Raw genomic sequence first — 72,089 nt, forward strand, 5'->3', positions numbered from 1 at the left:
TCAACATTCCCAATAGCATGTTCATATGGGCAAGTCTTAACCACTATTAATCTTATGTTGGGGATAATCCTTCAGTTTGGTTGCTCACTGAGCTTGGAAAACTCTCATGTGATGTTGATAGGCTTTACATCGCCCATAACCGAACCGGTGGAGGATAAAGATTATACAATGACGTGGTTAAATGGCATTTTTGTGGACTGTCGTTAGATAGAAAAGCTGAAACTCCCCATAGGGACCACTGCCATCTTTCAGGACGCAGCTAACAACGCATGCAATCTGAAGTATCATTGACCACGGCACATACCCATTTTCTTCCATAATTTAAGTGCTTGTGATGCTCACCTTTTAGTTCAGCAATTGGCTAATTTTGCCTGGGAGAAAAATCAGGTCAATATCCTGCCTGAGAGTACTCAGAAGTATATTTCATTCTTCAAAAAACTATACTGCGCTTCCTTGACACACTACTTTTTACGCAGACGCCACTCCAGAAACTCATTGAACTACCTTCAGAGGATATGCATATCACCAGATATGCATACCATAATAAGGAAAAATTTCAGCTTGTGACTAGGAAAGGAGTTTTCCCATATGAGTATCTGGATAGTAAGGCGATACTCGATGAAACCAGGCTACCCGACATATCCGCCTTTACCAGTACTCCCACATCTGATGTCATAACTAGTGTATCTTATAAGCTTGCCGTGATTGTCTGGCGGGAACTGAACATTCTCAGGTTGGCTGAAGAAGCAAGGCTATACATGGACACTGACGTGTGCTTGCTTGCGGTTATTTTTAAAAAGTTCCGGAGCATATGCAAGGCCAGGCACTTTCTGGACCCCACCTTTTATGACATGGGGACGGAATGCACAGAAAAAGGAAGTGCAGCGTCAAACTTTTGACTGATGTTGATATGCTTTTTTTCTTTGGGCGTGGGATCTGTGGCGGCTTTGCCAGTGTGTTCATAGAAACACCAAGACAAATAATCCATGAGTTGGTGCGGGGTTCAACACATCACTGTCCTTACGGTCGAAGACTACTTGCAATGCCTTTACGGTGGCGTTCGCTGTACTCTGCCACAACCCCTGCATTTGGTACAGCAAAATAGTATTCGATAGTGAGGTCACGAAGTGTACATTGTGCATGGAATCTAAAGTCGGATTGTCACCTCAAGATGCTAAAAGAGCCATTTGTGATGACAGGTTCGAAACCCTCCCGCACTCACAATATTAACTTGATGCGCGACAGGGAGCGCGTGACTCCGACGAGGTGAATGAAAGAGAGAATGAGTGATTAGCTGAATGAGAGCTTGTGCCGAATAGTGTAGCTCTCTTATCATAGTGTAAAAATTTTATGTGTGTGATGTATGGTATGCTGCATGTGTGAGTGCTTATTTGTGTCTGTGCGTACGTTTGTGAGTGTGTTTGAGTGTGGATATATGTGTAAATATGTATCCCGATGCATATGAATAGTAACATAATATCCGTGAGTGAATATATAATAAGCATGTGCTGGAAAAAAGTTGCAAAAATTATATAAAGATTATAATGGGCAATACACATAAAAGTGATTAAAAATTTTTACTTAAATCATAAAAAATTTGAAAAACTTTAAATGAGGGAAGAAAATAGTTGACCATATTTCTCTCTTTTTTACTTTATGTGCGTGTGGGATTGTGTGAATGCTAGTGCAAACAGATTAGGTTTTTTGGTTTAACTTACCCCTAGCTGTACAAGTCAAACTTGTTTTAGGTGTGATTTGACCCAGTTCATTTTAGTGTAGCTCTTTGGGTTTCATTGTGTTACTAAATTATTTTAGCTACTTGAGGTGGAATATGTTTAGAGCCACCCTGTTGAACGCATAAGTCTTCTGTTTGGTTGGAATTTCACTAGTAAAAGTATTAGTGTAAGAGAAAGTACATCCCTGCAATAGCTGTTATCAGTACTGCAATTTTCAGGAAAATTTTTTTTCAACCAGTACTATCACTTTAAAGAAAACTGTGAATTTAATATCAGCATTACTTCGTGTACCGTAAAAACAACATGATTTGTGTATGTCACACTTCATATTTGTGTCTGGATAAAAAACTGTTATTTGTTACCAAAAGTCTGTGACGTCATTTCACAAATTTTTACCCTTACAAATGTAGATATAGGCTGTGCCAGACGCACAAGATATTAGTTTCAAGCAAGAAGGAGATGACGCTTAAGGTCGAGGAAGACAAAATATATGTAATGACTGCATGGGATTTTGCTGCACGTATGAGCTTTGGGCACAGGCGGCACGTGATCGTGTCCGCTTCCAAAGGCATATAGCAAACATGGCTCAAATAATATCTCCTGTGCTTAAACAAAGTCGGAGAAGTAGGATATGCGCAAAGTTACATACTATATAAGTAGGAGCTAGGTAGAAAGAAAGAAGAACACCGAATGTGAGGCAAAAAAGTTCATTTATTTTCGTTAATATAACCTAAAAGTAATTTTAAATTTTTATGAACACACGCTACACAATTTCACACGTCGTGTTCTTGAGCTGATCCATAGCAGGGCACCCGTAGAAATCCCGGTCTTCAATAGATGCAAACTTGAAGATTCGCTGCATCCTTGTTATCTTCTCGCCTTTGACGTAGATTCTGGTCTCATGATGATCAAATATTCGAAATTACGTCATAATTTCTTTATATGATTTAGTAGGATCGTCCTAGTGGAGTCCATGAAAGAAACGTATTTGCCACTTTGCACTCCTCTTTGTTTTAGCACAATTCATATCCTTGGAAGGCCTCGGTGATGTAAATCTTGCTGAGAATTTCTCTGTTATACCAGCATCTTATGTGTATCCTATGAATACCACATCTTTAAATGTGAATTGTCTGTACTCAGCATCATAGAAACCTTGAACATTGGCAACTTCATTCACACTTCAAGTTGTCATCGTGAAATATTCTGGGCGTGCCACAGCACTTGGTCATTTGCACGACGCGCCACTCAATACCAGTAGGTGGGCAACAGTCAGTCACACTGTCATGTAGAACTAGAGCATACGCTGCTGTGTGTTCTGGGAAATTTGATGAGGATTCGTATTCGATTCGTACATCTGTTGGTCCTGGTTTAATTATCTCAATCGGCTTAGAGAGTCTATTACGATGATTAGTGCCAGCTCCTTGAATTTCTGTGGCCTCAGTAGGTATCCTTCCCCTTCAACACTTTCATAGCAGGAAGCACGGAACCTCGCATACTTGTCAAATGATAGATTGTATACATTCTCAACTCAATGGAGCATTAAATAGTCATACGAATAGAATTCTGAATTCAAGTAGTTTCTGACATTAGTTAAATTACAGTTGTGAAATACGGTGGAATCATTTGCTAAATTCCCCCCCCCCCCCCCCCCCTTATTGGTCTGAAATGTAAGTATGGTGAATCTCGGAGTTTCCAGCTGCATGGAGGTTTTAATAGCCCACGCTTGTCTGTTCGCTGTCGGTAGCACCGTATACTTAAAAACTTACAATGAGCGGAAAGTTAATGGGAGATATGTATCGGTATTCAGAACTTTTAAAAGCTTCAAACGCTCCTCGTCTGTCACAGTGATGTGTGGCATTCCCACATTATTTTATTGATGATGATCTGATTCTCCTCTTGAGCTCATTGAATGTATTCGTAGCACTCTGTGCCAGAATAAACTCGTGTGTAGCATTCATAATAATTTGCTGTATGTCCTCAGAGTACCGCATCACCATTTTTAGAGGTGTGCATGCAGTGAAATAAAATGTCGTGTGGCGAGGGCCTCACGGCGGGTACACCCGATCGTCTGGTGCAAATCTCTTGAGGCGACGCCACTTCTGCGATTTGTGCGTCGATGAGAATGAAATGTTGATGATGAAGACGACACAAACAGCCAGTCCCTTAGCCGAGAAACTCTCCAACGCAGCCACACATTGGAAGTACTCTTCTCCTGTTCTGCCCGCAGGCTCCTCAATGAACCATCCTGCATTTTCTAAATAATTGATGTCCGAGGCTGATGATGAGACATGCGATTTAAGGGTTGACGTTAGGCGGACGCTACCCAATTTATAACGCATTTCCTGGAAAGGAAAGCCAAAGAATTACGTGTAAGCCTTGATACCAAAGGATCCATCCAGACACACGAAACTCTTGCGTGGAAGAATTAAAGAGCCACGGTGCTAGATAACAGCCCTAATTTCATCGATCTTGTTAAATGTCGTTGAAGCATAAGGGTTATCCGGAAAGACTTCCTTCCGTATGATTCGCTCATCTTATTCCAGTATTAATTGCGCAAAGTTACATACTATATAAGCAGAAGCTAGGTAGAAAGAAAGAATGAAATATTGAGCATTTCAAGGTTTCAGCGTACTGATTTAAGAAACTCGTAGTTCGCACAAGTTATCACCTTGCGGTTCTGCTGCAAAGTGGCGTGCGATGCGGTGTGTGCGTTGGTTTTATACCTTACGGCCATCTTGCCTTAGCTGTAGTAGTAGAAAGATTTCCTCACCACCAAAGTCAACAAGTTGGCTGTTCTGATTCATAATACGCAGCTGTAGATAGCCCAATGTCTGAATTGTGACTGGTAGGAATCTCAACAATCTTATGCCCTGCTCCAGCTGATGAGAAGATGCCGCAAATACAGTGAACCAATTTATCGTTGAGATATGAGTTCGTTGCAATGTTACACTCAACACCGATAGTACTTGTAAGAAAAATATTCACTGTCTCATCAGATTTGTAAAATTTACTGCGATCCACCGTCAACATCCGTCACTTTGTGAAACCCAGAAGTGGGCCTATTGAATTTCGCTTTTGCCATTTATTTCCAGATAGAGTTTAATGTTAGCCTCTGTGCTAACTGAGATGGCGTTGTATGTCTTTGGTCCCATCAACGTGATACACCACTCTCCAATGCTTATATCAATTAGTGAGAAGTAATCCGCACGTAATAAAGACGATCGTTCTTTTAAAGTCAGAGTGTACTACATTACAACTAAACTTTAATTGGGGAATGGTTGCTCGTTTGTATTGTTTTGTATGGAACTGGCGACCTAGAAACGACGGAGAGACTTCGTCCCCGACATTGCCCTCAGTGTTTCCCAACCCCCCAACAGGCTACAGCAGTCCTCTCACCCCACTGTCGCCCTACACTGAACCTATGGTTATTGTCAGGTTCGGCCCCAGTGGACCCCTCCGGGAACGTCTCACACCATACGAGTGTAGCCCCAATGTTTGTGTGGTAGAGTAATTATGGTGTACACGTACGTGGAGAAAGTGTTTGCGCAGCAATCGCCGACATAATGTAACTGAAGCGGGATAAGGGGAACCAGCCCGCCATCTCCGAGGCGGATGGAAAAGCGCCTTAAAAACAGTCCACAGACTGGCCAGCACACTGGACCTCGACACTAATCCGCCGGGAGAATTCCCGCCTGGAAAGCAGTCCGTTAGAACGCAAACTGGGTGGGCTAAATAGATGCTTAATACCTGTCCTTACATATCGTTCTCGGACGTCAGGACGAATATGATGCATAGATGACGACATAGGAATGTATTAAATTCTTGGTAGCGTCGAAAACTGTAGATCACATTTTGTCTGCCTGTGAAGTATCGTTGTAATTCTACTGGTGGTTGCAGGTCGCCGAATGCGTCGAAAAAGTTGACGTTATTTGTATTCCTCATTTTAACGCACGCTATCCAGTGAGTTCCAGGTCCTCCTGCTACATCCAAATTCACAATTCCACATACTGCTGAATTCCACATAGTCTTCGGTAATGCATTCCGCATAAACACACCTCGGCGTCTCGACATGTTGAATTTCTTCTTAACAAACCTAAGCAGACCTGTATTTGCAAACGTCCTTTCTGGAAGGACTGCAGGACTGCCAGGGGTTTTTATTTGAATATGAAGAAACCTAGCCCTTTCTTGTATGGTTTCAAGCATAGCCCTTTTGGATGGCTGCTGTCTCCATCACGCGGTTATGTCTTCGTTCCTCCTGCAGTTGCTCCTGAGAGTTCTGTGCATTCGTGACTGTCCTGGAAGTAGCGGCAGCACCCCAGCCAGTGAGCCCATCGCTGAGAGACCGGCTAGGGCAGGAATGAGGAAAGGAATATGTCCACCCGACGTCTTGAGTGTTGGTAGAACGCTGGGTGGTTGAGTCGATCCTTCTTTTTCTTGCTACTTTCCACTTCAGGACGTAATTAGCTGCACAGAACGCTGCAAGGATAGAGTTTTTCATGCACCCTTTGGTCATCAGCTGTCTGACCTTCTTCACACCCAAACCCAACTTAAGCACTCATTGTTTCTTCAGCTGCAAATGCTACGAGGAGTTGACCTATACCAGCATCACTTCTCGTAAGTATTGCCTTACCTTTATGAGCTAGAATTCTGTCGGCAGCGTGACGATCTTTATTTGCTGTGCATGCCGTGGCATAGTCCATTCACGCTTCGTCCTACAGATTTATCCCATTTTCACTGCGTGGTGTCATGTTCGATACATTTTTCGTCGCGAAGATTTATACACTTTTCACGGTAAGCAAATAGCTTTTGAAATTTAGTACCAGGTACACAGTAGTTATATCAAGGAGTGTGTAATTCGATCGGTAGTTTGTCGAGAATACCGCCTCCTCCTCTAATGCGTCTCCTATCAAGCATATTACGGAACTGGGGTGTTTGAGGTCTGCGCACTCTGTTATAATAGCAGATAGTCAGCGTCGATCCAGCTGTATTGCGATGCTGGAAATGCTAGCCATTTAAGTAACGCTCCATTCCTTCAACCCCGTACGACCCTCTCTCTAAGAGATACACATCTCGTTCCGAGCTCTTCCGTAACTCTTCTGTGTAAAAGCATCCTACAGTTTCAGTACCACTGCTGTCGTTTAAGAAATAGGTTCTAGGCTTCGTTCCCTGCGCGTTGGAAACTGTGAATATCTTGGTTGATCTGTCTGGCATTTATGACTCCACAAATACTGTCTTGTCTTTTGAAATGCGTACTAAACCACCTACATTAAATTTTAGTTTGCGTCGAGCTAACATTTTAATACAGTTGTATACGTTGTCTGGAAGTCTATTATCACGAACATCCATTGGTGTCATGATTCTTGTGCGATGTTTGGTTCGATTAAGCTATGCAATTATTTGCGGGAGGATATCGGCCCATTTGTGTCGGCCACGAATATGGAATCGCATCCACATTTGGGTGTTCTGTTGAAACATTCCAGAATACTCGCCTTCAGGTGTGTGAACTTCGAGTAGTGATGTGTTCCATACCGCTCCATCACAGTTTTGAAATATCTATTGAAAACCTAGCCGCCGTGATCTGTTTGAAGGTTGTCTGGGCTTGTCTGTAGCAATCCATCAAACACGTGCTCGACATCATTCCCTGTTTTTGCTTTCACGGGTAATGCCCAGGCACATTTAGAAAAGTATCAATGACCATTAAAATTTATTTGAATCCGTTATGCACACGTAAATATTCACTCACATCGATAAGATGTCGAAATCTTTAATCGTAATATTCGAGGGTACGTTTTGGGCGTTGATTTGAGCAGTTCTCGAACTACAGTCTCCATACTTATTCGATGACACCACTCCTTCTAAGCTCAGAAATTACTGAAACAACTTCTTTCGAACGACCTGCGTTATCAGCAGCAGCTGATGCCATGAGCAGTCGTAGCCGGTATATTAGTTCATTGGGGATCGTATTATACATACTTCGAGAGCAGATAGCTCTCTTTTTTATGTTGAATGTCAATACCATCACCATTGCTGTTTTTTTCACCATGCGTTATTGATTTTATAATGGATTTGTGTTTAACAATACGTTTCGATATCTGTAGCGAATAATTTACAGTTTTTGTGGCTCTTAGGAAAATAAGGTTCTTTAGACCTGGTGTTCTTTGAAACTGTTTATCACCGATTTGTATTGTTTCTTATTTATTGCACGCCGAATATTTTGTCTGTCCTATGGTCGCTGTGACGATTATTGAAATCGGCAATATGTGTCGTCGTCGTCGTCGTGAAATTTCGCTGAGACTTCATCGAGAGGTACAGTAACTGGTTTAAAGGTTTCTCTCAATGTCTGCTTCCTCTGCAAGTACCCTAACCTTAGCAACTGTAACATCTCGCGAACAACCATCCGTACCTCCATGACTTTATACTTAGTCGACATCTCGTTGTGTACTAATCGGTTTACTGCGTAGCGTGGGATTTCATATGTCCGCTCGTCTTCTTATGATGCTGCTCTCCCTTCATAGTAACGGCTATTTTCCGTTCAGTTAAGTCGCCAAATTTCTTTTCGGTTGCGCTAACCCGTTCATACAATGTTCTCTTCTCACGAATACCTATTTCCCCTTCAGTTACGTCGTTTACTTTCTTCTAGACTGCATCAACGCGATCATTCCATTTGTTTTTCAGTCTCAGAAGGGTATGACAGTATGTCAGTAGTTCCCTGCGTACGCCTCCAACCCTACGTTAGGGAGTGAATTTTCGCGTCCATGTACAAGCGATACTGTGAGTGATTCCAGCAGTGTACACAAGAACTCTACATCTTTGCAAAAGCAGTTATTACACTCCTGGAAATTGAAATAAGAACACCGTGAATTCATTGTCCCAGGAAGGGGAAACTTTATTGACACATTCCTGGGGTCAGATACATCACATGATCACACTGACAGAACCACAGGAACATAGACAAAGGCAACAGAGCATGCACAATGTCGGCACTAGTACAGTGTATATCCACCTTTCGCAGCAATGCAGGCTGCTATTCTCCCTTGGAGACGATCGTAGAGATGCTGGATGTAGTCCTGTGGAACGGCTTGCCATGCCATTTCCACCTGGCGCCTCAGTTGGACCAGCGTTCGTGCTGGACGTGCAGACCGCGTGAGACGACGCTTCATCCAGTCCCAAACATGCTCAATGGGGGACAGATCCGGAGATCTTGCTGGCCAGGGTAGTTGACTTACACCTTCTAGAGCAAGTTGGGTGGCACGGGATACATGCGGACGTGCATTGTCCTGTTGGAACAGCAAGTTCCCTTGCCGGTCTAGGAATGGTAGAACGATGGGTTCGATGACGGTTTGGATGTACCGTGCACTATTCAGTGTCCCCTCGACGATCACCAGTGGTGTACGGCCAGTGTAGGAGATCGCTCCCCACACCATGATGCCGGGTGTTGGCCCTGTGTGCCTCGGTCGTATGCAGTCCTGATTGTGGCGCTCACCTGCACGGCACCAAACACGCATATGACCATCATTGGCACCAAGGCAGAAGCGACTCTCATCGCTGAAGACGACACGTCTCCATTCGTCCCTCCATTCACGCCTGTCGCGACACCACTGGAGGCGGGCTGCACGATGTTGGGGCGTGAGCGGAAGACGGCCTAACGGTGTGCGGGACCGTAGCCCAGCTTCATGGAGACGGTTGCGAATGGTCCTCGCCGATACCCCAGGAGCAACAGTGTCCCTAATTTGCTGGGAAGTGGCGGTGCGGTCCCCTACGGCACTGCGTAGGATCCCACGGTCTTGGCGTGCATCCGTGCGTCGCTGCGGTCCGGTCCCAGGTCGACGGGCACGTGCACCTTCCGCCGACCATTGGCGACAACATCGATGTACTGTGGAGACCTCACGCCCCACGTGTTGAGCAATTCGGCGGTACGTCCACCCGGCCTCCCGCATGCCCACTATACGCCCTCGCTCAAAGTCCGTCAACTGCACATACGGCTCACGTCCACGCTGTCGCGGCATGCTATCAGTGTTAAAGACTGCGATGGAGCTCCGTATGCCACGGCACACTGGCTGACACTGACGGCGGCGGTGCACAAATGCTGCGCAGCTAGCGCCATTCGACGGCCAACACCGCGGTTCCTGGTGTGTCCGCTGTGCCGTGCGTGTGATCATTGCTTGTACAGCCCTCTCGCAGTGTCCGGAGCAAGTATGGTGGGTCTGACACACCGGTGTCAATGTGTTCTTTTTTCCATTTCCAGGAGTGTATATTAGCTTCGTAAATGTGTTTTAAATGCAGACTGTCCTGTTTGGAAGCTATAATTAGGTTAACATTATCCCTCACCAGCTGTTCTGGCATTCTGGAATACGTCTGACTAAGGTAAAATACATCAACAGTCCTATGGCGACCGAAACAGAAATATCGCCGAATTTTAACTTGGTTTTCCACGGCTACATCCTCAAACATAAACACTGTGTTTGGGTTTAATTTTTCCAGGGGAGGGATACTACGGCTTTCAATGAACGTCGTGTATGTCACACCATTTACGTCCTGCTATATCTCCTGTAATAGTTGGTATTACTTAGGCTGAAACAGTGTTTTTGAAAATACACACACATGCTGAAAGCGGACTCCATCTGGATGTGTTAGCAGCTACATGAGAACATCTGTCTTGCCGCTGTTGGACGGGCCTGCAATTATTGCACGTATGTTGTCGGGTAGGAGTACGCCATTCTTCATCCAATCTTCTTGCATACCGTCACAGCTCCAGTCGTTTACAACAAATTCTTGATGCTTCACCCACCCTGCCATGATACCTACTACGTCAAGTGTTGACGTGCATTGGGTTTTTGTAGAAAATAAGTAAGCCTATGCCCTTCCATGCCAGGTACTGGCCTGCAGTGGACTTTTACAGAGAACTTAGTTAAATGACATTTTTCTCTCCTGTTGCATGTTACAAGTGAAAATACTGGTGGCAATAGCTAAATTATTTGAAATGTAATGAGAGGTAAGAAGTAAAAGTCAGATACACCGTTATATACATTGTCATTCAGTAACCATGCACGGGATGCACTACATGTTTTAATACTTGTGGTAGTTTATTGAAAATAGATGCAGCAGTATACCGCACACCTTTCTGCACAAGAGTTAAGAATGTCCGATCCAAATGACGGCTGGATTTCCGCCGAGTATTAACTAAGTGTAATCTGCTTATTCTTGGGTATAAGCTTATATTGTTAACAAAAACGTCAGTAAGGAATATATATAATGAGAGGCCAAGGTCAAAATACGCAGGCTAGTGAACAGGAGTCGACAGCAGGTACGCGAACTTAAGCCACTTATTGTCAAAACCGCCCGTTTCAGAGCCATAATACCCGTTTAGATTGGGAAGAGCTACCCCAGAATTTAATATCATACGATATAAGTGAATGAAAATAAGCAAAGTAGACTAATTTTCATGTAGAACGATCACTTACTTCAGACACCATTCAAATAGTAAAAATGGCAGCATTAAGTCCTTGATGAATATCCTGAACGTGGGTTTTCCACGACAGTTTTTCAATCTATCAGAACACCTAGAAATTTGAACTGTTCAGTTTCCCTAGTCATACGTCCATTCTGTGAAATTGAAACGTCGGGTTTTGTTGAACTGTGTGTTAGAAACTGTGAAAACTGAGTCTTTCTGCGATTTAGCGTTAGTTTATTTTCTGCAAGCCAAGAACTTATGTCATGAACTGCACTATTTGAAACCGAGCAAGTATTGAACAGAACATCCTTTACTACCCAGCTAGTGTCACCAGCTAACAGAAATATTTTAGAATTACCGGTAATACTAGAGGGCACATCATTCATATAAATAAGGAACAGGAGTGATCTCTGGGGCACCCCTATTTACCCATACCCCACTCATACCCCACATCACAGCCATTCTCAACACTGTGAACAATGACCTTTTGCTGTCTGTTGTTAAAGTAAAAAATGAACCAATTGTGACAACTCACCATATTCCGTAATGGTCCATCTTGTGGAGCAATATTTTGTGATCAACACAATCAAATGTCTTAGTTAAACCAAAAAATATGCCAAGCGTTCGAAACCTTTTGTTTAACCCATCCAGTACCTCACAGAGAAAGGAGAATATAGCATTTTCAATTGCTACACGACTTCTAAAGTCGAATTGTACATTTGATAGCAAATTGTGTCATATAAAATGATCAATTATCCTTACATATCCTTACGTACACAGCCTTTTCAATAACTTTAGCAAACACTGATGGCATAGAAATAGATCTACAATTGTCTATATTATCCCTTTCTCCCTTTTTATAAAGCGGCTTTACTACTGAGTACTTTAATCGTTCAGGAAACTGACTATTCCTAAAGGAAAATTTAAAAATATTGCTAAATAGAGGGCCAACATGTGCAGTATAGTACTTCAATATTCTGCAAGCCAGTTCATCATATCAATGAGAGTTCTGAATCTACAGTGGTTTAATTATTAGCTTGCTCTCCACCTTGCCAATGTCTCAGAGAAGTATTTCAGACATCAATCTCGGAAAGGCATTTGCCAAGGGAGTTATATGATTCCCTGTGGAAACAATTTTTTTTTTAAATTCACCAGCAACGCACAAAAATGATTTTTAATTACTGTACATATATCCGATTTATCAATAACAGAAATATTTTGCTACGGTCTGATTTTATAGTTTCGACTTTGTGCTGCTGACCAGAGCTTCCCCTCACTACTGACCATATGGCTTTAGTTTTATCATGTGAATTACCTTTTCAACAGGTTCTTTCTTTATCTTAAGACAAGTACAGAATATAGAAAATAAAGCTGTCTTGTAAGCACAGAATTCAGCATGTATTTCTCTCAAACTTATCTGCAGTACATTAGTTTTCGTTGGCACCATATTGACCCACCGCTCGAAGTCGTCTACATGCACACGTTTCACACTTAAATACCCTGCAATGTCTCTATACACAGGCAACCATTTGTTCAGTCTTTCCAACGCAATGGATAACATCATCCGCAGAACGAAAACATCAGCAGACCGAAAAACTTTTTTTAACGGTGAGGTGCTGTAGATAAATGTGTCACCCGATTTCACAAGGAGCGCAAAGACATTGTACACTATTGTGATGGATAAGGTTAGAGGAGCATAGTAAATTTTCGGAGGAGGACGGCTTGGTGATACTCGGCGGTCAACTGCCGCTTGATGTAGGTTTTGCATCTACATCTACCTGACGGTGTGTGGCGGAGGGTACCCTGAGTACCTCTATCGGTTCTCCCTTCTATTCCAGTCTCGTATTGTTCGTGGAAAAAAGGATTGTCGGTATGCTTCTGTGTGGGCTCTAATCTCTCTGATTTTATCCTCATGGTCTCTTCGCGAGATATACGTAGGAGGGAGCAATATACTGCTTGACTCTTCGGTGAAGGTATGTTCTCGAAACTTTAACAAAAGCCCGTACCGAGCTACTGAGCGTCTCTCCTGCAGAGTCTTCCACTGGAGTTTATCTATCATCTCTGTAACGCTTTCGCGATTTCTAAATGATCCTGTAACGAAGCATGGCACAGTTTACCTCACTCTACCACCGTATACCACAGTTTAATACGTTTGGTTGCATTCTCGATCTCTGTCACAACACGCTAGTCTCCATCGGTAGTTCCCTCTACACCAGAATGTAAACGCTTCGAACCAGTAGCTGTTAAACTATACCCTGAAGTGAAGAGTAGTGGGGCACAGGGCATAACTGATGTATTTTCATCTCCTTTTTCCTAAAAAAAAAAAGTTCAAATGACTGTGAGCACTATGGGACTTAACATCCGAGGTCATCAGTCCCCCAGAACTTACAACTACTTAAACCTAACTAACCCAAGGACATCACATACATGCATGCCCGAGGCAGGATTGGAACCTGCGACTGTAGCAGTCGCGCGGTTCCACACTGTAGCGCCTAGAACTGCTCGGCCACTGCGGCCGCCCATGCTTTATCACTTTCTTTGTCCATGCAGTATCATTGGAATATTCTGTAATGGCACATGTGATACGATCCCGTGTCTGGGTGTCTTCAACGGACAATAACAGCCGATTGTCCTGCTCCATCAAGCTGACCAAGTGGGCGAAACGATCCGGCACTGCCGTTGCTGCGGGTCCCGGGGAGCTGGGTCGCGTCTCTATTACACACCCCGACAAGCTGGAGGACGTCGCATCCACTGATGAGCAAAGAAGAAAAGCCGTTACAATCGATGATAGAAGTACAAAGACTTCCTCTTCCTCACACAACATTAATACAAACATCAAGCTGTTGCTACTAGTCTTCCGCGGCTTATTACTATTCTGTTGCTGCTGCGGTTAGTTCACGCTCGACGATCTTGGCTGGCACTTCATGCTGATTGACTGCAACTGAGGGTGCAGAGCTGCTGGGCCCACCTTATATCCCTGATGTGATCGGATGCTACGTTTCTAATGGCCGCTGCCAATTTCAAGCACCCGGCTTTAATCCCATTATGTCGCATCTTTCCCGTCTTCCACAAGTTCTTCTTTGTGCCACACTTCTTCTTTGTTTCTCTAACACTTGCGAAACAGATAAAAAGTACAGAGAGTGGCACTAGACGCTACTGCACGTATGTAATAACTTATAATACAATACGTTTTTACCTATAAACGTCAGAAATACGTGTCGCTCCCTTTAAGAGGCTAAAAGTTTGCACTGCCAAACATCGTTCCGAACGTCCGTCTAATTCAGGAATATTCTCTGTAAGATGTCTACTTCTCCATCACTGCGTGGGATATCAGAATCTACATCGCTGATATCACTATTTGACGCTGCAGAGAGAGGATCACTTTTAGTAATATCTCGAGCATTACCTTTTCGGAAAGGTGACGAACCATTTTCAGCTAAATGCACAAGACAAAGAATTAATTTGCACAAGCGTGAAACGAATAATCGATGGCATATTATGTCCTGCTTGCCGGCCCCGGTAGCCGAGCGGTTCTAGGCGCATCAGTCGGGAACTGCATGACTGCTACGGTCGCAGGTTCGAATCCTGCCTCGCGCAAGGATGTGTGTAATGTCCTTAGGTTAGTTATGTTTAAGTAGTTCTACGTTCTAGGGGACTGATGACCTCCGATGTTAAGTCCCATAGTGCGCAGAGCCATTTGAACCATTTTTTTTTTTGATGTTTTGTCAACAGCCGCACATTTTGACAGTGTTTCCAAGAATATAACAAAGCAAATACAACGAAAATTATAGATCGTATATCAACATTAATATATTATAAAACCACTAGAAAGAAATGGGGTCGAATAAGACCCCATTGGTATTCAGTGTCTCTATTATGATTTCTGCAAAACTACTTATATCGAAAAACTCACTTGAATGTATTATGAAACTATTACTCACTTTAGGGAAAGTCCAATTTCTTCATAATCTAATGGACCATAGAACAAAGTTTATTTTAGAGAAGATGAAGCCCTGCCTCAATAGAATCTTTATACAAAGCGGGTTGCTGGACAGAAAACACAAAACATCAAAGCTGTATACCAATAATGCCGATTTTATTTAATGGAAAGACGAAAGTTTCTTCAAGTGCTATACATTTTTAAAGATGTATGCCACATTTAGGGAAAATATTGATTTACTGTCATGTTTCTGGAATACTAAAAAATTTCAGTATACAGCTGCCGCTTCACTGAACTGAAACAGATTTTCAGCAATTTTTTTCAAACAAGGGGACTGGAGGTAAGACGGATCCTAATATGGTTTAATCAGGTGGCTGCTCTTGCAACTATTGTTGCAGACCTCACAGTTTTCCCATTATCTAGCAACATTTATCTGTAATGCCTTCATCAAAACTGATAGTTATCTTTGGAAACCCCGTGTTCTTATCACTTACGTTATTCATTCACACGCTCAAAAAGCTTTCGTTGTACAGTATTATCCTTTGTGTCCCGTCCACGGGCACTAGCCCTAACCGTTCCCTTAGAATTAGTGAACCTGACCATTCCTGATACAGGACGACTACTTCCTTTATGATTTGAAGATGCGAGTTTGTTTGTGTGTGCTCTAGAGTAAGTGAATGTGTGTGTCTTGCTTCGTGCACTCACCCTAATGGAACGTTACAAGACATGATTTTTGATACTAACTAGATTTCCTGGTGCTTCTAAAGATTTATTAATATTCCGAGCAATGCACGATCAACTTTACGCCCTGAGAGCTTTTCTGAGATTCAGTTTTGAAGGGGCTTTTATGGGTTTGTGTAACCATTAGGAGTGATTAGTTATGTAAAACGCCGTACATATTTTATTCGTCGAAGAAGTGAGGTAAAATGGCTCCAGCCGCATCACGCGCACCTCATCAATAATGAAGACACTTAAGGTTCTTTGCTCAGACCTCGGCTGTTGACTGGTACTGTGGGCAGACCCGACTTTCTCTTGGCGGCCTGGTACACGGCGGCGCGACCGCACATGGTCACAACCGCCCGTGTGTCCCATGTCGTGTTGCCAACCGTCGTCATCTGTCGTTGATGTGATGGGATGGAAGCACTGCCGAACTGTATTTTACTTCAGACTTCTTAGATATTTTGCGAGATTTTGTAGAGAATGACAAGACTATGGTATTTTGGTATCTCAAAAGGAAGAGGAAGAAAAGGAAGAAGAAGAAGAGTTGTAATGTAATAAAATAAAAATTATTTGTGACTCTTTATCCTTGCTATCAGTGTAATGCAACAGAATGAATATGAGCCGTGACTTATATAAAAAAAAACCACACATTAATGCAATGGCTTAGCACAAAACAGAAATAACTAATGTAGGAATATTATTAACACTGTAATATGTTGTTTAAATTATCTCGACGTGTATAAGCACTCAGTAAACTAGCTCAGTTCTCAAGGTAGTTACGTAATCTTCGATAATTAATTGTCCTTTTCTTATTTACCCAACACTACAGATATTATTCCAGTCTCGTGAGAAGACGTGTGCTTATTGCACCAGAGAATATTTGCCAAGTCTGTTCGATGTACACTACTGCAATGCGTAACTTAACATCGTAGTTTCGTTTCAATTCCGCAATATAACAAGAGTATCATCTACAAATGAAATCCTATAATGGAACTGGAGTCCTGCGACCAGACTTTTTCAGCCTCGTTATATAAAGAAAATCTGTGAGCAAAATTGTTAAATTATTAGTCGCTGCCTCCAGTCTCGTGGGATCTGAAAAAAATTGTCCTAGCGGGTGGCACGTCTCGTAGATGAACTAAAACAAAAATGTTAAAGATTTTTCTAAGATTGCGCCTAACAATGAAAATTCTTTGCTATGGCCCATATCTACTTAAAACAATCCAGGCATCCGACTACCAATTGACTGACCGCATACACAAATTCTTTTGACAAAATAACCATTATATTTTTCGGGTTTTAAGTACAACTTAAATTATCAGCTGGTACAGCAAGATGAGCTTTACACAAGGACGTCCTCTTAGGTCCGAATCCAAGCAGATAATTGAAAGACAAAGAAAAGATAGTTCATGCATATAAGCGCAAGAGTCCGTGGAATAAGATGTCCATTGTAGTTTTATTTCTTCATCTTTGTCGTACTTGTCGAGTATTTATAAAATTTATCGTAATATTTAGTTTACATTTTTTTTACGGAAGTCGACCCAGGAGAAACAGTACAGAGTATAAAAGAAGAATACTTTTACCTTATGGCTGCACCTAATCTTCGTCAGTGTTTGCTTCCAAACAGCTAATTATGCGTTACTGCTTTGAACGAACAGAAATTCTTCTTATTTCACACGTTTTAATACCGACTCGCAAATTATTGCCAGCAAAATCAAAGTACATATATTAGCTATAATCTTTGTACCTTCAAGACATACAGCACTACGTGACGATAGCAGTCGCTTCCGCCAGCTCAATATGTGGTTAAACACATTGGGAAACCGCTGATGCCACCCTCTACGATTAGAAATTGAACGCAAAAGGCGGTGCACTCACGCGACATCTGTATGCATACAGCCTCAAATACAGTATACAGCAGCCCTCATTCAACAACCAGAGCAGAGTTTCTTACAGCAGCAAAGTTCGTTCCCGACATACATCGGAACTGTGACATAGGATGGTTAGCAGTCGACAGTAGAAAGTATGTCAGTGACGAGTCTTATGCTCAATTAAGCTCGTACAGTAGAAAGGGCTTGTAAAATTTGTCTGTCTGTACTTCCATATCGCGGATGGTTATTTCCTTTGTACGTTTGTTTACATACACCTACACCAGCTGCGGTGGGGCGGGGTTCGGGTTTCTTCTATTGCCAGAACGAAGGCTTTAACGGCCGGATGACATTTGTGCTGGTAAACCTTTCGAGGTACAACGTCGTGTTACACAAAACTCTCTGATGATTCCAGAATGAGATTTTCAATCTGCAGCGGAGTGTGCGCTGATATGAAACTTCCTGGCAGATTAAAACTGTTTGCCCGACCGAGACTCGAACTCGGGACCTTTGCCTTTCGCGGGCAAGTGCTCTGCCATCTGAGCTACCGAAGCACGACTCACGGCCACTACTCACAGCTTTACTTCTGCCAGTATCTCGTCTCCTACCTTCCAAACTTTGCAGAATTTCTCCTGCGAACCTTGCAGAACTAGCACTCCTGAAAGAAGTGAGTACCGGGCGTGAGTCGTGCTTCGGTAGCTCAGATGGTAGAGCACTTGCCCGCTAAAGGCAAAGGTCCCGAGTTCGAGTCTCACTCGGGCACACAGTTTTAATCTGCCAGGAAGTTTCTCTCTGATGATTTCTTTAATTCCTCTCGTTTGTCTTCATGTTAAAATCTTTATTTATGACTATTTTTATCCCTGAAGTAAAAATTTTCTGAGTTATTTTTTCCTCTTAAATAATCGACGTTTAGATCCCAGCAGAGGGTTCTAAACATCGATTATTTTAAGAGGAAATATGACTCGCCCTAAAAACCCAGAAGATTTTAACTTCAGTGCCAACGGCCACGAAAGCCTACAGACATACATATTTTTTTCCATCCCTGTTTATTAGACAGTTGTTGATGATTGGCTCATTCTTTGATATTTTTGTCAAGTTTCATTTTTATTATTTGTATTTATTCTAATGTTGATGTGAATATAATTACATAATATTTTGATGTTCATTTTGGTTAGATTTTATTGATATTTTGAATTTGTTCTTCAATAATTACTGCTTATCAACGGAGAAACAACCCCTCTGAAGGCGACCATCTCAGTTGTAGATAAAACGTTAGGAAGCCAAGAGTTTCGTCTACCGCGGCCTAATACCCGGAAGGGTTTCTCTTCGTATTGTCATGACATTCACGCAGTTCAGTCCACCTACCTTGACAGGCTTCTTGTCTGCTGGTACTATCTGGGTGGTGCAAAGCAGCGTTAAAGAAATCGCCATTTAGTACCTAGCAGATAGTGGCTGCAAAACTCTACTTGAAAATCAGTTGCAGAAAATTAATGATAAATATCGGGCGTTCGCGTTCGGGATCTACCGTCATGTACCAGGGTATTTAAAGTTCTATTGACTGTTTCTTACCACTAAGACTGATGAAATTGTTATCGAGTCCGCAGTTACGCTTGCGCTAATTTTGATTCTACATGTTTACAGTTATAAAGATGTACTACACATAGTCACATGTAAGCAGCCAGAAATTTTGCTACTTCAACCCGAATATCATTCATGACCTAAACACTGACCCATAACGTTACGCAAGTTAAACATTCGGCCGACTCAGTGGTCTTCCTTTACTCGCCACAGTATTGGAGTGACGAATCCTACTCGGATTTTCTAAGCTCGACCAATTTTGCTTCCTACTCAAGACGCTTTCATTTAGTGATAACTGATCTGAATTTATGTCTCTATTTCCTCGTTCTTGATACTGTTGGCGAAGAACTATCTAACATGATGTGTTCGGTACAGTGATTCGTAATCGACTCTCCTAGGCAGTATCCTCGTACATAAAGTACGCCTCTCTCCACACCGGCAGCACTCAGTTCTGACTGGCTATTGATATGAATGACCAGTCAGAACATTCTTCCTAGATACTTCTCGAGACAAAGTCCTCTCTTATCCCATCACAATTAGAAAGTAGTTTTACGGTAGCAAAATTTAAATTTATTACATTAGACTTAATTATAAATCAAATAAAGTATGAAATAACTCCAAGATTAAATAACAAATTTATTTCGTTGCTATTTTCATTTCTAACTGTCTTCCACAGAAGCAAGCTTACTCAGACATACAATATGTCACATGACTTGCTCTTCTTTCCAGGAATTTTCCCCACGGTTTAAGTTTCACATGGATCTCCACATAATAAAATATTTCGAGTTTCATATGTCTTTTATTCCCTCTCTCAATCACTCCCACGCACTCACATAACAGAGTATAAATGAATATTAATTTTAGAGGTTACTATATTACTTCAAATAAAAATTACGAATGTCATAAAGTGAAAGATTGTAGTAAATCGATTTTTAAGAGCTGAACTTTTGATAATAGTTCCATATGAAGCAAAAGGTTAATCGGTTGCCGTTACTAGATTAATTTTGAAATACCAGAATGGTTGTTTTTGTGATTGTTAGGTACAATTTTCTATCTTCGAAACTATGCTAAATAACGAAACGAAATGCGGACAGTGTCATTTTAGCAAAAACTCAAAGGAATGTGTAAAGATTGAACAAAGTCGGAGAACAAATGATGTAGTTTATTTATATTCATAGGAAGTATAAATATTCTTGGCGTTCTACTGGCATGCTCTGTCGGAATCTCCTGCAACTAATGGACCAAACTCGCTCATGGCTCCATACTTCATTGCACCTATGATAAGACGGAATAACTAGCTACGTTACACAGCTTGTCACATAGCTGTAGTAAGTGGCTCATATCATGTTTCATGGGCTGAATGCTACCTTTAGATGTAACTGCATGCAACATATTCCTAATAGAATTTTTGGCCAGTGAGGCAATTTTCTCTGGTAATTGGTTGAAGTATCTAGTGATAGCTTGGTTTATACTTACGTTAACTGGGTCCCAGGACTCAAGTTTCTAATCACTGTCTGTTCTCTTCGGCATGTTCATGTAAACACGTGAAGAAGTATTAGAAGCAGACGAAAAGCAGACCCATTTCTACATTAGCACCGCATTTACTTCCTTACTCTGACATCCCAGTCATTCTCCAACCACAGAGACCTAAAAGGCCTCAGCTCAATCCCCGTCGCCATCTCAATCCTGCATGTATCCTTCCACGTGTCGAGACTGATGACGTAAAATCCTACATCACCTTCAATCTAATGCTGAGACTGACCAGCCTCATATTAGGTTGCGAAAAACCAAAATTGTTTCTCTAAAGTTTCACCATCGTCGATGAGTTCATTTACTGCTGTTAAACAAAATATAGAGAAATTTCATATGTTAATACAAACAGCATTGTTGTCGAACATACATTTCTATAATTTTTAGCACAATAAATATATACAGGATAGTCGGTAACAGTCTGAAAATCTAGTAAGGTTGTAACAGGATAAGTTGTGATGAGAAATAAGCTGCGCTGTTTGCGATCTAATTACAACTGAAGTTACCCAATCAGGCAGCTGGGCGCCCAAATTTAAGTGGCTTGCCACACACAGTTAATGTTAATTGTTGTCGTAACGTAGAAGACAGCGCACGGAACTGCCTTTTTCTCGGGTTCGGTTCTTAGTACCGCCGAATGTCCAGTTTTAGCATCGTTCTCTTTCTCGGTTTACATGAAAGCAAATGAAGAACACGTTGGGTGGCACGGGCTCTGGCGGGCAGCTTGAATTTGTGGTTCATGTCCATAACGTGTACAATGCTGTTTGTAAAAGGTAAACTGTTACAAGCAGTAGTCTGGAACGAGGGATGATAAGACAATGTGAAGAACAGCAGTACCATAGCAAGTGATTTAACTGGCAAAGAGGTGGCGTCCACCTAACCCTTACAGCGCCCTCTTTTCTTTGACCGGTTACTTCAATGTTACGTATTACTCGGTCAGTGTGGAGCCATCATACGAAATGGAAAAGTGTAACCAAGTGCCACTATGCCTATCTGACATTACAGGGTGGAAAATCGGCTTGAGAGCGCGTTCCAACGGAGCAGTATGACGGTCTCCGAAGGTGGTTCTGCCGTTCCGCGACATTTCGGCTCGTACAAGCACGCTGCTTCAACAGTGAGGAGAATGTGGCACCATCTGAGAGAAGAAGGCCGTACACAGTAGCGACAATGTACTGAGCGATACAATGTGACAGAGTTACGAGATGACAGCCATCTTGTCCGCTTGGTAGTAACATCATGTTTTTCATTTATTGATTTTACTTTATTCCAGAGGCGGTCGAAAAGTTTCAAACCCGACATAGTTGCCTACTTTTATGGTGACCGTATGTGTGTATGCAAGTCAAATTTCGCGGCTCCAACTTCGTTAGACTTGCCAGTACGATGCGTTGTACACCGCACTGTGAGCAAAATGGCAAATATCGAATGGATCAAGAACCGTGCTGTGATTGAATATCTTCATTTGAAGGGAATAACGCCCAACGAAATTTTGGAGTTCATGCGGAATACATTTAAAAACTGTGCTCCGTCTTATGCAACAGCGAAGTACTTGCACCAGGACACTGAGTCGTTTTACAGTATTATTATTGTTATCAGTAAATCAAGAAATAATTTAACACATACAGTGCAAAGTACAATACGACAGAGACTCATTGCAGCGAACATTGATCACTCTCATCTACCGCGCTCAGTCTTGTCTTTAGCCACTGATGTTGAAACTACCTCATAAACCTTTTCTTTATTAAACACTAACCGATTTTCCCTGACAAAGACAACTCAATTTTAAGCTATTCTCTAACTACCCACATTTATTAACCCAGCGCCATCTGACTGCTACACGTTCACAACTTCCAGTAATTAACATAAAGACCAGCCCTGAATTGCAAGAAATCCTAATACTGCAAATCCAAAAAATATGAAATTAAACAAATATGAAGCTACTTCCTACTCTGATAATTTCCTAAACTCATTCCAATCACGAATACCGATAGTGGAAACCCTGTTCTTTTTTATAAGTCACTTACCGCACAGAAAATTCTCATAACACGAACTACAGCAATTACATCAAGTAGCAACAACAGCCAGCTAAATAAACGGATTCTAGGATTCTGAATACTAGGATGCATATGGTTAGAAAAAGAAAGATTTTGTTGTAGAGAAAACAAGGCATTTAGAAAATTTTACCTTATTCATGTGACACCCAGTTCCAGAAACTATATAGTTCCAGAATGAGATTTTCACTCTGCAGCGGAGTGTGCGCTGATATGAAACTTCCTGGCAGATTAAAACTGTGTGCTGGACCGAGAATCGAACTCGGGACCTTTGCCTTTCGCGGGCAAGTGCTCTACCAACTGAGCAACCCAAGCACGACACCCGCCCAGTCCTGACAGCTTTACATCTGCCAGTACCTCGTCTCCTACCATCCAATCTTGCAGAAGGTCTCCTGCAAACCTTGCAGAACTAGCACTCCTGAAAGAAAGGATATTGCGGAGACATGGCTTAGCCACAGCCCCGGGGATGTTTCCAGAATGAGATTTTCACTCTGCTTCGGAGTGTGCGTTGATATGAAACTTCGTGGCAGATTAAAACTGTGTGCCCGGGCGAGACTCGAACTCGGGACCTTTGCCTTTTGCGGGCAAGTGCTCTACCAACTGATCTACCCAAGCACGACTCGCGCCCCGTCCTCACAGCTTTACTTCTGCCAGTACCTCGTCTCCTGCCTTCCAAACTTTACAGATGAACTCCTTCAGGTGGTATAGCACTTGCCCGCGAAAGGCAAAGGTCCCGAGTTCGAGTCTCGGTCCGGCACACAGTTTGAATCTGCCAGGAAGTTCCATATCAGCGCACACTCCGCTGCAGAGTGAAAATCTCATTCTGGAAACATCCCCCAGGCTGTGGCTAAGCCATGTCTCCGCAATATCCTTTCTTTCAGGAGTGCTAGTTCTGCAAGTTTCGCAGGAGAGCTTCTGTAATATTGGAAGGCTGGAGACGAGGTACTGGCAGAAGTAAAGCTGTGAGGGCAGGGCGTGAGTCGTGCTTGGGTAGCTCAGTCGGTAGAGCACTTGCCCGTGAAAGGCAAAGTTCCCGAGTTCGAGTCTCGGTCCGGCACACAGTTTTATTCTGCCAGGAAGTTTCAACTACATAGTTGTCAATAATTCCAGTACCCAAACATTATCAGCCGTACATACATTATCATATCTTTCCTTGCATATTTTCTTATAAGTAACTTCACCTGACTTTACATTGCATGTCCTACCGACACAGTCTCCTCTAAGAAAAACATTTCCATACACATCCCTATTAACTCGCTAACTGCTTGTCCGTCCACCCACAGAATCTGTTGCTGAGGGCACAGAGTGTTGTCAGCTCTATCAGTACAGTCCATAGCGCTCCAACATACAAACAGGCTACTTATATAGCCCTGTGCTCCCCTTAACGGATTTTACGAAGTGTTTTGGGCAATGGCCAAGACTAAGTTGTTACAAATTTTATGTTAACGATATCTAATACAGCAGATGCACACAAAGGTTAAGTAATATGGTGTTGGTCAATAAAATCAAAATTCTCCTCACAGTACTTAAAGACAGTCCTAATAGTTCATCAGAAAAGATGTCTACACCAGGTTTACGCACAAAGGCTGAGCAGTGTATGAAAATGCACAAGTATGTAGTGGACAACCATGCAGTCTGGAAGAAGTAGTGCTGTCCTCCTCACGGAAGCACAGTGCTGACTCTTGACACGAAGATTTCAGTTGGCATCGTAAAATTGGTAATGGGCCACAACAGAACAGACCCACAGCAGTATCAGTAGAAGTCTGGAAGAGTATTCGTAGGATTGGTGGCTCACGACAGAGCAGACCCACTACAGTCTCAGTTGACATTATGATAGTAGCAGGCCACCAAAGGTACAGACATACTGTAGTCGTTGTAAGGCTGGCCAGCAGCCATCCGTTTCGACGGTGTGAGTGCACATTTACAAGTGAGGAATCTTGGGGTTAATATAACAAGTCCATGAGCCACCATTGTGTAGTCAGTACTGATGCAGTTGTCAAATGTCTGAGCCACCACTTGTGCACTCACTAATAATTGTTGTTGCAGTGTCCTTACAATCAGCAATGCTGCTAAACAGTCTCTTGCTGAATTATCAACAAATGTGCAATTAAAAAGAAGGTCAGCGCTGGCCGTAATATTGATGTTTTATTGATTGCAGAATTGATTTTCTATCACATGGTGATCATCTTCAGTGCTGTACAAATTAAACTCAGACACTGGTATCAAGTTATCAATAACGAAAACTGAGAAGCGATCACAGTAATGAGTGGAGAATTGCTGTCTACGCAATTCCAATTTTACAGCATAAGGATACAACTACAAATGTGAAGAAAACATCATTATATTAGAGAACATGATAATAAAAATAACATTTGTAGTAATAGAGGCTTTATAGAAAGAATAGAATTAAGCACATACATGAGTAGTACAGAAATTATGACGTAAGTAAATAATGAAAATTGAGAATATCAGTAGAAGCATTAACTTGATACATGAATATTAAAAGAAAACGTAACAGATTAAATAATATCTGAACATCTTCTTAAAGTAAAGAACAGAGATTAGGTATGCAGATAACAGTTCTCCTCATCATAGTGAATGCAGCCTAGTACTAGAAGCAAAACAAAAGTTCTACCAAATTTTTCTTAGCAGGTAAACACAAAGAGATAGGGAGAACACAGAGACACAAGGCTACACATAAACATATCGGAATAACACAAAAGAAAGAACTGGACCTGTTTTCAAGTATAAATGTGTCTATGTGTAATAGTTGATACGGCAGTACTCGTGGTGTGCATTTTATATCTAATATACTTCAAGCTCAAACCCCCTCTACTTTCAAGCCAAATTACTTCATCTCCTACCAAAACTTCTCTTAATTTTCGCAGACCTCTCTTACTTCATCATTTGATTGCACAAAAATCCTGCCTAAGCACGCTACCTGTGTTTATAATATCAGCCACGGCTTATACTTCCATATTTTTCTTACCTCATGATTAGTTTCCAAGAAGATCCTTCTAAAACCTGTTGTCACTATACCCTATTTAAATCTGTTCATTTCCTCTCTCTAAATACTTGTTCCTTATTATACAATACTCTGTGGCCAGACCTTTTCCTTATAGCTTCTCAATGCTTTTTTGCCAACTCCTGACAACTCATTTTCTTATATAACGTATCCCTTCTCTAGCTAACTTAATTCTACTGAGCTCAAGATACATAAACTAGAGAAATGAGCATTGCAGCAGCACAAAAAGGTTAACTCAAACAACAACAACAAGTATGTAAATTGGAAAAGCACGTAGCGACATATCTAAATTAGCAAAGCAAATGCAACGTTACTACTAATACAATATGCAGGAAACAAAAGAAAAAAGAAAGAAAGAAATCAGTGGTAAACTGGCTTAGCACGGTAAAACAAAGTAAATTACAGTAGGACATTGCCTGACAAATACCAGCAGCAAATGCAATAAATTATACCTAAACATGACAAAGCACAATCAGAAAAAATATTACAGCAAAGACAGCCATGAAGATAATGGAAATGTATGCGTATGCTTACAATAGAATGTCTGCATCTGTGATCATCAAAATTATGCAATATGCCAGCACAAGGAACAAGATCTATATTATCTCCCATGTGAGATGCAATGATTCTATGTGCCATCTTAACACTAAAGTGGTGCACCACAACAACTTTTTCTACCAAAAAGGCGACCAAGTTCTTGGAAAGAAAATTATGTATGCAGTTCTTGTTACTAGACCCTTTTCCTTCTTATCGTTATTACCTTTCCAAGTGCTCTTTTCTAGGAATGTGGACCATAAAATTGTTATTTAATCTTTTTGTTGACAGAAAGTACTTACATTATCAAATGTAATTCATTTCATTTTGTAAATCCAATGCAGCAGCTCAGCTACAAACCAGATATCAAATGAAATAAGCAAATATGTACAAAGCAAAGCAGAAAAACGTCATTCAACAGCCATGTGGCATTTCGTAAGTTAGTAGAAATTCTCTCAACTTTCGTAGAGAGACACCTGTCGTAATCAGGTCTGTAAATATAAGAATATTTCACATAGATTCATAAGCATCTCAGTGAGTAGCACAAAGTTCAAACTCCAAAGTATAATCATATGTTTACAAGTAGCAGTGTATTTCGTGTTTGTGGTGAGTTCTGCAATGAAATGTCCGTAGTGTGGTCAGTGGCCTCTCTTTTCTAAAGCTATGGGAATGCTCGCAGGAGCGCGGTGAGCTTCAAAGCGGCTGAAGTGGCACCAGTGACGTTGAAAAGCAACGCAACAATAGGTATACTTCAAGGAGGCTAGTGCGCAGCCCAGCACAGAAGGTTATTACACCAAGCTCACATGTACCCTTTTCCAAAATATTTGCGACAGCAGTTTCAGCTACAATGATAGTTTCATAGAAATAAAAAAAGTTTCACACGTTGAAAAATTACAGGAGAAGTGTACAGAAACGAAATCTCGTCGATAACAGTGTGCAAAAATTTCCGATGGCATTCTGGTACTCACATTCACGTGTACACTCACTTTTCATATTGATCATAGCTATATCTCGACGTCAACACACACATCGTTGTTGTAGTCATATCATCATAACACATAATCAAATCTCAAAATCGTTGTAGCTTCCTTCAATAATCTCAAAACCTCTAAAAAATGCTCTCTGCTCATTTCAGTAGTGTCAACTACCTCAAAAGTACTTTAAAAATCATGATCGCATACAATATACGTAAGGTCTCGCAGTATCACAGTGCTTCCGAAAATATATATTAACAGTTCACAAAATGCAGACGAAGTACAGCTTCATGAATACAAAGTAATCCAACTGTGTAATTACCTAGACATGTGTCAGAGACGTCGTAAAAATGATCATTTGCCTCTGCTGAAAGACGACATAGATGTGTAATTCTGTGTTAGGGAAATATGGAACCGATGTATAAAACTGTATAAGCAAATATCATATTAGCTTGGGCTCCTTGCACTTGCAACACGCATGGTACACAAAGTAGGCATACCCCATGAGGGATAATGTGATTATACCTCAGGCCTTACAGATTAAGACTGTCAAATGAAATGTATCCCCGAAAATCTTCTCTGTATCATTTTAGTTCAAAAATGTTTCTAATAATGTTTAAAGTACAAAAAGTAATCACTCAAATACGTGACATGTAGCGCTAAACTGCATGTCTTGCTGTAAGAAAACTTCTGTCATTGCTTAACGGAAAAAATGTGCCAGGTGTCGTAGTTATCGTCGTTCCTAAGAAAAGTTCTCCAAACATCAGTGTACTTGCCTTGTCATATACAAAAGTAAAGTGCTATATAAGTAAATATCGTAGTTATTACGTTCATTGCCATGATCTTGAAAGTACTGTACTGTAACGTAATGTTTGCCAGAAAGAAAGAAACAAAATTTGTCAAATGCCCAAACGATAGCTAAGGCTTCCAATTCCGTAATGGAATAATTTTTCTCAGATTTTGTTGGCACGCCGGTAGCAAAAGCGATGGTTTTATGAACTGTAATGTCGCTTTCTGTAGCTTCTTGAAATAAATGGGCCCCAAGACCAACATTAGAAGATTTCGTGACAAGGCAGAAATTATATGACAGTTGCTGGTGAGCTAAGATTGACGCGTTGAGTAGTGCTTCTTTCAGAGAATCAAATTCCAACTGTGCCTGTTCGTCCCAGTTCCAAATTGTGTTTTGCCAGGGAGAGACAATGTTGTGGAGTTACTAGAATTTGCATATTCAGAAAACGAGGGTAGAAATTCACGAGAACTAGAAAACGGCGAACTTGTCTTTTTGTGGATGGAACTGGAATAGCTCTGATTGCTTCCAACTTTTCAGGATCCGACTGAATGCCCTCAGCAGAAATAATGTGCCCCAAAAACTTCACCTTTTCCTATCAAATTCCGATTTTTTCAAGTTAACTGTAAATCCAGATTCAGCAAAAATACGTAACAATCTGTTGAGGATACGATTATGTTGTGCCCAATAGGCTTCAGCTATTACAATATCGTTCACTTGCGAGGTGGTATGTAGTTTTAAGAACTCAGATGATATTAAATTTAATCTACGAATGAATACTGCCTGAGAGATATTCAAACCAAAAGTAAGTTTCCGAAATTGATAACAAACGCTGAAACAAAGAAAAGCCGTATATTATCTACATTACGGATGAAGTTCAATTTGCCAAGAGCTGAATCTGAGATCAACAGAGGACAACCCTTTTACGCCATTGAAATTTTGAAGAAGTTCTTCCAACTTTTTCGGCCTGTCTGTTTGAGGAATGATTATGATATTAATTTGTCTGGAATATAAGACAAGTCTGATCGGTCCGTTTTCCTTCTCAGCCACATGTAATGGTTTATTGTATGAGCTTACCGCTAGTTCAACAATGCCTTCGTCAAGCACAGATTGTATTTCCGTTCTAACATGGTCCCTATAATGTGCTGGAATTACGTGTGGTCTGACTCAAAATTTTGTATGCTCACGAACAGGAAATTTGTACTGAAATCCTATATTTGTTCCTGTTTTGTGAGTAAAATCAATGAAATGCGTTTGTAAGATGTCTGAAAGGTCCTGCCTATCAGTGTCGTTACAGTTCTGAATTGTTTGAATCTTTTCTGAATTGAAACGTTAGTAACTAATATGTCATCAATATCATCCCTGTCAGTACTTGCAAAGTGATGATTTGTGTCAAAGTGCGTCGAAAGTTCCAAACTGTGACCTGAATAATGGCAACGCTGATTGATGTCCTCGTAATGGTTTGAAAGCCACTCTCCAAATTTCAAAGATATTGACTTGCTTTCTTCCACTAAATTTATTTCAGCGTCGTGAAAGTTTAAAATTGCTTTATACTCATTCACAAAATCGACACGTAATATGAATCTGTCGACAATAATGGAACAATAAGAAAATTCATAATATACTGCTGGTTTGAAAAACGTATTCTAAACTAGTTTATTGGCGTACATCTACATTTCTTCCAAAACTTGTACCTTGTAATTTAATTTTACATAAAGGAAGTGTGGGGTAATCGTTTGATTTGTTGCATTTACTGAAAGCTCTTTCACTAATTACCGAAATAGGACTGCTGGAGTCAAGTACTGGTGTAAATTTTATGTTGTTTCTTTTGATGTGAATTACAGGGTAAGCAGTATTGCTCTGTTTCATGTCATGTTTCTAGAGTAAAATGTCCCTACTGTCTTCTATTTTCACATAATTGATGGTCATGGTGGTTAAATTGTCAGCCTCAAAAGTACGTTTTGTAGCTGCATACGGTGCAAGTGGTTGCCTATTATTTCTTTGTTGTCGGGAATCTGTACTGGGATTGGGAGGTCTAATTTCTATAATTTCAACTTGTCGAGAGGGTCCTGCCCTATTCCAATCACGCCAGTTCTGATTAAATTCAGGTCTGCTCTCATGACTATAGCGTCTGTGGTCTTGTCGGTAATTTCTGTAGTTTCTTTCTTGTCGATTAGGTGGAGAATTTCTCCCAGTATCGTAATTGCAGGGTGGGGTGTTGCGTCTGAAGTAATTTTGTCTCCCTTGATAATAATTATTCTGTTTCCTATATTGTCCATTTCTACGGTTGTCTCTGTCATAGTCATTACCACGGAAATGCGACCTGTCCCTGTAATTATTGTTATTCTGCCAATGGTTGTCACATGGGTGGTGTCTGATCTGGTCACGATTTGCATTCTAACGGTAGACTTGTCGTACATGGTTATTGTTTCTGTCGTCACGAAATTGTGGTGGACGTGACCTGTAATTTCTCCTGTTTTCGCATCATGCAATTTTCCGTGTCGATTTCCAGTTCTTGCAAAAGTCCCTGAAAAGCTTCGATACCATCTTTACATCGTCCAGCCAAGATAATTTGTCTTAAGCGTTCAGGCAAATTAATGAAGCAAATGCGAATAGGTTCCGAGGGGCTGTACAGGTTTGATAAATACTGATCCTCTTGTAACATATCTTCGAAATATTTTATAGGATTGGAAAATTAAGTCTGTCTGAAATCCTTCATCATTATAATACTGTGTCTTACTCGATATTTTGTAGCCTGAGACCAATATGCAGAAAGGAAGGAGTGATAAAAATCTCCTCCACTGTGACAGTCACGAATAACCGATCTTATTCTTACAGCGGTTCATTTTCTAAATAGGCACACATAAATTCTAATTCATGCTATGATAACCACTTAAGAGGAAAACAATGAGAAAATAGATGAAGCCAATATTGTGCATGTATGTGTTTACTAGAATTCTGGAATATTTGCAATTACACGTTATGAAGAGAAGCTTATAGTCAAAGTCATCGTGTCGACGTGTCACAAATCGGTCATTATTTATTTCATGTAGGCGGTTCCATCTCAAGGCTCGGTGCACCCTGCCGACTCCTTTCATGATCTCCGGAATACATTATTATTACAGTGTGTGACTTTTCCATACTTCTAAATCCCTTTTCCCGCGTCGTAGCGCGAGTACCCTCTGAAATATGTAATTCTTGTATCACCCGTACAACTGATCTTGTACTTCCCGTATTTCTCTTTGTGTTGCGTATTAATTTGTTTCTGACTCTGTTTAAATTTCCTAATTTCCTCTTACTCCTCTGTGTCAGTAAAGGCTTGTATCATTCAAATCATCATCACCTACGTAGATAAATTTGTTTAATGATCCTAAACATTTTTGGAAATTTGTGGTAAGTTCCTATGGGACAAAAAATATGAAATTAAAGAAATAGGGAACTGTCTCCAACTCTGTTGATTGCCATAACTTATATCAGTCACAAATTCTGACCTTGGAAACCCCATTCTTTTTCATAAGTCACTTACCTCATAGAAAATCTACATAACACGAACTACAGCAATTACAGCAAATAGCAACAACAGCTAGCTAAATAAAAGTATTCTAATTACTTTAGACTCTAACTGCTAGGAGGCATATAGTTAGCAAAGAAAGATTTGTTGAAGAGAAAACAATGTATTTCGAAAACTTTACCTTGTTCATGTGACATCCAATTCCAAAAACTGTATGATTATCAATAATTCCACTACCGATACATTATCAGCAATACATCCATTATCATACTTATCCTTGCAAATTTTATCTGACTTTACATTGCGTGTCCTACCAACACAGAGTCTGGACTAAGAAAAACATGTCCGTACACTTCCCTATCCACCCGCTAACTGCTAATCTGTCCAACCACAGAGCACTGCCAGTGATATTAACACAGTCAATAGGTTAGCCAACATACAAACAGGCTACTTACAATGTCGCAGTATCAGTCAGAATCACTGTTTTTAATGTGTCGAATAGTCTTTTCACTGCAGCGTGGGTGCTGTTACAAAATTAAGTGGGCAGTGAAATCCATTTTCTTCGTATCGATGTAGGCAGCAAAAGCAAATCAACTTGTGACTTATTAGCATAAGAATACATTAACGTGGTCTAAAACATCACGACATACACCCCTGTGATCCACTGTCTCTACAAACACCATCGCACAAACTGACATCTGCCACCGGTACAGCACAATGCATTCACGTTTGGATGCCTGCGTTCAGCATTCTGGCGGCTACACCAGATGTTAATGTTCCGGTGTTTTACATTAGCAATTGCTTATCCCGCACTTACATTAACCTTTGATCACGCACTGTGAATCAGTTAAACGTGTTACCTACACAAACCTATTCCTCAAATTTCATTACTGTAATTAATTGTTTTTAATATTTTTATTTGCATCAGCGTAGATTCAATGTTTTTTTATTTTTTTTTTGCCAGTTCATTGTCTGTACCAAGCGAATGGGAACGGCAAAAAAATGTTGTGCGTCAAATAGCAAGCTCTAGACTTTTTTCGCTTATGAGAACCGTTGGGCCAAATAAATTCGCAATAAACCTCGTTTAAGGAGGAACGAAAGTAACTATTCGCTTGTGACAACTAACCCATGAACGAACACCTAAGGCTCCTATTCAGTTTAACTGTTATTGCTGTGTTAAAGTTTCAGTTCATATATATATTCAGCTCATATATCGAACGTTAACATTTTGAATACTCCACAGAAACTCAACGGAAAAACGTAAATAAACTCCTCTCATGTGTCATATATGGTGTGAGATGTAAACGTAAAAGTGGTAAAGAGACTCCTCGATTGTGATATGTGATTCGCTGAACCCGATGCGTTGGAACACGGTTTCGTGTGCCCGGCAGCTGTGAATGTACAGACGCTGTAGCGTTAGTGAGTCTCCGAGTTCTCTGAGCCAGCCAACCTATTGATTTCCTTAATTAAACAACACGGACTCCGCAAATATTTGTTGTGGCCGCGACGTGGTAATGGAATAATATATTACGAGTACAAATGGGACAGAAAGATCTGGTTGCACGGGCGCCAGCTTTTACGCCCAGCGTCAGAGGAGTCAGCGCCTGTAGTGTCGTTAGAGCGCATGTTTACAATACGCACTCAACGTAATTACGCCTTTAATTACTCTACCGGCATGTTAACAGGACAGAACGGTATTAGGAGTGATTCTGGTTTGGTAACGGCGACAATTCATGAGCAGTTTACTACATGGTAGACACTAGAGAGAGAACTGGCTTTCTGGGATGTGGAGTGGAATATGTCGATGTATCACGTGAATGGTACATCGTCACACGTTATAATCGATGATGTAATAGAAGTTCAATACCCCTTCTCTCAAAAGTTTTGATCGGGGTGGCAGGTCGTGACTACCCAACAAATGCGACACTTCATCATAAGTATCGTGCAGGCACTGTGTATCTTACTTGCTTCCACGTGTCGCCTTTTATGCCATTCTAATAATGGCTTGTGCAGCCATTAACATGACCCTGTGATATTCTATGGACATGTGATTAAATCTATGAAGTTGAAAGCGTAATATTCATCTCATCCAGGGGCGGTGTACCCTTTCTTCAAATTTCCACCGTTGGGTTTTCTTGAACTGCAGCACATGGTTTTGTGCGAACCCTACGCCTTGTTTGCACGACAGCGTGGAGTCTTGCACGGTTAGAGGGGTGGTGTATGGAAGCGAGGCGTGTAATTGCGTTACAATCATGAAACTGTGTATGAGAGAAATAGTTTACAGGGAGACACGAATCAATATCGACAGTGGTTTATTCAGAATAGACAGGGGACAGACAACTTCACTCTTAGACAAAAAAAAAAAAAAAAAAGAAAAAAAATAGTGGAGCACCATGAAGGGATTACCCAAACTAGACGGAAATCACTAGATGTGATGTACACAAAAAGACAAACAAACACAATTTCCTAAAAATTGGATCATTTATTCAGTAGAATGTGCTCCACAAATTAAGCAAGTCAGTAACGCGTTGGTCTACCTCTGGTTCCTTAGCAAAGCAGTTATTCGGCCTGACATTGACTGAGAGTTGCTGGATATCCTGCTGAGAGACATCGTGGCAAATTCTGGTGCCGTAGACTGTCAAAATCCCGAGCTCACTGGAGCGGCCTACCCATAATGCTGCAATCGTTTTCAGCTGGGGAGAGACACTGCGAAATTGCTGACCAAACGAAGGTTTGGCAGGCACGGAGACAAGCAGTAGAAATTATCTTCCTGAAATCTAAGCTCGGTATGGCTTCCCATGAAGGGAAACAAAACGGGGTTAATGAACATGTGCATTTACAGATTATGTTGTTTTACGATGTTTGCATACATGTGCTCGCACTGTGTAACAACGACACGAATGTATGTAACAGGACTGACAACGACTCACAAATGTGTTAGCTTACATTACGTTGATATGCCTTAAAGCCATAATATCAGCACTTGAAAATGACCTAAGGCCGAAATGGCAATAGTGTAATAAAAACTTATAACAGTCACTGGCGTAAAGATGATGTCCTTCTTCCCGAAATGCTCGTGCGAGCCTCCGGGCCATCACAATCTCCCCTTAGTCAAATAGATCGTGCTCCTTCCTCTTTCTACGCTCACTGATACTACCCGCACCGTGCGTGTGTCTGACTAGCAGCCATACCTCGCCATGTGACGAGGCTATCGCCTGGACGGGAATCGATAGCAGGTCGGTGGCCATAATGTTGTGACTTATCGGTATAGTTCTGTACGTGCTGTGCTTGTTAGAAAAATGTTTAGTTTACCACACAATATATTTTTGAGTATTAACTTCGAACAATAATCATGTAGATAAAGAAGATTCTTATGTCTGTCTTATCCTTCCAGTTGTATTCTGTCCAATAAAGATAACAACCAAGATTTTCTCTCCCGCGCGTAATTTATATTATAGCAAGCAAACCGTAAGCTTTGAAAGAATGGCGAAAACTCTGCCAGCCTCAGCCATTGTGCTTCTACCTCCGCACCACCCTCTCCTCTATGCCCAGGGAAAGTGTAAAACTGAACAGGTTTCAGTTACGTACATATATATTTCACTGCTGTTTCATCGACTGGTGCCCTTTACCTTGCCCTGGCCCTAAATACCTATTCAAGTCACGACGTATACGTAAGTGCAGTATTTGAAAATACACTGATAAGCCGAAACATTGTGACAGCTACACACTGACACGTTGGATGCCGCCTGGTGGGGTTGAGGGCACGTGACGCGGTACAAAAAAGCGTTCATGAGGAGCTGAGACGGACGGGAGATCACCTTAGCGAAGATATGGGCTGCAAATTGGCAAATCCATTGAAATAAGAGACTCTGGCAAAAGGCAGATTATTATTAAGCAGAGCCTGTGAACGAGAATCTGGAAAAAGGCGAACCTGGTTGAATGTTTACTTGCTACTATCGTGAGTGACTAGGGGAAAGACGTAGACAGGCAGTGAAATTATCACTAGTTGGTACATGGTTGGACGTCGACGACTCTTCACAGAAGGTGGGTTTCGGAGTTTGTCTGCTCTGTAAAGTAAGATAGACGATGATATGGGGTACATCTGCCGAAAGAACACAATGCTGATGCACGCACAAGTGTTTCGGAGCACACCGTTCATCACACATCGTTGAACATGAACCTCCACAGCAAACCACTCCTACGCGTTCACATGTTGACCCACCGATATCGCCATTAACTATTGCAGCGGGCACAGGAACACCGCGATTCAACCGTTGATCAATTGAATCGTGTCGGCTCTTCGCATGAATTACATTTCCACTGCACTAGGTCTACGGTTGCCTCCACAAACGCCGTCCTCGAGGTGAAAGGCGGCTCGAAACGTGCAACGCATGGACGCAGACTTATGGGGGACATTCTCCTGCACATGCATAAGACTCGTTGTAGTAATGGAAGACATGCTGACAGGTGCGACCAACCTGCAGCCCTACATGGTTATTGTCTTCGCCGACAGGGTTTCAATAGTATAATTGTGTTTCGCAGCTAGAATCGTACTACAGTGATTTGAGGAGCATTATAGTGAGCTCACGTTGATGTTCAATTGGTTCAAATGGCTCTGAGCACTATGGGACTTAACAGCTGAGGTCATCAGTCCCCTAGAACTTAGAACTACTTAAACCTAACTAACCTAAGGACATCACAAACATCCATGCCCGAGGCAGGATTCGAACCTGCGACCGCAGCGGTCGCGCGGTTCCAGACTGTTGCGCCTAGAACCGCTCGGTCAGAACGGCCGGCTCACGTTGATGTGTTGGGGACCAAATTCACCTGATATAAATCCTATGGAACCCATTTGGGGTCACTGTCTGGTGCCATCACTGCGTACGCAAATCAGCGGCCAGTTTTTTACGCGAATTACGTGACCTGTGCGTAGACATGTAACTCCAAACACTTCCACAAACCTAAAAATAAACTATCGGATTGAATTTGCGATGTAAAATCACGAACGAGGTGTGGGCCTGTGTTGATACTATATAGGAATGTGGGGATGTCTATAAAGGACGCTATGATAATAGTGAAATAATTCGTGGTATTTTTATGACCATTCTGTTAAATGGCGCATTTCCCGTACTCCTGTCTAGTAAACTGTCGGATTCCTGATACGCAGAATCAGTGATGTATTTCGTCTAGAGACAGACAAACAAGCTATTAAGCAGATGGTCAAAATGTTTTGGCTCTTCATTGTAAGACGTCATGGTCGAATGACAGTGCGGAAATGCTGACTATGTCTGAAAGTGGAAGGAGGGTATGGGGGGGTAGGGGTGGCACTGGAAATTTTTGCACAGGGTAGCAAAACCCCTGGAGCTGGCCCTTAGCACTTTGCAAGTGTTAGTCGTAGTCATAACAGTGTTCTCTGTAGTCACCTGTGCATTATGTCGGAACTAAGCGAATTCGAACATAGGCAAATCGTTGGTGCTCGTATTGTGGGTCCTTCCGTTACCAAAGGAGTTGAAGTGTTTGGTGTGGCTAGATGCGTCGTATCGAAGATTTATCCCGCATATAGGGGAAGAAAAACATCGTCCGCTAAATCACAACACGGAGGTAAGTGACAGACGGACATTAAATTGGGTTACGACGAAAGTAACGGGAGTAAAGCTTTAAACACCTTGCAAACCTCAATGTCGCACTTTGTAACGCTGTCAGAGCCAAATCAATACGAAGGGAGCTCCATAAGCAGGGAACAGTAGGGCGAGGTGGATTTCCAAAACCACAAGTGCTAAGGGCCAGCTCCAGGGGTTTTGCTAGCCTGTGCAAAAATTTCCAGTGCCGCCCCTACCCCCCATCCCCTCCTTCCACATTCTGACATAGGCAGGATTCCCGCACTGTCATTCGTCCATGACGTCTTACAATGAAGAGCCAAAACATTTTGACCAAAACCACAAATGCCTGTGACAGAACAACGTGGCGCGCAAGGCGATAAAACCTGGGCTATGGAACAATGGTAGAAAGCCATTTGGTCGTACGAGTCTCGTTTCACACTATTTCCAACTTCCGGTTGAGTTTACGTCCGAGATGTGAAATACTGCGGGGGGGGGGGGGGGGGGCGGGGGGGGGGGAGGGGTCGGGAGGGGAGGGAGCGTTCGGTGATGATATGGGCCTCCATATGGTGGTCTTCCATGATCCCCATGGGTACTTTGCAAGATCACATTGCCACCAAGGATTATGGGACGTTTGCTCTTCACACAGCTCGCTCCATCCAGGACTGGTTTTGTGTTCACGAGGATTAATTGTTGCATCTCTCCTGGCCACAAAGGTAATAATAACGCAAACCGTGGTCGTATGTGTTAACAGCAAGTGCTCATTGTGAAAAGCAAATACGATGTTTGAACTATGCTCATAATTGATCAGCCCGATTCGAAAGGTAATTAAATTGTGATAACAATTTACTAATACGTACCTTACAGTTTATGTAATGAAAACATAATCAAGTTAGTAAGTAAAAACAGAAACTGTAGGCAACCGATATTTCATTTCTGTTCTCGTATTCGCCATGTCGAGAGTGATATTAAAAAACCTGCTACGGAAAAATATTTTAATATCTTAGAAAATTCAGTTCAATGTCAGTAAAAAATAAAATCAAATTGTTTCCTCGTATACTCTACAAAAGTGAAGAACGAATAAGAAACTTCAAAAGATTTCAATGAACCTCCTTGTCGAAGTTTGCTCATAAAAACGAAAGAAAATTCGACAGCCGTAAATTTGGCTTTGATATTTTTAATTCTTACTTATAGTCACTTCTATAATGTTCCAAACTTGCAAATCTGGTTTCGTTTCAGGGCTGTAATAGGCAATACAGGGCAAGTTAAAAGCATCTGTTGTCGACTACTATGGTTAAAGCCTTTTCGCCCAACAGGGAAATGCCGCAGTCCTACCGCGGACTGATTGCAAGCGGCGTTGGCCTGCAGCCTCCGACCACGCTCGCTGGGGTCAGCTACGCGACGCGCAGGTGCGAGACTCACTGCAATACGATTCACCTGTCAGGCGGACAATGAGGCGCTGAAACACTCTGCAATTGCGCGACAAGCCATTCAGAAACCAGATGACACCTTAATCAGTTCTTTCCTCATCTTTCTCTTCATTTCGGTTCCTGTTCTTCGTTGATAAATCGAACGACTCTCCGGTATTATATTGTAACATTACGTCTGCAGTCACCATAGAGAATCACGTGTCAAATTCAGAATAAAAGCGTTTCTCTGTCCTAAGATAGATGTTACTACGGACCTGTATTAAATGTCTGCCCTGTTATTCAGTGTTCTCAAGTAATTTCCTATAGATGATAATGAATACATATGGCTGTTAATTTTTTTAATAAAATTATATGTACACTACTTCGTAAAAGTGTTACAGGTTTCTAGCTCCTATCCTTATAATTGGAATTCCCCTTTGAGAATATACAGGAAGAGATTAGTAATTCCAATACTTTAGAAACACCACAATATCATGCACCACAGAGTGTACGCGAATGGAATGCGCAGACGAGTGACAAAAACCTTTCTCTGCGCATGACGTCACCATCTAAGTGTGTGGAAACTACTGTTAATGTGGTAGCCGGTGGAAGCTTATACGTTGTGTTCGCTCGCGAGAAAGTTTTATTTCCTTTGATCATGTATTTTACGACAAGAATGCATAGTTGTGCTGTGGTTGGTCGCTTATATTACAACAGGAAGATGAAAGGAACTGGAAATTATTTGTCATCAGTTCTCCGTGGATACACAGCTTCAGCAATTGTGAACTGTCAAGTATTACCATAAAGGCCACATCCGTGTGGCAAATGCTACAGTTTGATCACGGTATTGTGTCCGCGGCTTGCGAGCAGAGCTGAATAGCTATGAAACCAACCCTAACGTAAGTGAGTTTTCCGTTTGCTGCAAGTTCTTGTACAAACACTGAAAGACAAAACAAAGCAGGGAATATAGGTTTCAAGCGAGAACACGTCTAAAAAGGGTACTGGAAACATTTGAAAACTTGCCACACTGACAACTGAAAGTCGATCAGCCCCCGGTAACTTATTTTCTGAGACCAGACTGTGTAGAATTGCGTCAGCTCATGAGTCGCGTGAAAGAATTAGAGCATAGGAACAAAAGACTGGCCGGCCTGAGTGGCCGTGCGGTTCTAGGCGCTACTGTCTGGAACCGCGCGATCGCTACTGTCGCAGGTTCGAATCCTGCCTCAGGCATGGATGTGTGTGATGTTCTTTTGTTAGTTAGGTTTAATTAGTTCTAAGTTCTAGGCGACTGATGACCTCAGAAGTTAAGTCGCATAGTGCGCAGGGCCATTTGTACCATTTGGACAAAAGACTTGAAACTACTTACAGTGCTTTAAAAGTGAGAGAAACAGTGTTGATTATGGCATGATACTGGAACCCAGCTGAATGTATAGCCGCTACATAGCGTGTGCCTATCAGTTAAAGCACGAACTTGGTTGTCAGTTTAAGATTTATTCTGCACAGTACTCTTGGGGCTACTAGCTTTTTATTTGATGGTTTTTATCATCATCATTGACTCGCAAGTCGCCGAAGTGGCGTCAACTGAAAAGGACTTGCACTACGGCGGCCTAATTTCCCCACATGGGGCCTCCCGGCCAACAATGCCATACGATCATTTAATTTTTTATCACCTACTGATTCTATTTCCTCGTTTTAATTTCATTAATCCCTTACAGTTTATCTCATTATACGCACCGTACGTGTTTTTCACATCACTTTATAATATTTTCTCTCCTAGCGTGCATTTAAAATTGTCAGTTTTAATATGAGCGGCCGGGCTAGATTGTCTTATGCCGTTCACTTCCAGTCGTCCAACAGACGGCCATAGTATCGTCACTCCAAAGCTTAGCAGCTTACAAGGGACATACCCCATGGCACCACCTCTCCTAGTACGTAATAAAGTGAATTATATTTTGAAGAAAATTTTCTCTGAAAGTTAGATCAGCTGTTTGATCTCTGGAAAGAAGCACGTCAAGTGGAAAACAGAGGGCATACGCAAAGCAGTGTCTGGTCGCACTATCTCTACGAAGAGCTACACCGTCTTAAGGAACAAACGCAATTTTCCACTGCCTTTGATTTCAACGAGTGACGTATTATATTGTTATATTTTGTGAAAGCTAATGCACGGTGATTTTCTGGCATCGTGCGTGTGTGTCGTGTCTTTTGACGAAATTAACATCCACGGAAGTATGATATTTGATGAAGTGGAGGATTTTGTTGCAGGCCCACATAGTCATGAGTTTGTTGTTACGGTTAGTGTACTTTGAAACTTCCTGGCAGATTAAAACTGTGTGATGGGCCGAGACTCGAATTCGGGATCTTTGCCTTTCGCGGGTAAGCGGGAGAGCGTCTGTGAAATTTGGAAAGTAGGAGACGAGGTACTGGCGGAAGAACAACTGTGAGGACGGCGCGTCAGTCGTGCTTGGGTAGCTCAGATGGTAGAGCACTTGCCTGTTAAAAGCAAAGGTCCTGAGTTCGAGTCTCGGTCCGGCACACAGTTTTAATCTGCCAGGAAGTTTCATATCAGCGCACACTCCGCTGCAGAGTGGAAATCTCATTCTTAGTGTACTTTGTTCAGAATGGAATGATGACAGCGGCGCTGGTAAAGTCAATAGTTTCCTCCCTTCATAATGTAGGGTACAGTGTTGTCACAGTCATTTCTGGTCTTGGGCAGAAACATCGATTTTTCTGGAACGAAAAGCATGTTGATCACCCCAATTCAACTTTTCGCATCCATAGGGCCCTGTATTTTCAGATGTCCCTCACTTGCACAAGTTTCTTGGCACACATTTTCTTGACGATGGCTCAAACCTTCCGTTGGGGAAGTATTTACGAAAGCAGTAATCGAGGAACTGCTGTCATCACATAACTCAGGCATTAATATGTGCTCCGAACCGTCACAGTTTCATCTCCGTGTTAAATGCAGAGTGGGCTACTGATGTAAGATTTTCGTGTGTTTTCGTTCACTGTGAATAATTCACCTCTACTGTACTGAGACAAAGATACATAAACAACCTGCGCAAGTAGCCTCTGTTTAATGTAACCTGTGGTGCACTTGGTCGCCAGTCACTTATGCAGTGCCGGGCAATTCTTATTACGGGCACAGTGGTAAGCAGTTCAGTTTTAGAGAAGAAAATCTGATATTTGTGAATTTGAAGAAATTATCTAGAATTCTTTAGTAAGGAGATGATTACTTGTTTATAAAGCTATTTTCTTAATTATTAGAGTAGATGCACCAAATAGCTGCTGATAAGAAGTAATCTTTATTTACGACATACTGTTTCGGCTTTATCACCATTTTCCAGTACCTGAGATTACAATTTTAGTGAGAACAGGAATGGATTTTAGTGTCATTTATATTAAAGTAGCTTTATTGTACTAAGGGTTTAGATTGATACATCGTTAGTCGACTGTCTTATAGCTACCACTGTTTTAATAAGATGGTAAATGGTTCAAATGTCTCTGAGCACAATGGGGCTTAACATCTGAGGTAATCAGTCCCGTAGACTTAGAACTACTTAAACCTAACTATCCTAAGGACATCACATACATCCATGACCGAGGCAGGATTCGATCATGCGACGGTAGCAGAAGCGGGGTTTCGGACTGTAGCGCCTAGAACCGCTCGGCCACAGCGGCCGGGCTGGTAAATGATGTCAAGATGAAAATAAAATGTTAATTAAGAAGTGGTAGTAGTTTGACAGTTCCACTCTTAAAACGCTGTATGTTTACAAATATTGTGCACATGAACAGTGATATTGTTTTATTAACTGAAATTTGTTACGATTATCTTTGATTGTTGCATATATTACTTCCGATTTATCCATTTTCGTATTCTAAAAGCTCAATAAAGTTTTTGAGATAGTACTTGTGTCTAAATTCTGTATGTTAATTTAATATTTCTTGTGGGTATTTTATCGTTTACATACAGATTTCTAGTCGTCAAGATTGTTCGCTACAGAACGTTTTGGTATTGTGTGCAGAATGAGTACAGCATTTTCGATCGTATCAGCAGTGTGATTTTGGTTTTCCAAGTGTCGAAAAAAGTTCGACTGATTATATTCGCGCACTGTATTCTTTATATCACACGTTAAGATTTCTTCCCGTTTGGCCAACGTAAAATCTATTACACCTGCCACATTTGATTTTATATATGCCAGAGTTATCATATTTCGATATTCTAGTGGTGGCGGAGGGTAATTTTATTGAGAGGTTGTTGCTGGTTCGAAAAGTTAGCTGAATATTTGTGGCTTTAAAAAGAGCATTAATTCTGTGGAGATTCTACCGAGGTAGACTGCTATTACGTATCTTACTTTCTGTGTCGGTGATATTTCTCGAGTTAGGGATATCTTGTTATATTTGTGTTCTGCTTTGGTATCTTACTTTAGCAGTGTAGTTTTGTGATTATTTTGGCGTCAAAATCATTTGTTGAGGCCATATAACGAAATGTGTTAGATTCTTTTTGAAATGCTGGTTTTTCTAATGGTAGATTACTCAATCTATTAATCATGGAATGGAAAAATGCAAGTTAATGAGCATTTCTAATATTGTCAGAAGTGGTATGCTCTCTATAGTTATCAAATGTGTGGCGATTATTATTTCTGCCAGTTGTGAGATCTAGGTAGTTAACGGTATTGTCTTTCTTGATTTCCATTGTGAATTTAATTTTAGGGTGCAGTTGATTCAGCTTTTGGTGAATGTATTCGATATATGTGCGGCTGTTATCTACCAACAAGAGAGTAGTATCTACATACAGAAAGAAATACAGAATTTAGTTGAGAATAGGCCAATCTGAGGTAAAGAATTTCTCTTCCAGAGAGTTAAGGAAAATATCGGTTATGTGCCTGCTGCACTATTACCCACGGCTGCTCCAACTTCGTGGGTGTAATTTTGTTTTTAAATTCAAAATAATTTAATGATAGCGCTGTTTCCAAAGGATTTATAATTGTATCAACGGAGCAGATATTTGGAGCAGTATCTCAAGAATGAAATATTTGTTTGTCAGAACCATGAATTGAAGGAGGTATGTGTCCCTTAGACAGCTAGTAATATTGATTATTTGTGTTAATTTGATCTCTTTGCTTTCTTTATTTCACTAATTACTTAACTGGTCGAAATGCCAGTATTTTTTGTAATGAGAGAATTTCGTAATTGTTAGAATCTTTTAATGTTGTACAGTTTAATTTTTGAAGAACACAGCCTCAGAATGTTTAGGACAAGTAAATAAAAACTTAGAGTCGATCTTTCTTTTTTAGCTGTCGCATTTTCTGATTTCAATTTACATCGAAAACGTCAGTACATCAGACATGAAATAGCTTGCTGTGCAAGAGGTAAATTACTTTTCTTTCACTTTGCGTTCTTATGAGCAAACGGTGCGTCGTTAAATTTTCAGTTGCTGTATTAAGTAAGCAGATTATTTTACAATGAAAAGTGAAGGTAATATTAAACTATTATTTTTTCATGTTCAGTAGTATTTTATTTCGTGGATGTGACCAAGTTAGACATTGCACTGCGTGTTTCGTAGCTTTAATAATGTACTTCAGTGTCGAGTATCAGTTACATAGTTTTCACAAGAACATAATTAGTTTCTTTTGGCATTTTATTACATTCATCCTGATTATTTCAAATTCATCATTTCATTAAGATGTAAGTTTTGTTTCATGACACTGTTCTTATGCGCAGCACGGATCAACCAACAGTTTTGCTCAGCATTTGAATACGATATTTCAAGCATATGTTACACGTAGAGAAAGTTTTTCTTTAATACAGAATGTACTGTATGTCACATGTAGATAAATTACATACAAAGATTACACTGTTTATATGTTGTCTTGCAACTGTTTCGAATAAAATTGCTCAAGCAGTTGGTGACCTGCCAGCGGAAGTAAGGAAACGGCAGACTTCTTCCAGCTTGTTAATGACACATTTGATACTCTGAATTCTGGTAGAATGTTTGACGAAAAGGAATTAACGAACGCTTACGGAAATAACGAGCCTCTGCAGAAAATGATCCTCGACACAATGTGTTCTTGCTGTGAAAAAAATGGAGTTTATTGACAGAAAGCAACTACTGACATTCCAGTAATGATCCTAACATCAATTAATTCTTTATTTGGCCTTCATTCTGACCTTTCTTCACTCGGAATTAAGAATATTTTACAGGATGGCTGAAAACGTATTGCCTGGAAAATTTGTTTTCTCGGGTTAGGGGTACTGGTTGTTTTCATCAACATCCAATTCTAAAAGAAGTGGAACATCTACTGCGATTGTTGCTTCTGGGAAACAAAGTCCGTGATATTCCAATGTCGAATGTCTGTAGAACTGGAAGACGACCAACAGCAATTCCTATCGTCGGGTTTTCTCTGCGGAATTCTGCATGATACGTCTGAAGCAGTGACCATGCTAGATGGGGGAGCAGAGATACAAGACACATGTTTTGGGCTTTGAGGCTACTATGCCGTCTTCTGCTACATATGCGAAATGCTCAGTAGAAAAATTCAGAAATCTGGAAGGTTGTATTGCACATTGTGATGCATTACATGGTAACACTCTGCGGAATGAATAATTTCGTCCTCCTCTGATGTCCCTCTGAGAATAAGGATGGAAGGAATTTCTATTACGAGTAAGTTTGTTATTGCCGTCTGACAAGTGGATGCAACAGATATAAGAAACTGAACTCCTGTTCAACGATGCTAACGCAACTGCCATTTCAAAAAAAGATTTCCGATAAAGTTGTTGTTGTTGTGGTCTTCAGTCCTGAGACTGGTTTGATGCAGCTCTCCATGCTACTCTATCCTGTGCAAGCTTTTTCATCTCCCAGTACCTACTGCAACCTACATCCTTCTGAATCTGCTTAGTGTATTCATCTCTTGGTCTCCCTCTACGATTTTTACCCTCCACGCTGCCCTCCAATACTAAATTGGTGATCCCTTGATGCCTCAGAACATGTCCTACCAACCGATCCCTTCTTCTGGTCAAGTTGTGCCACAAACTTCTCTTCTCCCCAATCCTATTCAATACTTCCTCATTAGTTATGTGATCTACCCATCTAATCTTCAGCATTCTTCTGTAGCACCACATTTAGAAAGCTTCTATTCTCTTCTTGTCCAAACTATTTATCGTTCATGTTTCACTTCCATACATGGCTACACTCCATACGAATACTTTCAGAAATGACTTCCTGACACTTAAATCAATACCGGATGTTAACAAATATCTCTTCTTCAGAAACGCTTTCCTTGCCATTGCCAGTCTACATTTTATATCCTCTCTACTTCGACCATCATCAGTTATTTTGCTCCCCAAATAGCAAAACTCCTTTACTACTTTAAGTGTCTCATTTCCTAGTCTAATTCCTTCAGCATCACCCGACTTAATTAGACTACATTCCATTACCCTTGTTTTGCTTTGTTGATGTTCATCTTATATCCTCCTTTCAAGACACTGTCCATTCCATTCAACTGCTCTTCCAAGTCCTTTGCTGTCTCTGACAGAATTACAATGTCATCGGCGAACCTCAAAGTTTTTATTTCTTCTCCATGAATTTTAATACCTACTCCGAATTTTTCTTTTGTTTCCTTTACTGCTTGCTCAATATACAGATTGAACAACATCGGGGAGAGGCTACAACCCTGTCTTACTCCCTTCCCAGCCACTGCTTCCCTTTCATGTCCCTCGACTCTTATAACTGCCATCTGGTTTCTGTACAAATTGTAAATAGCCTTTCGCGCCCTGTATTTTACCCCTGCCACCTTTAGAATTTGAAAGAGAGTATTCCAGTCAACATTGTCAAAAGCTTCCTCTAAGTCTACAAATGCTAGAAACGTAGGTTTGCCTTTCCTTAATCTTTCTTCTAAGATAAGTTGTAAGGTCAGTATTGCCTCACGTGTTCCAGTGTTTCTACGGAATCCAAACTGAACTTCCCCGAGGTTGGCTTCTACTAGTTTTTCCATTCGTCTGTAAAGAATTCGTGTTAGTATTTTGCAGCTGTGACTTATTAAACTGATAGTTCGGTAATTTTCACATCTGTCTACACCTGCTTTCTTTGGGATTGGAATTATTATATTCTTCTTGAAGTCTGAGGGTATTTCGCCTGTTTCATACATCTTCCTCCCCAGATGGTAGAGTTTTGTCAGGACTGGCTCTCCCACGGCCGTCAGTAGTTCCAATGGAATATTGTCTACTCCGGGGGCCTTGTTTCGACTCAGCTCTTTCAGTGCTCTGTCAAACTCTTCACGCAGTATCTTATCTCCCATTTCATCTTCATCTACATCCTCTTCAATTTCCATAATATTGTCCTCAAGTACATCGCCCTTGTATAGACCCTCTATATACTTCCACCTTTCTGCTTTCCCTTCTTTGCTTAGAACTGGGTTTCCATCTGAGCTCTTGATATTCATACAAGTAGTTCTCTTATCTCCAAAGGTCTCTTTAATTTTCCTGTAGGTGGTATCTATCTTACCCCTAGTGAGATAGGCCTCTACATCCTTGCATTTGTCCTCTAGCCATCCCTGCTTAGCCATTTTTCACTTCCTGTCGATCTCATTTTTGAGACGTTTGTATTCCTTTTTGCCTGTTTCACTTACTTCATATTTATATTTTCTCCTTTCATCAATTAAATTCAATATTTCTTCTGTTACCCAAGGATTTCTACTATCCCTCGTCTTTTTACCTACTTGATCCTCTGCTGCCTTCACTACTTCATCCCTCAAAGCTACCCATTCTTCTTCTACTGTATTTATTTCCCCCATTCCTGTCAATTGCTCCCTTATGCTCTCCCTGAATCTCTGTACAACCTCTGGTTCTTTTAGTTTATCCAGGTCCCATCTCCTAAAATTCCCACCTTTTTGCAGTTTCTTCAGTCTTAATCTACAGGTCATAACCAATAGATTGTGGTCAGAGTCCACATCTGCCCCTGGAAATGTCTTACACTTTAAAACCTGGTTCCTAAATCTCTGTCTTACCATTATATAATCTATCTGATACCTTTTAGTATCTCCAGGGTTCTTCCATGTATACAACCTTCTTTCATGATTCTTAACCCAAGTGTTAGTTATGGATATGTTGTGCTCTGTGCAAAATTCTACCAGGCGGCTTCCTCTTTCATTTCTGTCCCCCAATCCATATTCACCTACTATGTTTCCTTCTCTCCCTTTTCCTACACTCGAATTCCAGTCACCCATGACTATTAAATTTTCGTCTCCCTTCACAATCTGAATAATTTCTTTTATTTCATCATACATTTCTTCAATTTCTTCGTCATCTGCAGAGCTAAACTTGTACTACTGTAGTAGGTGTGGGCTTCGTATCTATCTTGGCCACAATAATGCGTTCGCTATGCTGTTTGTAGTGGCTTACCCGCATTCCTATTTTCCTATTCATTATTAAACCTACTCCTGCATTACCCCTATTTGATTTTGTGTTTATAACCCTGTAGTCACCTGACCAGAAGTCTTGTTCCTCCTGCCACCGAACTTCACTAATTCCCACTATATCTAACTTCAACCTATCCATTTCCCTTTTTAAATTTTCTAACCTACCTGCCCGATTAAGGGATCTGACATTCCACGCTCCGATCCGTAGAACGCCAGTTTTCTTTCTCCTGATAACGACATCCTCTTGAGTAGTCCCCGCCCGGAGATCCGAATGGGGGACTATTTTACCTCCGGAATATTTTACCCAAGAGGACGCCATCATCATGTAATCATACAGTAAAGCTGCATGCCCTCGGGAAAAATTACGGCTGTAGTTTCCCCTTGCTTTCAGCCGTTCGCAGTACCTGCACAGCAAGGCCGTTTTGGTTATTGTTACAAGGCCAGATCAGTCAATCATCCAGACTGTTGCCCTTGCAACTACTGAAAAGGCTGCTGCCCCTCTTCAGGAACCACACGTTTGTCTGGCCTCTCAACAGATACCCCTCCGTTGTGGTTGCACCTACGGTACGGCTATCTGTATCGCTGAGGCACGCAAGCCTCCCCACCAACGGCAAGGTCCATGGTTCATGGGGGGGGGGGGGGGGGGGTTCCGATAAAATAACCTATAAAATAGCCGATATAGGTCTAATTTCACAGAGGTGTCCTCACTTATTGTCAGTCAGAGAGAATTAAAATATGCTTACGCACTCGGATTTTTTTGGAGTGCCCTACTTCAATAAGAAACAGAAGAGAGAGAAAGAAAGCAACAGCACGAAAATGGGAAAATCTCGTTAGTGGTACTCCTCAGCAGTCGGAGAGATCCGAGGGGATAAGTAAATGCCAATAAACAATACTACCACACGATTCAGTACATTACTGTGGCTACCGCCTACGCTCGACGTCGCCTCACACACCACAGATGGTAGCACTAGCAGTGGAGGGATATACAAAACGTGCCGGAGGACGCGGATGACGGTGCAGTCGTTGTCGTAATGCAGAGGCGAAGCGAGTACACCGTTCGCTTGTAGGGTAAACATAGTCATGTGTAGGGACTGTGGTTGTTGTGAGCGGACGCAAGGAGAATTGGCCACTCTTCGGGGGCAGGTGGAGGCTTTGTCTGTTAGGCTCATCGAGCTCGAGGCGCAGGCGTCGGCTCGTAGTGGCGTTGGGGCAACTGTGGTGAGACCTATGCCTACTTCGGTGGCCTTGGAATCGCATGGAACCCCTGATGTCGCTGCGTCTTCCGGCAGTGAGCATCTTACCGGTCAGCCATCACTCCAGGGTGAATGGCGGACAGTGGTGGGCTCGCGCGTGCCTGGCCGAAAGGCGAAGGTGGGATCTGGCCGCGTGGCAGCTGCCTTACCCCTTTCCAACAGGTACGGGGTGCTTCCTAGTGGTGATGACATCGTTTCCGAGCCACCACAGGATGCCTCGCCTGGTGGGCCAGTGGCCGATTCTCCGGCAAGGTCCCGACAGTCACAGAGGGCGGGCCTATTAGTTATAGGGAGCTCCAACGTTAGGCGGGTTATGGAGCCCCTTAGGAAAATAGCGGGTAGGTCGGGGAAGAATGCCAGTGTGCACTCGGTGTGCATGCCGGGGGGTCTCGTCCGTAATGTGGAGGAGGCCCTTCCGGCAGCTATTGAACGCACTGGGTGTGACCGGCTGCAGATAGTAGCACATGTCGGAACGAATGACGCCTGCCGCTTGGGTTCTGAGGCCATCCTTGGTTCCTTCCGGCGGGTGGCTGATTTGGTGAAGACAACCAGCATCGCACGCGGAGTGCAAGCTGAGCTTAATATCTGCAGCATAGTGCCCAGAGTCGATCGCGGTCCTCTGGTTTGGAGCCGTGTGGAGGGTCTAAACCAGAGGCTCAGACGACTCTGCGACTATAATGGTTGCAAATTCATTGACCTCCGTTATTGGGTGGAGAACTGTAGGGCCCCCCTAGACAGGTCAGGCGTGCACTACACACCGGAAGCAGCTACTAGGGTAGCAGAGTACGTGTGGCGTGCACACGGGGGTTTCTTTAGGTTAGAGGGACCCCCCCTTGGGCGAAACGATAAAATACCTGACGGCTTACCATCGTTGATAAAGAACGTCCGTCCTCAGAGACCAAAAACAGGAAAAGTCAACGTAATATTGGTAAACTGCAGGAGTATCCAGGGCAAGGTTCCTGAATTAGTATCTCTTATTGAAGGAAATAGTGCGCATATAGTATTAGGAACGGAAAGTTGGTTAAAACCGGAAGTGAACAGTAACGAAATCCTAGACACAGAATGGAATATATACCGCAAGGATAGGATAAACGCCAATGGTGGAGGAGTATTTATAGCAGTAAAGAATTCAATAATATCCAGTGAAGTTATTAGCGAATGCGAATGTGAAATAATCTGGGTTAAGTTAAGTATCAAAGGTGGGTCAGATATGATAGTCGGATGCTTCTATAGACCACCTGCATCAGCAACCGTAGTAGTTGAGCGCCTCAGAGAGAACCTGCAGAACGTCGTGAAGAAGTTTCGTGATCATACTATTGTAATAGGGGGAGACTTCAATCTACCAAGTATAGAATGGGATAGTCACACAATCAGAACTGGAGCCAGGGACAGAGACTCTTGTGACATTATCCGGACTGCCTTGTCCGAGAATTACTTCGAGCAGATAGTTAGAGAACCAACTCGTGAAGCTAACGTTTTAGACCTCATAGCAACAAATAGACCGGAACTTTTCGACTCCGTGAATGTAGAAGAGGGTATCAGTGATCATAAGTCAGTGGTTGCATCAATGACTACAAGTGTAATAAGAAATGCCAAGAAAGGAAGGAAAATATATTTGCTTAACAAGAGTGATAGGGCACAAATCGCAGAATATCTGAGTGACCACCATCAAACGTTCATTTCTGAGGAAGAGGATGTGGAACAAAAATGGAAAAAATTCAGAAACATCGTCCAGTACGCCTTAGATAAGTTCGTACCGACTAAGGTCCAAAGCGAGGGGAAACATCCACCGTGGTATAACAATCATGTACGAAAGGTACTACGGAAACAAAGAAAGCTTCATCATAGGTTTAAGAGTAGTCGAGTCATAGCTGATAAGGAAAAGCTGAACGAAGCGAAAAAGAGCGTAAAGAGAGCAATGAGAGAAGCATTCAACGAATTCGAACATAAAACATTGGCAAACAATCTAAACAAGAACCCTAAAAAGTTTTGGTCATATGTAAAATCGGTAAGCGGATCTAAATCCCCTATTCAGTCACTCGTTGACCACGATGGCACCGAAACAGAGGACGACCGAAGAAAGGCAGAAATACTGAATTCAGCGTTCCGAAACTGTTTCACTGTGGAAAATCGTAACACGGTCCCTGACTTCAGCCGTCGCACGGACGCCAAAATGGAAAATGTTGAAATAAACGATATCGGAATTGAAAAACAACTGCTATCACTTAGTAGCGGAAAAGCATCCGGACCAGACGAGATACCCTTAAGATTCTACAGTGATTATGCTAAAGAACTTGCCCCCTTTCTATCAGCAATTTATCGTAGATCGCTGGAAGAACGTAAAGTACCTAGCGACTGGAAGAAAGCGCAGGTCGTTCCCATTTTCAAGAAGGGTCATAAATCAGATGCGAATAATTATAGGCCTATTTCGCTTACGTCAATCTGTTGTAGAATAATGGAACATGTTTTGTGTTCTCGTATTATGACGTTCTTAGATAATACAAATCTCCTTCATCATAACCAACATGGATTCCGCAAACAGAGATCATGTGAAACTCAGCTCGCCCTATTTGCCCAAGAAATTCACAGTGCCGTAGACACTGGCGAGCAGATTGATGCCGTATTCCTGGACTTCAGGAAGGCATTTGATACGGTTCCGCACTTACGTTTAGTGAAAAAAATACGAGCTTACGGAATATCGGACCAGGTTTGTGATTGGATTCAGGATTTCCTAGAAGAAAGAACACAACATGTCATTCTTAACGGTTCAAAATCTGCAGATGTAAAGGTAATTTCGGGAGTACCGCAGGGAAGCGTGATAGGACCTTTATTGTTTACAATATACATAAATGACTTAGTTGACAACATCGGTAGCTCCGTGAGGCTATTTGCAGATGACACGGTTGTCTACAAGAAAGTAGCAACATCAGAAGACTCGTACGTACTCCAGGAGGACCTGCAGAGGATTAATGCATGGTGCGACAGCTGGCAGCTTTCCCGAAACGTAGATAAATGTAATATAATGCGCATACATAGGGGCAGAAATCCATTCCAGTACGATTATGCCATAGGTGGTAAATCATTGGAAGCGGTAACGACCGTAAAATACTTAGGAGTTACTATCCGGAGCGATCTGAAGTGGAATGATCACATAAAACAAATAGTGGGAAAAGCAGGCGCCAGGTTGAGATTCATAGGAAGAATTCTAAGAAAATGTGACTCATCGACGAAAGAAGTAGCTTACAAAACGCTTGTTCGTCCGATTCTTGAGTATTGCTCATCAGTATGGGACCCTTACCAGGTTGGATTAATAGAAGAGATAGACATGATCCAGCGAAAAGCAGCGCGATTTGTCATGGGGACATTTAGTCAGCGCGAGAGCGTTACGGAGATGCTGAACAAGCTCCAGTGGCGGACACTTCAAGAAAGGCGTTACGCAATACGGAGAGGTTTATTATCGAAATTACGAGAGAGCACATTCCGGGAAGAGATGGGCAACATATTACTACCGCCCACATATATCTCGCGTAATGATCACAACGAAAAGATCCGAGAAATTAGAGCAAATACGGAGACTTACAAGCAGTCGTTCTTCCCACGCACAATTCGTGAATGGAACAGGGAAGGGGGGATCAGATAGTGGTACAATAAGTACCCTCCGCCACACACCGTAAGGTGGCTCGCGGAGTATAGATGTAGATGTAGATGTAGATGTATCTGACGTCTTAAAGGGTACGCTTTTTGGCTTTCGGGCCAAGGGGGGAGGTATTTCCGAAACGTCGAAGTTAGTAATCTGTTTACGTGCCGCCTTTCTTAAATGTATCGTGCAAGGCAAAATGGCACTATTCAGATTTGTCGTAGAGGCAACTGTGGCACACTACGTGCCGTAGCTGACATGGGTGAACGACCGTTGATGATATGCATACAGACCAATACACGTGCAACTGTTGAGTAACAGACCGTCCAGATGAAGCAAGGGGCTACCATTAGCGTCTCCTCAACAGTCGTGGCTGCTTATGGGCCTCCGCAGATAGGCCTGGTTCATGCACTAATGCTGACTGATTTTCATCGGTGACGAATTCTGGAATTTATACTCGAACACGGCAACTGGAAGTCCACTGAGTGGTGACGTGTTGCCCATTTCAGATGAATCACGTTTTACACTCCCTCGAACAGCTGGCCGTTTCGTCAACAGTCCTGCTACAATTATCGGAAGGGTCCAGGCCGGGGGAGTGACCGTTGTGGTCTGGGGAATGTCTTCGTCGTGTCCCTGGGTAACCTCGTGATTCTGGAAGGCACAATGGGTCAATACACGTATCACCTATACTTGAAGACCATGAGCAGCCGTACTTTCGGTGTGGTTTTCCTCGGCACGACGGCATCCACCAGCAGGACAATGCAACTTGTGGCAGCGCTCGCAGTGTTCGGGGATTAAGCCCTCTCGAGAATCTGTGGGACCCCTGATGTATGCCTACTTACAAGTTATTCAATGGATAGTACGTACCATACACCCATTGATTCCTTAATCATTGCATGTAATATACCACTAATTTACTAGATCGTAACAACAATTACAACTCATATCAAACAATCACCTATTTTTAATAAATTGTATAGCATACACTTACCTAACGGCTACATCCGACGCATGACCATCAGTTTCCACAATATGGATATATAGCTGAATGTTAAAAATTCAACTGCTAGTATGTATAGCAATTTTTTCGACACCAATCGCCACAATTTCTGTAAATTATTTCCCTAAAAAGTACAGAAGGTTAATCACATTTCGTTCATAACGATTCAACTATCTGCTTATGGAGTAAATCATTCGCGCTGTAAAATATTACCACTCACAGGATCTTATAAGATTTTCTGTTAGTGCTATGTAATACTCATCTTTGACGTTGAGTTGCACGCTACAGAACGCCATGATAGAGTAATCACCTTTACTGTTGAACGCGATGCAGAAAACCTAGGCTTTTTTCAAAATAATTGTGCTACAGTTAATGAAAATGGACTATTGGAATGGCACTAATGTTAACCACTATGTGATATTATGTGTTTGATATGACGTGAAATCTTAAACCGACCTGATCCCGACAAAGAAAAAAAAAAAACACTCCGTATGTTTTATCTGTTATGAACATAGTACGACAGTTCATGAATGCGTACTGAGAGTGTTCTGCCTCAAATTGTCAAATGTGCGATGTTTTTATACAACATGTTAGTGACTACGACAGCCTATTGTTAAGTGCATAATGACGTAGAAACTTTAAGCACTTGTTATCGAGAAAATGTGGTCCCCAAACATGTTGTGGTAAAGCAGTATCATACATTTGACATCCGGTGCTGTAACATTATCAGTATGGAGTTAATACGTAACTAATGGCAGCTACTGCTTCTGGTGGTGGCTAGCATGATAATCATTTTATTCTATAGTCTAATAATAATCGTCAAAATCTTTAAAATGATTAAAACTTTCGACTGGTCCCTGGGGCTCATGTACACTGACGGAAAAAAAATCGCAGCATCGAGAAGAAAGTGTGCGACTCAGTGTGCTTGGCTGAAATGTAGTCATTACACACGTCTGTCTGCAGTGGTCGTCACAGGAATCCGGGCTCCGGATGTGCCATGTGGCACTGCCGCAGCAGCAACTCGAGCAGCAGTTGGCACCCGAGTGACACGAGGAGCTGTAACAAACCGTTTACTTCAATGAATCTCCCAGCTCGACACCCTGTAGCATACATTCCTCTGTCCTGAAACTACTGCCATTGACAACATCAGTGGTGTCAAGCGAGGGTTCATTGGAGGGCTAGGTGGAGGTATGTTATGTTTTCTGATGATAGGTGGTTCCGCTTCGGTTCCAGTGATGACCGTATGTTGGTTAGAAGGAGGCCACTTCCAGGGTCTGAAACCAACCTGTCTACGCGCTAGACACACTGGACCTACACCTGGAATTATGGTCTGCGGTGCGATTTTGTATGTCAGCAGGAGCCTTCTCGTGGTTATCTCACGCACTCTGACGGCAAATTTGTAAGTGAATCTCTTAATTCGACTTCTTCTGTTGCCATTCATGAACACCATTCTAGAGCGTATTTTCCAGTGGGATAACGATGGCCAACATACCACTGTTATAACCCAACACGCTGTACAGAGGGTCGATATGTTTCCATGGTGTGATCGATTACCAGATCTGTCGCCAATCGAGCGCATATCGTACATCACCGGACGACTACAGCACAAACAGCGTACTGGCTGAACAGGTTTAACAGGCACATCTACAACGCAGTGCATTCAAGTTTTTTGCTTCTATTCAAGTTTGTGGTGGCTATACCCGGTCAGTACTGTACCAGCATTTCTCATTTACAAAGTCTTATCTCGCACTTACTTGAACCTATGGTCTTGGAATATTAATAATTATTTAATATAAATTTATATTTAAGACATGTAACCTAGACAAACGTCATCGATTTTACAAACTTTTAGCTATATAAACGTACTCCCAACACTTCTGAAACTTATGTTTATGTCGCATAGATTTGACTAGATAAGGGGCAGTTGCAACGAGTAGTTTTTTAAGGAGGACGATCACTTTTATATTGCCCACTATATTGTGCCCTCTTTTGCAGAGACTGACATCAATACAACTACTTCCCTAGAACGTAGTTCAGAATCTTATATTGACATTTTATTGCGCTTATTCTTCAATAATGCTCAACTCATGTAGCAAGTTAGTTTTATGCAGAGAAGCGAACAAAATTTCTGTTGTTCAAACTAATATTATTTTGATGATTGACACTACATTTTAAGTTCCATGGTTGGTATGAAAAGTGGGCAGTAGCCAGTCTTGGCGACACCAAAAAATATAATATTATCTCAAGTTATTAATACTGTCAAGTAAATAGCCACTGAAGACAATAGTTTTTATTAAATCTTTTTTTGCACGATACAGATATACGGTAACGCTTAGGTTTTACGAATCTAGACAATATCCAAAGGAAAGATAGCATTACTTTAAAAGCGGCAGGCACAGCTTACCTTTCTGTCTCCTATGCTTATGTTAACACTATTTGTGTACTACATTAGGAGTATATCAGACACAATTCATGGTTCCAAATAAATAACTGCATTCCTTCTTTATGACTTCTCTAATCCCGAGGACCTTATCATATTCAAAGATATTTGAATCTGAGGGTGGATGAGTTATGTCTACGGAGCTTTGTTGTTATTTATCACTCACATTTGAATGCAGTTCTCTCTGAAACAAGTGAACAGATCAGTAACCTAGATAGATCTTATGTTTGATTTGAAAACGGTTACTTACGGATCCGAGGCTCACGTCCGCACCCAAGAGGAGATCTTGATGCGGTTGGTGCAAATAACTAAGTCCATCCAGGTCTCAGCTGATTTGTTAACGGAGATGAATACATGGCACTGATTGAATTCTTTTCGAATATAATATATGGTAGACCAGAATTCTAATCACAACCTCTGTAGCGTATACTCTCTGAAGCAGCATTTTATTTATATGACGTCTCAACTATTACCCTCCCCTCCTTCTCCAACTTTAATGATGATAGCACATTGAAGATTCTGAATTATCTGTGTGACGAACCAAGAAGCGGCTTTCTTATTTGATTGTGTTAAAAGTAACAGTGTTACTCCTCTGCGGGTGTTTCACTGTAGCCGTTGTCTTAGTCAAGGAGGAAGTTTTCTTCCGTGGTACAGAGCAAATTATTTCCAGATTAAGCCTCCCACGCTTGAACAGTTTTCCTCTCAGACGGAGCCCTAAGCTGTTATTACGGTGCGCTGAACAACGTCAACAGGCTGGAATTTCCTTCGTCAGCTCTCCTTCACTGAAAACATGTCAACAAGTGCCTATATGCACTAATACGTCTATTTATTTTACAAATGTTTCCTACTTCGAATGTATCAAATGCCAATGTGAAGCACAAAGTGCCGATAATTAAAGAGTTTTCGAGAGTTTGAGTCCATTATTACCTCTAAATTGATAGTTGGAATCTGTATCGTATCTTTCAGGAGAATTAGCACTGCAAGTTGTACAGTGACAAAAACACTGTATGAAATACGTGATAGAAAAATCTAGTGCAATTTAACTCTGGCGAGGAAATCTATTTTCATTAACCTTGTCCGAGAGCTTTGAGTCTTTATCTTTCAACCACGTTGGTGTATTAAACGAAACGTGAACAGCTGTTGTATTTACAAAGAGGATGTCACATGCAGAAAGGTCCTAAAAGGTGAGTATATGCGTGGAGGAGAATAGATAAGTGTTGCTCAAAATGTTGGATAAGTGAAGACAGTGACACTTTAGTGGTGCGAGGGATGAGACAAAAACGAACAATTAATTAGTAGAGCTGTTCTCAAAAAGAAACGTACCGTGCAGTTGCAGATATCTCTTCCCCTTCTACATAATACAAATAAAGAGGACACATGTTTCGAATTGTTACAAAATTTTAGCTCAATGGTCTGCAAACGTGCGTGCTGTGTTAGAAGTATTACGAGTGAAACAGTCACCATTGTTTTTCAACTGGAAATATTAATCCCAGTGTTGAAGGAGTTTCTCTCAGACCATTTGAGACGGTTCATGTCGATCAAGTCTGCCACAAATAATAAAATGTGAAGTAAGTCAGTCTTTGAAGAAAATATGTGACATGACGAAGAAAAAAAAAACCGATGCATACTATGTTTAAGTTTTGGTCTCCGAGAGCATATGAGGCCAAGTTCACCTGCATTATAATCATAACGCCTGAATTTTTGGTTGACAATAATTATTTCTGTGTGAATTACTCAAACGGTTTTTCGTAAGTTGTGATTTTCAGTTTGCTTCTCTCAGATGTAAGAAAGTACACGGTCTCGAGAGACAAGTATGGAAACAAATTACAGACATAAGAAGGATGAGAAAGACGACTTCCAGCAGGAAATATATATTACAAGCAAATGGGAAAGAATAAATGTGAAATAAATCGTGAAACAACTTTCGTGGTCACGTTTTTTCCTCAATAGCAAACTGTAATGATAGGAAACAATTACCAAATAAGAACATTTTCTAAATTCTCACCAACACACTCCCGCGATTTCTTGAAAGCCTCCGTTCTTCGCTGCCCATACAATTCAAAATATGAGAAGGTGTTCGAAAAACTGACGAATCGAAGGCATTTAGAATAGAGGGAATATGTTTTGTTGACCTGTTGCTTTATTCTATCGTTATTTTCACAGCAAAAGTTCAGACACAGGCTATAAATCGTAAATAAAGCTGTTTCTTTCATTGAACAAAGTAACAGGATTTTTAGATTTAATTACTGATGAACAGAAGATTTACAAAGTCTGATAGTTAAGCAGATGTTGTACTATGATAAAAATGGTTCTATATCAACACTAAAAGCTTTTTACTAACGCAGGTCTCCATCTAGAACATTGCTATTTTGTTCATATTGCAAAAACTCCACATTCTAGTAATGCGAAAGATGCAGAACACCCTGTACAAAGATTTTAAGTGGGTTGTGTAAGAGTGGTGCATACTTCAAAACAATGCTAGTCTTTCCAAAAATTGTTTTTGAAAGAGAGCTACAATTTCTGAAATTATACGAGGTTTGTCGGAAGTTGTTTCCACACTGTACTGACATCTATATTTCCAAGTTGTTCATTTGTTAGTCTAGTTCATTATTTATTATGATCAAAAATTTCGTTGTTGTTTGAAACATCTGCAGATATCGTTCCCGAGTATGTGAAACAGCACTAACTCCCTTATGTCTTTATTACATTATATATCCTATTCATTAATTGCTTCTACTTAGTGATGTAAATCTCTTTATTGTGTATTTGTCATTCCACCAACTTAAGTGATGAGCACTTATTAGAAACCTGTGAAAATTTCCGTTCTTTACAACTTAAAACCTTTAAAACTATACTAGGTATTAACAATTTGGTTTCAACATGTGATAATATAATTCATAAAGTCTTGTTTCCTCATTCATAAACACTAATGTGTGCACCCTTATTGGCACGGATAATGTCTAGTCGGAATTCCATTTCTCTCCACGTGCAGCTCAAAATCTCCACTAAGACATAGAAGGATAACTCATAAAATTTTATTTCCTTATTCATAAACACCAATGTATGCACCTTTAGTGACTCTGGTGGTGTCTAGTCGGAATTCCATTTACCTCCACGTACAATTCAAGATCTCCATGTGACGCGTTGAAATGCATTGCAAATACGTGACTTCAAGTCCTGTAGGTCTCTCATTTTAATTCGGTGCACCAGATCCTCTACAAATGTTTACAGAAATAAGTCTAGTGGTGTGACGTGGCCATCGAATTGGACCATACGGTCCATCCACCAGTCCCGAAACTTTCCGTCTAGAAATTGACGGGCATTTAGGGGCAAATGGGGTGGTGACCCATCAGTGTGGAATATGACAGGTGGAATATGACATGAGGTGGCAGGTGCACCTATTTCGACACAGCAAACTCTTGTAACATGTCCAGGTAAACACCACTGCTGATGGCACACTTAATGAAGAAGAATGGACTAGTGATGCAATTGTGCATCAATTGGCAGAGAACACTGACATTCGTACTGGCTCTTGCCATTTCATGTGTAACATGGGGATGCTGCGAAACCCGTAGACGAACATTTGAACAGTTTGCCGGATTCAGGAAACTTTGCCTCTTCGGAGAAACAAATCTTTTCAAAAGGTCATTGTTTACCTTAATCTTTCCTAGCGCATCCACTGCAAACTGTTCGCATCGAAGTTTGTCAGTAAGCTTTAATTCCTGAAACATACGGACCTTATGGAGATATAGCCGTAACCTTTTACGCAAGAGATTGTGCACTGTCGATCGTCTCATTTCCGACTATATGGCCGCCGCACCATTTCTGTCGAACTCCTTATAAATACCTATCGCACTTTGGCCACGCTGGCGACGTCCCCCTACCCCCCCCCCCCCCCCCCACCCCCCTCACCAATTTTTTATGGAAAACATCAGATTTTCAAGTTCAGTTTTGCGTCTGAACTGTGTCATCTGGAAGGTAAAAACAAAAACTTTGTGAGTTAACTTATTACATGTTGAAAACCGCTTGTTTATATCTAGTATAGATTTAAAGTTATTTAAGTCTTACGTCGTAAAAATAATTTATGGGTGCCCTGTCTTAATAACAAATAGGGATTGTTTTGGAAGGAAAGAAACGTTCCTTTTTTACAGTTACATGCGATTGGCAGCATAGTTCGATTGATATACACATAGTGATAAGACTATGGGCGGTATTCAACTTATATTATCTACAAGAGAAATGATAAAATGATGTTTGCTCTGTGCTGTGGATTCATAGTTCTTTAGGATGTGCACCATGTAACGTAATGTTTTCATTTATATCCTAATGAAAAAGGATACAAAAATATTTAAATTTGTACATAATTAAGAGCTTAATTTCTTGGTTACTGTTTGCTAAGCTATAGGAAAATATTATACTATAGCTAATAGCAGACAGGGTGTAACATAATGACGCTTTAAAAATTTTGGATACTGTAGAGGATGACATTTTGAAAGTTTTGACACGAGGAACCTATATCCTGAATTGTAACAAGTTTTTTACAGAACCACGCACTTTTTACGCGTTCAGAAGACTAAATGAAACACTTCACAAATGTTATTGGCAAACGTTTACTGACATCGTTCAATGTGACGACCATCAACTTCGTTACATAATTTGCAACTACAAACCATGTTTTGTCAGATTCTCTGTGAAATTCCACGCTCCGCTCTGACGCTATCAAACGCTGTAAATTACAGCAGCGTAAGCTCAGATACTGTTTCTGCTGGCGTTGAGTACACAAAGGACCTTAAACGTAATGGAAGGAGTCAAGCGCACAGGCCTGCGAACAGGGCATCCCCTTAATTATTCTCTGCTTGAAGTTGTCAGTGACATATGCCCTCGCCAAGCATGCAATGTGCGCTGGCGCATTATCGTTGTGAAACCACAAACTAGTGCTCATTTACAAGGGAGCGTAATCCACATGTTCAGGCAAGGTATTCTCCGGAAACCTCAAATAACATGCTCCATTCAAACATTCCGGTTATATGCGTGGTCGATAAGGTGACCTCCAAGAACTCTAGCCCAAACGTTCACTGAGAACCACAAATGGCAACTTATCGAACGGGTAGTGTGTGCATTTGTGACAGTCCAGTGGTGACTGTGGAAACTTTATCTCACATTTCAGGCTATATCAAGACTTTCAATATTTAATCCTCTACAAGCTTCATAAATTTTAAAACGTCAAAGTGTTACATGTTGTACGCTTCAAGAAGAATAAATGTCCACTCTTCAGCTAATTGTGCAGTGTTTTGATACTTTATGACAGATTAAATCAGTGTGCCAGCAGTACTCGAAACAGGGACTTTTGACGGGCTCGAGTTTTAATCTGCCAGGAAGTTTGAAATTATGAGTCGATTCTTATTGCTCGGAAATTCATCAGTGTAACAACTGAATTTTCCATCAATAACTCCTTTAGATTCCTCAAAAACTGTGTTCGAATCTAAGGTAGCAACTAAGGTAGTAACTATCTTTCTGGACAAAAGTGGGTCATTTGAAATCGGTATGATGAAGGGTCTCATCCGAGTTATTACTACCGGTAACTTAAGTGTTTTCTTTGAGAACAATTACAGTACCACTACTAGCCAAATATCAAAGGTTAACAAAACTAAAACTTGTTGAGACCTGTTTTACATTTTAAAAATATTTTTGTATTTCAAAACCGCTGATTCCAAAAATTTTGTTCCTAGGTTTGCGCACATCAGTCTGTACAAGTGGGACACTTATAGGATCACTGTGTTTTCTGTGTGTCTTTCCCTCCGACTGTTAAAACTTCTTTCCTTCACGAACGGGTAAACGTATCAAGTTGAAATTTATGTCTTGTACTAACGTCCAGGTCCTCTTGGCAGTATAAGAGATTTAACTTTCTACGTCAATGAAATAAAATATACGGTCGTATATGTCACACATTATGACACTCGCAACTTCAGTCATCAAAACGCATTGAGGCCTAGTGCTTCACATTGCACCCATGTAAAGTAAAAGAGGCTAACGAGCCGACAGCTTCACGGTTATTCCATGACAGATGCGCTCTGATCCAGCAGCTAGCAAAAAGTAGTTACGGCTGTGGCCGAAGGTGACAATTTCTTCCGGACTATGAAATTATCAAGTAGTTAAAACACGTTTTCGAAAGAAAACTGTAGTTACAGTGATTATTGCAACAGTCATTATTTATTGCTAATTTGTTTGTTACTATGAGTGATGGTGTGAATGGAAAGTAAGACATTACATGCACTCTGTTATGTCTATTAATTCAGTACATGTTAGCGTGAGAACTATGATTGTACAGAGAAAGTGAGTTATACTCAGAGGGTAATTCTGTATTGTACAACTAGCCAGTTTATTGCACTTACAAAATCAATAAACATTTTACGATAATTCTGCTATCTAAATATGGATTCATTTTGATCTGAGTGGAGTTTCTCAGTTTGTTCATTTAGTAAACTGGTTATAATAGGTATTAAGCTGTGATTGGTCAAATGCGAAAGGCGCGTGATTGTGCAGTTTTGTACTAATATCGTAATGGCTATAATATGTATGAACTGATCAGAGGACAGTATGTTCGCACGTGTTTTGTGAGCTAAAGAACAGTATTGTGAAGTCAGGAAAGTTCAGCTGGCAGCTGAGCCATCATCATGTTCGTATGCGGAAGTAAGGAGCTCTGAATAGGTATGATAACTTTGCGGAATAATTGATCGTGGAATGCCACAAAGTAGATGCGAGCGTGCGAGAAAAACGAGCACGTGAACCTCCTACTTTCAAATGTAAACTGTGACTTTTCAATAACAAAAAATCGTGTGGAGTGTTTTACAACACGTGACCGCAAACTGAACATTCGTAGTGGTCAAACTGTATAATATTAAAGGGAGAATTCTGTCACAGATAATCGTTTTGATAAACCTTTATAATGGGTTCAATTTATTACCATACGCTGAGTATTATGAGTGACGGTCTCTGCGGGTGGGTGTTGAGGCTACGAGTAGAACTGAAGATTAGGATGGTCCTGGAAATGTTTTTGTACCAAACAAGTACATTGATATCAAGGTTTTCATTCACAAACTACTTATCAATCAATCTCTCAGTTAACTTAATGCTGAAAATCATCTGTTATACTCGTTCGCTTCGCATAATGCTGCGGGTTCTACTACAGATTTTCCACTGGAAGGACATCATTTGTTCTAACAGGGAACTAGTGCGTACCGGACTGCAGGGGAAGGAATCACAGCAAGATGAGAGAACGTTACTTCTCCCGGACAAGCTCAGAGAAAATGCGACGTTGATCTAGGATAAGGAAATTTGTCAAGAAACAAGGATTCAAGTTAAAAGTAAAAGAAAATTCATTAAATCGTTAAACTGTTATTATATCTCACAAAAATACTTTTATTGTCATTACAAAGTTACATTACATTCGTAATCTGTCAAGAATTTCAGGAACTAGTGTAGGGATTTTCATCTGGTTTTTAGTACAAGGTAGACTGAATCACGAAAATCTTATCTGAATATAATTTACAAATACACTCCTGGAAATTGAAATAAGAACACCGTGAATTCATTGTCCCAGGAAGGGGAAACTTTGTTGACACATTCCTGGGATCAGATACATCACATGATCACACTGACAGAACCACAGGCACATAGACACAGGCAACAGAGCATGCACAATGTCGGCACTAGTACAGTATATATCTACCTTTCGCAGCAATGCAGGCTGCTATTCTCCCACGGAGACGATCGTAGAGATGCTGGATGTAGTCCTGTGGAACGGCTTGCCATGCCATTTCCACCTAGCGCCTCAGTTGGACCAGCGTTCGTGCTGGACGTGCAGACCGCGTGAGACGACGCTTCATCCAGTCCCAAACATGCTCAATGGGGGACAGATCCGGAGATCTTGCTGGCCAGGGTAGTTGACTTACACCTTCTAGAGCACGTTGGGTGGCACGGGATACATGCGGACGTGCATTGTCCTGTTGGAACAGCAAGTTCCCTTGCCGGTCTAGGAATGGTAGAACGATGGGTTCGATGACGGTTTGGATGTACCGTGCACTATTCAGTGTCCCCTCGACGATCACCAGTGGTGTACGGCCAGTGTAGGAGATCGCTCCCCACACCATGATGCCGGGTGTTGGCCCTGTGTGCCTCGGTCGTATGCAGTCCTGATTGTGGCGCTCACCTGCACGGCGCCAAACACGCATACGACCATCATTGGCACCAAGGCAGAAGCGACTCTCATCGCTGAAGACGACACGTCTCCATTCGTCCCTCCATTCACGCCTGTCGCGACACCACTGGAGGCGGGCTGCACGATGTTGGGGCGTGAGCGGAAGACGGGCTAACGGTATGCGGGACCGTAGCCCAGCTTCATGGAGACGGTTGCGAATGGTCCTCGCCGATACCCCAGGAGCAACAGTGTCCCTAATTTGCTGGGAAGTGGCGGTGCGGTCCCATATGGCATTGCGTAGGATCCTACGGTCTTGGCGTGCATCCGTGCGTCGCTGCGGTCCGGTCCCAGGTCGACGGGCACGTGCACCTTCCGCCGACCACTGGCGACAACATCGATGTACTGTGGAGACCTCACGCCCCACGTGTTGAGCAATTCGGCGGTACGTCCACCCGGCCTCCCGCATGCCCACTATACGGCCTCGCTCAAAGTCCGTCAACTGCACATACGGTTCACGTCCACGCTGTCGCGGCATGCTACCAGTGTTAAAGACTGCGATGGAGCTCCGTATGCCACGGCAAACTGGCTGACACTGACGGCGGCGGTGCACAAATGCTGCGCAGCTAGCGCCATTCGACGGCCAACACTGCTGTTCCTGGTGTGTCCGCTGTGCCGTGCGTGTGATCATTGCTTGTACAGTCCTCTCGCAGTGTCCAGAGCAAGTATGGTGGGTCTGACACACCGGTGTCAATGTGTTCTTTTTTCCATTTCCAGGAGTGTATTTCGTGCTAACTGCCTGAGCTACGATTACATGAATTTCCCTGCCACTGTGCAAACGATGCTTTTTCCGTCTAGGGGTGGCTGGGAAAAAGCCACTAGAATACGGCCAACCGAGTGTTGACAGTCTATGCCTACGACGCACACATCATCAGTAATGCTTCACAGCAAAGTAATACTGGTAACTGATGCAGTACTCCAGTTCCACTGTTTGAAATAAGATTCTGATATGAAACACAATTAAGCATTACACTGAACACATTTTTGTAACAATAACCCTATGGCCGGTTGTACCTCTTTCATATCTGGAGACTTATGTCAAATCTTACGAGTAATAGCAGCAGAACGAGACCAGACGAAGTCAATGCAGCTTCAGTTGCCAGTTACGATATCATATAAATATAACTACAAAATTAGTAAAATACTTTACAATAGCAAATTTGAATAAAACATTAAAAGTTTAAATCTATAATTAAAACCTTCTCTAAAGTGTTTGAAGTCCCAGAAAAAATTTCATGTCAGTATCGATATCGGCAACAGACAAAAGGTAGTGTTGTGTATACTTCAGATTCATTGTGCTGTATTTTGTCATTTTTTATTGTAAAAAATCGGAGAACAACGTAACCTCATCTGAAAAAATAATAATAATAACAGAAGGAAACTTCCAAGGCAACTTCGGAATCGAACTAGATCAGCAAACGATTTAGGCTCCTCATACTGTGTACTGTGTTTGCATAGAAGTCTTGTGAAGCTGGACAAAGGGGAAGATGTAATGACTAACTTTTGGAATAACAATGTTGAGGCGTGAACCACAGAATTACGATACCAGCTGTTACTTTTGTATACGCAATCTGAATGGTCTTAATGCAAACACCAAAATAGAAAGTGCATACCCAAACTTGCCATCTGGTATGAGACGTGGCACGTAGCCCTGGTATCAATTTACGTAAGCCACCTACAGGCCGTAGTGAACGTATTTCAGTTACAGCCAGTAACAGTTACTCATCATCATTTGCGTCCGATGAGTTCGCTCCTGAAACATAAAATGCGCTACAACCATTAGTACAAGCCAAGTGAAATGATAAAGTAAGGTATATAAACCTTCTCTAGAATGCAACTGAACTACTATAGACTCCATACTACGGGCAAAGAACTTACGCGCAGCTGATACATCTGTGTCTTTCTATAACAACAGGGAAATGATTCCAAATTACCTTAATACTGTTTCAGACGTGGTAAACTAACTGGTAATTGTTAAATATGATCGAAATGACTAGAGGCTGCTTATTGTTACCAGAAAACGTAGTATTCAGGGTTTGCTTATAAACAGTTCCAACACATTGCCTTCCATTCCAGTAATGCTGTCAATGCAACTGAAGGCGAATTATGAGAGTTTCAACTATATTTTCGAGAAAGTTAAGTATTTTGAATATCAGTGGTCGTTGCCACTTCATGTCTAACTTGGTGCAATGGAAAAATTTGTGGAAGCTCCTATGAAGATGGTGACTGTTTGATATACCATCTCAGCGACAATTATCCTGCTCTGTCTGAAACCAAAATTAAGGAAAGAATCTTTGTGCGGCCTCACATAAGAGCTTCAGAGAAAGACAGAAAATTTGAAGCTTTTATGTCTCCTAGAGAGAAAAGTGCTCGGCATGCATTGGAAGAAATTATGGACAATTTTACATATGAATCAGTATCAGTCCTGATTGTGTCAGAATAATTGTGAGCAACGTACTACAGAAGTTGTGAACATTAGAGTGCAACACGGGTCTTAAATTACTGTTTTCACAATTGGACGTATTTTCTGTCAACATGGGGATTCGGCGGGAGGGGGGGGGGGGGGGGGGAGGGGCAGACTATGATAATTAAGAAGACATGTATTCGGAGGAGATACCGCGGACAGGTAATATTTCATTGAGTGCAGATTACTGATGGATGCTGTGTAAAGATTTTTGAAAGACAAGTATTCCATGCCAAACGAAGAAGATATCACTCTTATGCTGTTCATAATGTGAACGGAAACATAAAATTTCACAAGTTCGTTCGTAACTTTTATATAAACCATATATACCGTAAATGTATGAAGAAAATAATTAAAAGTTTCTTTCTTGGATTTATCAAAAATCTGTGTTGGAGAATAAGTTGGATAAGTGCATGTGGTACTTGCGCTCCGAGGGACACATACATACTTAATTACGTATCTAGATAATTCGTCAAGCTCTTATTTGAGGTCGCACAAAGAATCTTTGCTTAATTTTGATTTCAGACAGAGCAGGATAATTGTCGCTGAGATGGTATATCAAACAGTCACCATCTTCATAGGAGCTTCCACAATTTTTTTCATTGCACCAAGTTAGACATGAAGCGGCAACAACCACTGATATTCAAAATATTTAACTTTCTCGAAAGTATTGTTTAAACTCTCATAACTCGGCTTCAGTTGTATTGACAGCAATCTACATCTACATCTACATCTACATGACTACTCTGCAATTCACATTTAAGTGCTTGGCAGAGGGTTCGTCGAACCACAATCACACCATCTCTCTTCCATTCCACTCCCGAACAGCGCGCGGGAAAAACGAACACCTAAACCTTTCTGTTCGAGCACTGATTTCTCTTATTTTATTTTGATGATCGTTCCTACCTATGTAGGTTGGGCTCAACAAAATATTTTCGTATTCGGAAGAGAAAGTTGGTGACTGAAATTTCGTAAATAGATCTCGCCGCGACGAAAAAGTCTTTGCTGTAATGACTTCCATCCCAATTTGAGTATCATATCTGCCACACTCTCTCCCCTACTACGTGATAACACAAAACGAGGTGCCATTTTTTGCACCCTTTCGATGTCCTCCGTCAATACCACCTGCTAAGGATCCCACACCGCGCAGCAATATTCTAACAGAGGACGAACGAGTGTAGTGTAAGCTGTCTCTTTAGTGGACTTATTGCGTCTTCTAAGTGTCCTGCCAATGAAACACAACCTTTGGCTCGCCTTCCCCACAATATTATCTATGTGGGCTTTCCAACTGAAGTTGTTCGTAATTTTAACACTCAGGTACTTAGTTGAATTGACAGCCTTGAGAGTTGTACTATTTATCGAATAATCGAATTCCAACGGATTTCTTTTGGAACTCATGTGGATCACTTCACACTTTTCGTTATTTAGCGTCAACTGACACCTGCCACACCATACAGCAATCTTTTCTAAATCGCTTTGCAACTGATACTAGTCTCCGGATGACCTTACTTGACGGTAAATTACAGCATCATCTGCGAACAACCTAAGAGAACTGCTCAGATTGTCACCCAGGTCATTTAAATAGATCAGGAACAACAGAGGTCCCAGGACGCTTCCCTGGGGAACACCTGATATCACTTCAGTTTTACTCGATGATTAGCCGTCTGTTACTACAAACTGCGACCTTCCCGACAAGAAATTACGAATCCAGTCGCACAACTGAGACGATACCCCATAGGCCCGCAGCTTGATTAGAGGTCGCTTGTGAGGAACGGTGTCAAAAGCTTTCCGGAAATCTAGAAATACGGAATCAACTTGAGATCCCCTGTCGATAGCGGCCATTACTTCGTGCGAATAAAGAGCTAGCTGCGTTGCACAAGAACGATGTTTTCTGAAACCATACTGATTACGTATCAATAGATCGTTCCGTTCGAGGTGATTCATAATGTTTGAATACAGTATATGCTCCAAAACCCTACTGCAAACCGACGTCAATGATATAGGTCTGTAGTTAGATGGATTACTCCTACTACCCGTCTTAAACACTGGTGCGACCTGCGCAATTTTCCAATCTGTAGGTACAGATCTATCGGTGAGCGAGCGGTTGTATATGAGTGCTAAGTAGGGAGCTATTACATCAGCGTAATCTGAAAGGAACCTAATCTGTATACAATCTGGACCCGAAGACTTGCCCGTATCAAGCAATTTGAGTTGCTTCGCAACCCCTAAGGTATCTACTTCTAAGAAACTCATGCTAGCAGCTGTTCGTGTTTCAAATTCTGGAATATTCCATTCATCTTCCCTAGTGAAGGAATTTCGGAAAACTGCGTTCAATAACTCCGCTTTAGCGACACAGTCGTCGGTAACAGTACCATCGGCACTGCGCAGCGAAGGTATTGACTGCGTCTTGCCGCTTGTGTACTTTACATACGACCAGAATTTCTTCATATTTTCTACCAAATTTCGAGACAATGTTTCCTTGTGGAACCTATTAAAGGCATCTCGCATTGAAGTCCGTGCCAAATTTCGCGCGTCTGTAAATTTTAGCCAATCTTCGGGATTTCGCGTTCTTCTGAACTTCGCATGCTTTTTCCGTTCCCTCTGCAACAGAGTTCGGACCTGTTTTGTGTACCACTGGAATTGAAGGCAATGTATTGGAACTGTTTATAAGCAAACCCTGAATGCTACGTTTTCTGGTAACAATAAGCAGCCTCTAGTCATTTGGATCATATTTAACAAATACCAGTTGGTTTACTACGTATGAAATAGTATTAAGGTAATTTGGAATCATTTCTCTGTTGTTACAGAAAGACATAGATGTATCAGCTGCGCGTAAGTTCTTTGCCCGTAGTATGGAGTCTATAGTAGTTCAGCTGCATTCTAAAGAAGGTTTATATGCCTTACTTCAAAATTTCACTTGGCCTGTGCTAATGGTTGTAGCGCATTTTATGTTTCAGGAACGAACTCATCGGACACAAATGAACTGTTACTGGCTGTAACAGAAATACGTTCACTACTGTCTGTAGGTGGCTTACGTAAATTGATACCAGGGCTACGTGCCACGTCTCATACCAGATGGCAAGTTTGGGTATGTACTTTCTATTTTGGTGTTTGTATTAAGACCCTTCACATTACGAGTACAAAAGTAACAGCTGGTATCGTGATTCTGTGGTTCACGCCACAACATTGTTATTTCAAAAGTTAGTCATTACATCTTCCCCTTTGTCCAGCTTCATAATACTTCTATGCAAACACAGTACACAGTATGAGGAGCCTAAATCGTTTGCTGATATAGTTGGATTCCGAAGTTGCCTTGGAAGTATCTTTCTGTTTTTATTATTATTATTGCAGATGAGATTACGTTGTTCTCTGATTTTTCACAATAAAAATGGCAAAATACAGCAAAATGAATCTGAAATATCCACAACACTACCTTTCAGTTATGCTGTACACTCACACCAGGTAATAAGTCCTAATGGGCATCACGTACTCTTTCTCATTGCTTACGACTCTTACAAGTGGGGCGGATAACCGTAGGTGCACTAGATCTCTCGACAAACTTACCGTTAACGTTGAAGACATTTTGAATCCTGGCATGTGACTTCTTGTACTTAGTAAGAACATGCGTAGCACTCCAGGAAACGTGGAAAATTAGTGCCCCAAGCAAGTAATGACTTCCAAAATAAACCTTTATCAATATTAAACATTTATAAACTGAGCATAGATCCTGTATTACGTATGATCATTTTAGTTACTAAGAAAAGAATGTTTGACTCATGTCAGACCTCTTATTAATCATAAATTTCAGAGATGCATTTTGCTCTATATGTGTTGCTTTTGGTATTGAAGGAGTGCGAAGGAGCATAGTGCTGTCAACCTGTAGTGTAACCGTTGAATGAATTTAGATAAGTAAGTTAATGTGCCAAATTCGGAGGCAAATGGAGAAATGGGGTGACAATGTACTTAGATTTTTAAGTTGTATTGTATTTTCACGATCTGAATCGGAAAAAAGTTAATAAAAATTGCGATCTGACGATTCAGTGTTAACACCGTACAACCTATTTGACTCTGTTTGACACGGTGAGTCATTTAACATACCGCCTACGTTTCAAGGATAGGTTTAATATCGATACGTAATCAATAACGCAATCTTACGTCTAAATTTTCAGTGTTCTAATGTTGGCAAGTTCTTCTAATGTGACATGTTGTTGTTTCTGACGTCTAATGTACATCATAAAGGAGTTTTGCTATTTAGGGAGTAAAATAACTGATGATGGTCGAAGTAGAGAGGATATAAAATGTAGATTGGCAATGACAAGGAAATCGTTTCTGAAGAAAAGAAATTTGTTATCATGGAGTATAGATTTAAGCCTCAGGAAGTCGTTTCTGAAAGTATTTGTATGGAGTGTAGCCATGTATGGAAGTGAAACATGGACGATAACCAGTTTGGACAAGAAGAGAATAGAAGCTTTCGAAATGTGCTGCTACAGAAGAATGCTGAAGATAAGGTGGGTAGATCACGTAACTAATGAGGAGGTATTGAATAGGATTGGGGAGAAGAGAAGTTTGTGGCACAACTTGACTAGAAGAAGGGATCGGTTGGTAGGACATGTTTTGAGGCATCAAGGGATCACAAATTTAGCATTGGAGGGCAGCGTGGAGGGTAAAAATCGTAGAGGGAGACTAAGAGATCAATACGCTAAGAAGATTCAGAAGGATGTAGGTTGCAATAGGTACTGGGAGATGAAGAAGCTTGCACAGGATAGAGTAGCATTGAGAGCTGCATCAAACCAGTCTCAGGACTGAAGACCACAACAACAGCAATGTACATCAGTGTGTAATTTTTCTGCCGTGGGTGTAACCAGTTTCTTTACGAGACTTTACTAACAGACTATCATCGTGCAAGTGAGGATGCAGTAGCATAGT

This window comes from Schistocerca americana, chromosome 7 (genome assembly GCF_021461395.2).
Source record: "Schistocerca americana isolate TAMUIC-IGC-003095 chromosome 7, iqSchAmer2.1, whole genome shotgun sequence".
NCBI lineage: Eukaryota > Metazoa > Arthropoda > Insecta > Orthoptera > Acrididae > Schistocerca > Schistocerca americana.